General features: G+C 38.0%; 1 long non-coding RNA gene across 1 annotated transcript; it reads left to right on the forward strand.

Moving 5' to 3' along the window:
* Positions 1 to 45,217: 45,217 nt before the first annotated feature.
* Positions 45,218 to 52,616, forward strand: LOC139828024 (uncharacterized). Its single transcript, XR_011739190.1, has 4 exons — positions 45,218 to 45,378; positions 48,491 to 48,588; positions 49,911 to 50,025; positions 52,378 to 52,616. It is a non-coding gene; the product is annotated as an uncharacterized lncRNA (long non-coding RNA).
* Positions 52,617 to 72,089: the final 19,473 nt, after the last annotated feature.

Here is a 72,089-nt window from a genome sequence, read left to right on the forward strand (position 1 = left end):
CCTGAACTACAAGAGAAGGTTAACGAAAGTCAGAAACTTTTTACTTTTTTTTCCACCCTTTTCTTCCTTTGATAAAAGCATCTTGTACATGTGGGAAGTGAAAAAATAGTTCAGTTAAGCAATCTTTTGCACATTTGGATGTATGATACATTTCATAATGCTGCTGCAGGACACGGTACGTTCTCATAGGCTTTTATCTACATCAATATTTTTCTGCCCATGTTGTATATGTGTCAGTTTAATGATGTATTACAGGAAGTGTGCTATTAAGTTGAGCACTGTTGGATTATTGTGAAAACACAGGAGTGGTTTTCCGGAGATGCTGTAGACACAAGTAGGTCTGGCTTCAAGTTCTTCAACTCCAGTGGTCAAGCACCGCTCCAGTTCACTTGTGCGTGGAGTTAGCACCATTTTCCTTCTTACGGCAGAAATATCCTACTGAAGAAAGATGAGATGGGCTGGGGTGAAGCCATCACCCTAAGCTCCTCTGTAGTCACCAGCCCAGCCAGAAAACTTCCCGACATTTTCCCATCTGGAAGACTGACCCTCTTTGGACATACTGTCTTCAATAAGACCTTCCTGAGTTAGGACATACACATGCATATTTCCACATAGTCTGTATAACATTTTCCTGAACTATGTAAATATCTTGAGTATGCCTGTGACTCTTACATATACGTTGCTAGTAAATTAAACTGAATTTACAGAATGAAGTGCAACCTGAGTGACAGACTTTTCCATTGCCATAGATAAAATCTGGGGGAAAATGATCCACCACACATGCCATACACATGCTGAAACAACACTGAGCTTCAAGTAATTGCACATGAGGCAAGGAAGGAAAAAGCTTCACAGAAGAAAATTCTGTAGCACTGTTTACACTATGGGGTCAATTTTCTTAATATTGCCTCCCATGGCATTGCAGGAATGTGAGTTGGGAAGGGCTAAGGGAAATACAGTGTGTTCCAGAGACTGCCAAAGATGTAGGGAATCTTTCCATTGACTTAGGAGAGCTTTGGCCTGAGCCTGCATTATAAATGCAAACTATATGGCCTGACTGAAAAAAAACAGAAGGTGTGGGAATATAATGAACTGAGACACAGGGATTTTGGTACTTTGGCAAATGGTGGAAGGGCATTCCATGTCTGTAAATCCTCATGTCAGGACTCAGTGTTGAAAAGACCATGATATCTGGTTTTGCATGAGGGATGTGAATTTTGTGACCAGCTACATGCACAGCTCCAGTTATCATAATGAGAACTGTGCATACATTGAATCTCAGAGAGAGTAGACTTGAGCAGGAAAAGATCTGTCCCCATGGAAAAGCAACTTAACAATTAGACTAAAGAAAAGGATTGTTCTAAAATTGGTACACTTGATCTTTATTCAGCATATTGTTAAAGAACAAATAGATACATTCTTCATCTTCTCTGTACAGATCCATACATGAGACTTAAAAACATAAATGACTTGAATCTGTATGTATGAATTCAAAATAAATTGTACTTGAGTAAAGCAATGTAGGGATGAATGCAATGCCTTAATGGCTTTGATATATAAAAATATAGAATGCATCACATCTGAAATAATTTGAACTAGTAATATTACAGATTTACTACCCAACTATAGTACAATGCATCTTGCTATGGTTTTCAATTTGCACGTAATATTTACAACGGCATTTATTAGCTTGTTTTAGTATAAATCTACCCAGGTGATATGTTTCTACTTAAACTTTGAATGTATGTCATGGAGGATACAGAAATAGCAAAATAAAGCAAGCTTGAACATTTTCACTGTTTTCTTTCTTCCATGTATACAATTAAGGCTCAGATATTTGCATCTGAATTGATCCTGTATTATAATATGGAGTTTACATACCACTGGTTACAAATAATGAGGGGGTAAAGAACAACAGTTGTATTTCTCCTCCCAGATTTTCTCTTTTCTTAAATTTCTCTTATAATTCTTTATTGGATGCAATTTAAAGATTTCTTCCCTGATGTTAATACATTTTCCTCTGACAAAGTGACCCTTCTGACACTTTTTATTTTAAAATAATTTTATATTAAAAAGATTATTCTTAACAATACACAAATAAGATTTTAATGAGCACAAACATGAATCAAATGCTCGTGTTGTCCCATGTTATCTAGTGTGATACCGCAGGGCTCATTGTTAGCCTTCTTTCTAAAATTAAGTCACCTCCAATTTCTTAATTTAGAAAACACAACTTGTTTCCTTATTCTGAAAATCCACCAAGAATTTACAGTGACAGTTCATTAACTTCCAGTTGGAGACAGAACTGGGGACTCAAGCAAATTCTTAAGGTGACTGCGTGACTAAACTGCCCCAAATCAGTTATTTTTCTCTTTAAAGACACGTTGTGGTAGATTACATGCAGCTAGCTCACGTGAGCCTTGTTCACACTTTGTAATGCTGTTCTTGGTAGGTAGTTCCCCCGATTTCCTGGGGAGGATTCAGAGAGTAAGTCAAGGTTTGGCAGCTTCTCAAAGTTGAGGTGCCAGATGGTATTTTTCTTTCCCAAATTAGAAGTTAAGCGTGCTGTTAGAAACTCAGCAAGAGCTGGGAGATATTGCCTTTCACAGAAGCAAGATGCTGCCAATCACCTTCTTGGATGCATCATCTCTCTGCACAAAGCTGTAGTTTCTCAGCCCCTGTTGAGTGCGGAAGGCAGGGGAGCCTCTGCCTCTCACAGGTGCCCCTCTAAAGATGCATTTTGTGTACCAGCTCCTGAGCCTGCATGAGCCCTGCTGTGTGGCACTAAGAGACTGCCTGTGGACCTTCCTGGACATCTGAGTTGAAGGTTGGCGATCCCCAGAGAAATTTCTTTGTTAATAGAGTGGAGATGCCATAATCCAGCCCTATAAAGGAGAACTGGATTGGATTGTCACAGTAGTGTACCAATCTGATAGCTGTTTGCCTGTGTGCCCTCTGTTTCCTCCAAATTCATATTTAGAAAGATGACTAAAAGGTCATGCCTTCAGTCTGTAGAGTGTATCTTTAGGCAGTTACATTCATAGAAGATGCTTCAGGGAAAAGATGTTTGTTGCAGGTAGGGAAGTGATTTATGTAACTGCCAGCACCCATTTTCTGGCACTTGAGAGTTAGCAAAGAGGATAGTCTTCTTCCCTGTTTAGCTACACTCTCGAGGTGAAAGCTACTGCATTTTGCATTTCTGAGTCTCTTTCATGTCACCAGAGGTCATGATCTCATGTCTGGCAATCACTGAACTCATTTGTGAGGGCCATCTCACAAACTGGCAAGCACTGAATCTCTACAGAGATGCCTCATGGTGTAAGGTCCTTTAAGTCTCCTACTTTGTGAAGTAACAGGAACAATAAATATTAGAAAAATGACACCTTTTATAGTCTGTGAAGTCAGAGATTGTTTTGCGTTGCTAACCAGTATCTCCACTCAGTGAAAAGGAAACACAAACATGTTAAAAGAGAAGGTGACTTTCTGAAGCAAGTAGACACAGATCCATAAAGACGACCTGGGTTGTAGTTCAGACTAAATGTAGGCTTGGTGTTCCCCAGCTGTTTGAATGAGGTGGCTGTAGCCCAGCTGTGGCTCCCAAGAGGACTCTGAGTAAGTGTTTACATGGCCCCAATGACAGAGTCCTCTCAAGAAACTATTAGAAATCCTGCTGGATTATCTGAATTCATGGTGTCAGGAAGAGCTTTGGAGGACAACACTACTGGATTGCTTTGGCAGCTGGGTACCTGTCAGGTAGCAGAGTGGCTCACTAGTTTCTCAGGTATGAACATGGCATTCCACATGTGTGGACATCGGCAGATTCAGATCTGACAAGAAGTTGGGGCGTGAAGAAGGACTGTCATCAGAGGTACAGAATCTCTTTACTCCTCCCAATTGACAGCTTATCTTCTATCGTATCAGAAAGAGTGCAGAAACCTATGTTGATGTTTTCTCCATCAGCCTACCAACATAACACCAGTTTTAAACAAAAAGGAATGCAAACCAACTTGACATTTAGCAAGATTGCTCTGATACAAGAAATATGTTGCAAGCCTGAAGACAGGTGCATTACCACTAAGAAGGTTTTTGTTATGAATGTTCTCATTACAGTGTGTCATGGATAACTAACAGCATACAGTTTCTGCCTTGAGGTTCAGCTTTAGTGTTGTTATATTGCTGTCACATGTTTTTATGTTAATCTTTTAGATTAAATGGTAAATATAGAAGTCTTTATTCAATTAACAAAGAAGCAGCCATTAAGGAACGGTGATTGAAATAAAATGATGAGAAATATACATTTTGTATCCTCTTAAATATGAAATTACGACTTAAGAGTGAACACTTGCAGTACAGTAAGTGATGGAATAAAACCAGTAAAGGGAACAAACAATCCTGAAACAAGCCCCAGCTCTCAGTTCAGCAGATAAATGTTCAGAATTTACTTAAGCTTTTTCACCCACTCTACATGACACCGGAAATATATCATAATTCACATACATAATGTTAGGTATTTACTCTCTCATTGGTTTCAAAAGGACACAGCTTAAAGTTTGCTGCTGACTATAAATCTGTCACTATAGTTTTTATCTGAAAGAAAATAATGGAGTATTTTCATGTGTTTATCCATCTTCCTTCTAGTAAATGACCCAATTGAGATATGCGTTTTAGTCCTGGACTTTTGTTGTAAGCTGTATTCTGATCAGATCTGACTGTAAAAATTATCCTTATTATTATTATTCAAGTGATTTCAACAGACTACTAACAGTAACCTGGAATAATGTTGCATACGAATGACAGTGCCAGCCAGCGAGGAAGAAGGGAACTTGCCTACGGAGCAAAACTGCAACCCACTGCTTTACTTATTAGATAGCTAGGGAACATCTTCTCTGTCCTTATAGTAGGTAGGCAGATACAAAGTGTGGTAATTATCTGTCCCTTATCAATAATTAATACTTTTCATTTTCATTTTGTTCTCTTCTTTCTAGTTACTACACTTGTTCATCACCAACTCTTTGCATGCCTGGTTCTATGCATTTCCAGAGCCATCATGTGTTTGTTTTCTTGTACTTTTCCTGGGCAGAAAGACATACAGAAAATTTTGGATATGTCTCTACATATATGTTGCTAAATGTCTTGAAAGAAAGCAAGATCATGGTCATTATCTTGGGACCTGGGGTGGTGTTTTTCTCTGTCTCACTCTACCAACAGCATGTCAGCTGCAAGTAAAAAACAATAAATGCTTGAAGCATGAGTTTATGTTATTTTGCAGGTGTTTAGGTTATGTTGGTATTTTTTCTTTTATAGTCCTCTGACATATCAATTGTCTTACGTATTGCAGCTTCTTTGCACTGCACAGGCATTTGCAATCTCACTGTAAATGCCCAGCAGAGCATTTAACTGAGCGTCTTATTTGCCTCATCCTCAGAAGTACATTTGCTGGGGATCTTTGCCTTTATCCTGACTGTGATGGTAGGTCCAGGAAAGAGAGAGCTCAGATTTTCTCTACCTTTCCATCACAGACAGAAGCCTTTGAGGAACCTGTATGACCAGTGTAACTCAGCATATCTTGGCAACAGCTCAGCGCTGCAGTCAGACAGCCTGTTCTGGCTGCAGATGGTACTCTGATTTCTCCCTGCCTAAGCATCCCCGCAGGTCACACCCAGGCTCTTGCTCAAAGTTGCTGCCTCCTCAGGTACAACAGCATGAGTCACAGAGTGGCTTTCTGGTCCAAAGCAGTCAAACTGATGCAGGTTAAGGAAATAGTTTTTATTGAATCATGTTATGGAGCAATCAGGTGAGCAGACAGTGGCAGCTGCGAGGGAGCAGATAAGAACTGAGCAGGTGAGGGGGTTTCATTTGCAGTGGGAAGGGCACCACGTAAGTGGTGTCAGAACCCCTGCCAGTCTTCTGAGACAGGAAAGGGGAGAGACTTTCTGTGCTGTGCTGTCCCTGTTCCTGAACTGAGTCTAGCTCTTGTGTAGAAATGCATGAAACTCAGTACTAAAACATATCTATTTTTTTTTAAGGAGTGGAACAGCTCTTACCCCAGTCAGTGAATGGTTTCTCTAATGTGGTAGTCACAGATCAAGTACAGAGGATATGATAAACTAATTTCTCCCAGTAGCTTCCTTTAAGTTCTGGTTTTGTGTATTAGGTTAATTGTTTAGATGTTATTTTTAATTTTCTCTTAGCTGGTTAATATCTAAGGCCTATATATGTTACAAATAGCTCAAAAACACTCCATTTTGAGCAGCAATCAGCTCCAATCTCACATGAAAGCTATACATAGTTCTGGTCAGAACTTCAGCAGTAACAGCTTTAGGAAAACAAATTATTACAGGAAGTGATTGATGTACTGACTAAATAAGTTGCAATCTTCCCCTGCAGTAGGTGGTGCTCGCTGCTTAAATAAAATTAACTAGTGACAGTGATGGGCATAACAGTTTTTGGTTGAGTCTTACAACCAAGGCTGGACAATTTCTATTGAAAACATAAAAAAAATTACAAGAGAGCAGAGTCTTGTTTCATAGAGTGCATTCTATCTACCTAATCTTTCCTTTTGCAGTTTCCTTTAAAAATACTCTTTCTAAAACTCCTCTGTATGCTCTTTTATTGCAGGGACATATGTATATTTTATTGTAGAAGTGGCTGCTTTTTAGTGGTCTGTGAAATACTTCATATATTTCAGTACACTCTATAAAGGTCTCAGAATACCAGAAACATTAAATTTTTGTATAAGCATTGCTGATTTGGTGTGAAAAATTGATTGGTAATTTATATAAATGCTAACTTCATCTGTTCAGCTGCTGATTCTAGAGCCTTAGAGCAAAGGGAAATCAATGCGAATTTAGCCCAAATGGTTTTTTTGAAAACTCCTATAACTCTCTGTATGTGTTTTAGGCACCAAAGGACCTTCAAAAATGTGTTCTTCCATCCTGTGTCACTTGTGTGGCTCCGTGGAGATTTAGTTTGTTCGCAGATTCAGCTGGCACATGCTTCTCAACCACGATGCTCTGGCAGGTGTCCTGCTTGCAGGCTCACCTGGCATTGCTGCTGCAGGTCTCCGCAGACACCACAGTCAGTATCTTGCCCTCTCTGTCTTTCCCCATTTCTACACCAGCTTTCTGGTTTCCTAAGCATGCCTGGGACTTCCACCAGCAGAATAAGGGCATTGCAGATAAAGGGTATGTACAAGCTCAAGAGTGATGATGAGAAGCCTGTTCCAGTACTAGGGCTTGGACAGAAGTGGTCATAGAAAATAAATGGACCCCGACATGTTTCTTTGTACTAAAATTTTGGAATTCTTACTGGAATTTTGGATCTAGGCCATCCTCGAATTTTTAGGAAAGATTGGATCAAGATCTGAATTTTGTGACTAATTTCTATGGTGGTTTTGAACTCGATGGTGAATTTGTGAGGTCTGGTCTGCTCTAAGTACTTGGACATTGGCCAGGTGCTTGGATATTATTTCATTAAAAACTAAAAATAATTTTCTCAATACTGAAAAACTCTGTTTTGAGACGTTTTCCAAAACAGCTGGTCTGGTTACCACAGCAGAATGAAAATGGGGATTGCACTAAAGAACGTGCGTTAGCAATTTTGTAGTTTTATTTACTATTTATAGATTTGCAGGTCATTATTAATGTTCCATAATAATCCTTCACCTGGTTATAATATATATTCATTCCTTCGTGTTTCTAAAGCCCTTTGAGAACCTAGTAAAGAGCTGCTAGAGAAGTGAAAAGTGTTATTAAATGAGTTTAAAATTCCAGCTATTTCCCCCACAATAGATTCTGTCTAAAGTAAGAATGAATATTAAAGGAAAAAATATAACTTTTTCTAAAGCAGACCATTGACGACAGCCTGATAAAAGCACATTTCTTGGCATGCTGTCCATCTCTGTTTCTTGGTGCTACTTTATTTTATTTTGGTTTAGTTATTATTTCATTAATAATAAAAGTTCACAGAGCTGGACAGTTCTCTCACAAGATAAATCTTCACATACATAACAATGAAGTAAACCTCTCCTTTCCAACCAGAAAAGTATTCTGTAATGCTGTTTTTGATTTTTTTTCATAAATGTTAGTATAGTGTTTAATAATGTCTTCTGTATAGAAATCATGCCTCTCCTGAGTAATATGTTGGTCTAAGAGCTTCAGAGATATGAAAATAAAATCCTTAGCTCATTACCTTAAAGCTAGCATTTTCTAGATGTAGTATGCTGCATGGCTTGGTTTTGTTGTGCTTGAAACCATAGTATTTCTATTACTATAGAACCTGTTGAAACCGAGGCTGTTAGAGTGCTGATGTAAATTGTAAAAAGGAAATTAATCTGTGCTGGTTTTATAGGATATAACCAGTATTATTTATTTATTTGAAAAAAAAAAAAAGATAATATAAAGGGCCATGAATTAAACTGCAAACCCCTTGTGTAACAAGGAAAAAAGCCACCTGAAAATATGTGTAAAATGTGTTTTAGGCTGCAACAATGAACTCTTTCAAAACAAAGCTGTCGCTGTTTCAGGACTTTAAAGTGACACTGTGATTTTCAAGTATTAATAAACATCCAGGGGGAGCTAGGGAGTAGCAATTTTGCTTTTTCTAGTGGTATATAAGGAAATATGAATACAGAGAAAAGTAGTGTAAATGACTAATTCTTGTTTAGCGGTTGGGGTTTTTTTTACTAGGAACTTTTGATGAGAAACTGGTCAGTCATCCTGAGAGTGGTGGAAAGCCTGTCAAGGTCACTGCCAAGGACAAGAGAGTCAATTAGTATGCAGATCATAGCCAAGGAGTTCAAAGGTATTGTTCCAATTCAATCACATTAGCCAGGCCAGTAATGAACAAACGGCATGACCTTAATCAGGGAGCCTGAACCACTCACTGAAGGGAAGTCTGTCTGTGTGTGTATTTGGGGGGGGACAGAAGGAGGGGTTGGGGTGGCAAAAAGGATGTGGTTTCTTTTGTTGTTGTGTTTTGGCTTGGGCTTTTTTTTTTTTTTTTTAAAGGGGCAGCAAGACCCGTATGCTTAATTAGCCACTAGTAATGGAAACTTATTTCTAGATCCGTGTGTTCTGAAGTACAAAATTGCTTTTATTTTTGGGTGATAACTGAAACAGGCTCAAATGGACAGGTGGTTAGAATATTTTAATAAAATGCATTCAGTGATATGCTAAAGGGTATGCAGGAGGAGGGAGATAACCTTATGTAAAACACCAAACCAAATTTTGCAATTACAGTTTCTCTCACACTGTGCTAATTTTCTTAAAGTCTACATGCAAGCAAAATTCTGGGTGATTTTTTTTCCCTCAGACATAGCATAAAGTAATACACTCTCTAGTTAATAATAGAAAGAATATTTATTTAGAATAAAAATATTTCTTTAGCACTTTCAGTCTGAGAAATATTGCATGATACATAATTATATTTCAAAAATCCAAATCTCTCAGTTATTTTATATGCTCAGCCCAATACCCACTGCACGTTTCAGTGTATTCAATGTAGTACAGTAAAAAAAGCAGTATTCTGTGTTATATTCACCTTAACAAATGCCCGCTCTATTATAAACTTACAAAATCTCTCTGCTATTTTTCATGCACACGTATACACATTCAAATACCTTTACAGAAATGTGTACCTACTGATGACGAAATAATAAAATGACAAGACATATTTGTACTCATCTATATATTGTAATGTCTGCATGTTTCTGTAAAGTGGTTTTTGAATGCATACTTAGGACTCCACTGAAATTTCTTTGTAAATCAGGACTATGTTCCCTTCTTTCTAAACTAATGGTTGAATTTGGTAGCCAAATATATTAAAATAATACTTCAAAGGATAACATTTTTCTGTGCTTGAATAATAGAAATTGTAAACATATATTTTCTGCATGTGGAAAGATTAAAAAAAAAATAATCCAAAATGCAACTCCACAATACATCAATATTAACTATTGAAAATGTGAATGATGCTTAAAATACATTCAAATGGTTTACCTGCAAGTTATTTTTTTTTTATATTTATATATACTGTAACTTATAAATTTCCTGTTCCTCTCTGGGTAACGTTACTCAACAATTACTTCAACTGGAGCAGATTATCAAAGAAAGCTTTAGGCTTCATTGGGGAAACTGTTTGCAGAAATTACTTCATTTTTCTGTAAATGAATCATGATAGGCAACTAAGATTTTAGGAATCAAGCGGGGTTTGTTTTGTTTTGTTTTGTTTTTCACTCTCTTCCTCTATTTTCTTTACTGGGGAGGTAGTTCATCATATCTCACTAAAACGGAAGATGCATAAAAGAAAAGAAACTATTCTAGGCTATGAAGCACCCTAGGGGTTCATGAATGTTGGGGGAGGAACACTGATTATACAATGCAATAACATATTGAGACACTATTTCAGTTTTACACTTGGTATCAAGTAAATACAGGATATCTCACCCATGAAGGGTGATTATCTTTCATGAAGGGAGGAAATGAGTTATTAAGGTCTTTCTCGGGAGCAAAACAAGGATAAGAATCTTTATTAATGTAAGAAACAATCTGTTTGATTTTTTTCCCTACAGTAATATACTTACTTTTTAGCAAAGATTTGCTAGCTTTTTTTTTTGTCTTTAAATTTTCTATATGTCAGAATGGAACACGTATCAGTTTTAGCTGACACCACTGCACTGCTTAAGAATATTGTTATAAAACATGCACCCATTGCCATTTTTATCTAGATCACAATTAATAATATTTTTAAACATGCAGTCCCATAAAAACACTTGTAAAGTATTTGATATTTTATTTGAGGATATTAAAAGATTGTTTTAAAAAAAACATATACCAGCAGAACAGAATTTTCACACGATTATTCAGACAGTCAATAGGTCTTCTTTGATCATATTATTATGATGCTTCTGCTGGATTTCAGTCTAAGACAGGCGTATTTTTTCCTGTCTCTCTCTCTCCATCTCTCTGTCCCTCTTTCTTCCCCCCCCCCAAACAAGGTCATAGATTTTTTTAAATGAGGACTAGAAGTTCGAAGTACAAGATTAAGTAAGTTCTAACAGTGTTATAAAAGTAAGTGCTTTTTTCTATAATAAAAGGTGTTTAAAAGGTTCGCTACAGCTTTAAACAGAATTACAATTTACTTCTTTCAAGTGTCCAGGCCATAAATTCTTCTCAATTCCCTCTCTCTCTCCTTGTCGGAATTAATGAGATCAGATTTGATCAGGGCAGTGATGTGTTCAGAGCCAAATCACACAACAGCGCGCGTGCGGTAATGGAATTTGCATCTAATGCATACATAAATCAAACATCTTTCTGGACATTTTCATATGCATAATGTCATTTCATCCAGTTCTCTCTGTGCAGAGGGGGAGATTTTTCTCTCTGAGAGAATGACTTTCTTTAATGCTTTCATTTTATTTTCGCTGACTACAATCCCCGAGAATGCGCTCGGTCGGAGAATCTTTCGGGGCGCGGTTGACAGTTCCTTTTCCAAGAGGGGTCCTTCACATTTATCATGCCTCTTCCTCGGGGGCTTTGTTATGCAAATGTGGCTGAAATTGATAATTCCAAAGTGCTTCATTTCGGTTCCTTGGCGGTTGGAGATGGTAGATAAAAAGGAACTGACAAGACACACTGATTGCCCTCAATGCTTGTAACTCTCTTGCTAACAAGGCTCGATATTGTTAAAAATTCCTATTGTTATCAGGGTGGCAGTTCCATTATGCAGGCCTTGCAAATTTCTCATTTGAATATTAACCCTTTAATCACCCATCTCCCCTCCCCCCAGCCCCAAATCAGTTGCCATCTAACGAGTCAGAACACAAACCAGTAAATTATTCCCCTATTATTAGTGCAAAGTGGTGTGTGGGGTTTTTTGTTTTGTTTTGTTTTGTTTTTTAAAACCTACCTCTATTAATCATTTTTCAAGGCAACATGAGAATTTTCTACCTTGAAAAAAAATGCTTTAACAAAACAGGTCTAGCAGAGACGGGCAGAACTGGGTTGTTTCAAGTTAGGGTTGGAAATATCTGTTTGCAGAAGTCAAATTCAGTGGCTCCTGGAGAGTGGAGAAGTTTCATCATTTTTAACTTGTATGTGCCTGCACTTTATGTCCTAACTTAGGTAGGCCTCCGGGAGGGGATCGCGTGTCTTGATATACCATAGTCACAGGAGATTTTTAGCAACCTGTCCTACTGGCTGCAGCATTCCTGTCTCAGCCTAGGCAGCAGCAAACTTCCAGTCTATAGACAGGTGACTAAAATAACGGAGTAGAGAAAAAGAACTTGAAAATGACAAGGATTTCTGGAGCTGTGTTTTTTTAACCTTGAAGGACACAGGTGTATAACTTTACTTCCACAGTTAAGCACTGATAGTATTGAGAGATTTCACTTACATACTTACAAGATACTGTTAACAAGTGGAAGGGGGAAAGACTGTTTCAGAGACTTGAGGTTGCAGCTGCTGCAGTTAACAGGAGCTTTGCTGTTATCTTCAGCAACCACTGCATCAGGCCCTGGAAATGATATACAGCCAGTTGCTAACTGATTTGCTAATTGATTAATGAAATCGTGATGTCTGGAATTTCAAATGTCCCTCTAACATTCCCCAATGTGTGTCCTTGTAGAAGGTGAATTCTTTTACACCAAACACAGGCCTTCAGGCTCAAATTACAATTATAAGTTAATTCTAGTTTGTCATTTTTTGGGGACACCTGACAGGGCTTCAGTTAAAGTAAACCTTGGTGTGACAAAGGTAAGTACTGCAAATGCTGGAGGGAAGTGGAGAAGGGAGGAATTAGTGCTGGGAAATGAAACATTGTTCACTGTTAGCACCAGGCAGCTGCAACAATATAGTATTTCTCTACAATTACGAAGAAGATGCATCTCAATCAGCTCATGTCAAAGGAACATCAAAGTTTTCCACTTTCTTAGTTCTGAAGTCTTGCAGAGCTAGGTCTGTCAAATTATAGTAAATAAAAAAGACACTTTCACTGCAGTAACCCCTTTTATATTGGACCGAGAATTTCTTCTCCTCCCACTATTAAAAAAAAAAATAAAAAAAAGGAAACCCTCTTATGTTATTGCAGAAACTCTTGGGAAGCTCATACTTCTTTCTTTCATTTATAGGTATGATGACAGATTAAATCCATGGCAGGAAACAGTGAAAATGCCCAGTGTAGAGCTGTGTGAGTTACAACAGCTAAGTTTCCCATGTCGGTGCTTTTTCTTTCAATTATCTGAAAACACCCTGTTAATTTTTAATGTGTTCATACGCTCATTCTGTTACCAAAACTGCTACCTTTCCCCCACTTCTTACTTCAGAAATAGATTTCACTAAACCTGGCTGCTGTAAACTCATTATACCATTCTATCATTTATTCTGTCCATTAGAAAAACCAGTGTTAGTGCTTTTTCCCCCACTTGATTCTGTCAAGTACTGTTATTTATGCTCAATGGTATTAATATCTATGGTTGTATTACGGTGTGCACTCAAAATTGCTAATACAATCTAAACTTGGCAATAGTGACTGCGTTAGCTATCAATAATCAAAAAGTCTCACACAACTTGTAAGTATTTATAAGAGTCAATAATTGCATAAATATAATTAATGTCTTCTGCTTGCTATAAAGAATCGTCAGTAGTGCTGATAGCTTTAAAAAGATGCTCCTTTTCAGAATCACAGAGTGTGCCTCTATTATGAACAAGAGAATTAAAGATTTGACGGTATGACTTTAAAGGCTTATTATTTTCTCTTACCCTTGGCAATGACTCCACTGTAACCTGGCTGTATAATGTTATTTGCTGTCTTTAGGTAGAAAAGGGATTAAAAGTTAATTTTTCTTTCACTGCTTGATTTCCATGGGTTACTTGCACCAACAAAAGGATTTTCTGTTTTTCGCTAACAAGAAAACCTGTTAGGTAATTTGTGACCAGAGAACTAGAGCAATACAGCTAAACTAATATATATGCGATGACTTCATTATGCAGGCACTCTTTACTTTGCAGCCCAAAACACACAAAGCACCCATTAGAATGAAGAGGCCTGTGATGTCTCTTCATGTGCAGAGTGTAAAGGTACATGAATGTCCTTGCTTGTTGGCATTTAATTTACCAGTTGCCTCTGTAGTGGAGCCTTGGCAGATTCAGCTTGAATCTGAAAGACAGGCTGTCATACTGAGAGTCTGCTGCCTACTGCTGAAATTGAGAGGCTTGGCAGATATGCAAACAGTAACTGGGTTTGAGTTGTTTTGATTACAAGTTAAACAGAAAGTCATTGGCAGGGCCAATATAAATCTGCTGAGGTTTTCTGGCAAAATCTGTGGAGGTATTTCTATAGATTCTGCAGAATTCTGTAGCACCTTGATTTCACATCGAAGAGTGTCTACCTCTGAACCCCTTCTGCTGATAAGTGTGTCAGAAACGTGAGTGAACAGGTTTAAGTTACTGAGAGCTTTCAGATTCAGAAATATAAAGCACATTATCAACATGTTATACTGCACCACCTTTGTACAGTTCTTAAATTCTCGAACCTAATGTTTCATTCAAGTTTAGCTGGATTTTCGGAGAAGTAAAGTAAGGTGAATTATAAACAGCTGAAACAGGAGGGCAAAATGGATTTTAATGGAAATTCCAGGTGAAAAAATGAAAAACAGGATTGGACCAAGCCCTCAACTCAGCTATGTTGGTTGCTTTTTATGACATGAACCAAGGTTTTTGAAAGTAGCTCCTTTACTGGCATGCAGAGCTTTAACAGTGGTTCAGGTTGGTACAATTCAGTCTGCAACTGACTTTTTTTCTCCTCTTCTTCAATAACTTTCCCTGAAACACCATGTTTGACCAAACATCCAGACCTGAAATAATCCAAATGTTCATCCCAAATTTATTTCCTTACAGAGTTCATTTGTCTCCCTGCCTAATCTGCAATGCTGAGTTGGTAAAAGTAACCCAAACTGACACTGTATAAGCAAAAAAAAGGAGTCTGTACACTTTAATTATACGTGCTTTTATAGTGCAACCTCTGCTTGATTCCAGCTTAGTGTTTTGAACACTAACACATCCTTTACTAAAATTGCCTTGCATTTTAAGGCAAAACCATGCTAATTTTGGCGGGAGGGAAAAGAATACATATAATTGTCGCTCCTATTGTTTCTGGCTGGCTGGCTGTAGACAGATTTCTGCAAGGCTGGCTAGCAACAATACATTGATTTACAGAGGCAAGAATATCTCCACAATTGCAAGGGCTAAGACACCTTTATTTGAAAACTGAGAATCTGAAAAATGTGGTAAAGTTCTTGGCAAGAACCCAAATGTATGGAATATTTTTTTCATCTCTCTTTTTTTTTTTTTCCCCCCCTCCACTTGTATCTGCTACTTTGCTGGTTACAGCTTTCTAAGAAAAAAAAAAAAAAAAGGAATCAAACCCACACCAAAAAAACCTACCCCTGAATTCCCGCATTACTATATAGATCATGCTAAATTTTTCAAATTTGACAAATTGATTGGAATATAAACATCTAAATGCTCTTTATTTCTACATCTGGCAAACTGAAAAAAACACTTTATTTTCCTGAGAGAAGTACAGGTTTGTTTCTTTTGGATATTACTCCACTGATTTTCTTTTTACCTTACTGAACACCCCTTTCCCTTGAGCAAACGGAATAAAGGAGTTTATATCAATGGGCTGTATTGCAACAGCACTTTAGGAATTTCATTTTCAGATCCAGGTTGAAAAGATACACTGGCTTTTTGCCTCTTTTTGCTGCCTTTCACTGTTGTATATACTTCTCTTCCAAAAAGAGAGTTTAGGAACCTTTAAACCACATGCTCCCCCAATACTGCAACCCGATGCAAATTTTTAGAGAATGCTTACAAATGTCAAATCTCTCTGAAAGTGATATATTTTATTACTCTTCTTTCTTATAATACAAACATCTCAGTGCAGCTCAAATCTTATTTTTCAAAATACACAGGATTTTGATATATGGACAACAGGAGAATATGTATTTTAGATATAATGCCGTAAGTGCTTAAAAGTTATTTCTGAGCTGATTTAACATGGAAAATCTCCAGGTAGATTAATTTTATAGGCTGCTTTTATGGGTATAACATTTCAAGATGAGAAAGCCATGCTTCTGAAATTTAGTTTCGGCAGATTTCATTGGCACCTCCATCTCCATCTTTTATTACCTTAAAGTTGAAATTTAATCTCATTTTTTTTCCTGATTTTTACTTAATTCCTGACTGAAATGGCTGAGGCTGTATTTTTGTGCTCAGGTTCTGTTGCTTCTATCACTGTCTCATTCCCAAGGAAAAAAATTCATTACAATAGAGGTACTTAAGTAACTATACTTAGAAATTACAAGACCTGCGATGTTGGAGAATTTTACTGGGACAGGCAGCAATAGAAGGAGGTTAAGCAGATGTGTGCCAAAAGTCTCTTTGCAAGAGGCTGAGTTAATTCACAGTGGTAAGACCAAGCTGTCCCAAACCCAGTTGTTCTATTGTGGTGAAGGCAGAGTTTGAAATGGGCAAAACTTCCGACAGAAACTTGACTTTTAAAGAAACACCTATTTCAAATGCTGCCAACAGGGGCTGTGTTGCAGTAAAAGGAGAATGTGGGCTAAACAGAAGCAGCCTGTCTAGTGATGTTTCAGTAGGACTCTTAATATGGATTCAGCACTTCATAGGTGTGTATAGTGAATGTCTATGAAGAGTAGTACACGTTTGCATATTATGTACGTTTTTGTGTTTCTGAAACATACTCTAGAATGCATCGCAACTCCATATGAAAAGTACCTTTTATGCATGTGTTAAGAACGCTTTATAAATCTCAGTACCTCAGCCACTTGCTTGATAGTTATTGTTCTTAGTTTTTTCTTTGACTGTATCGGAGATTCTGATGGCCTGCAAGATTGCTAAGAAGGAGGAATGTGTTTTTAGGTTTCAGGAGTGCAGGCAAGGGGAAAGAAAAAGGAAACATTTTAAATTAGAAAATGTTTGGGGGGGGGGTGTCTTTGTGCATGTGTGTGTGTGCATGTTTGGAAATTCACAAACTAACACTTTCAGGCTATGGTCTCAGTTTTTATGACAGAATCACGTACCTTAAAAATATTGGTCTCACTAATACAAATGCTGAGAAACTCTCAACTATTGTGGTGCCTGCTGTAATAAAGAAATTCTCTGAGAGAGAATGACAGAGATACGAAACACTAAAGAATGATGATTTCCTCACTACCAATATGATTGCATAAATTAGGTGTGCACAAGTTCCCCATGATTTATAGCACTTGAAACTTACAAAAAATGATTACATTTGATGTTTCCTTAGAAAATACGAAAAAGCTGATGCTTATTCAGAGTGGATAAAAGAATCAGGAGCTAAAATCAGATCAATAGTAGCTATCTTGTAGAGATCTTTGTATACCTTTTATTAAGATTATTTTCTGCAACTTTTCCTTGAAGACATACTTCATTAGCCAATCTTGCATATACTATTTGTTAATTTGGAAAAAAAAAATATCCTTCTAGTTTTTCTTCTTTTGCTCTCTTCACTCTTAGCCTATTAGTCAAAGTGGTATCTTATTGATTAGACATTTAATGACAATATTCTTCTATATTTGCTCAAATATTTAACTGTTTGTATGGTAACTGGTGTAAGGGTCCCTAAGAATGGTACAACTGAAATGGAGAATGAAGATATGTATTGACTATGACAAGAAGAAGTAATTGCTTTTCCTCAAAGGATCAGATGTGGCATAGTTGTTTGAAAAACAATCTAAACAACATTTTGTTCACCATTGATTTTAAAAACATTAAAATTAGTTTTTATGCAGCTATACTCATTAAGCTTTTATGTATACTGTGTAGGATGAATAGTTAAGAAGCAATAAAGCATTCTGTAGTAAAATATGCTTTGCTAGTTGTCAGAAGAAATAAAATATATAGATTCAGCGTGTTTGTTTCGTGCAGAATATTGTGATATTTGCCATGTTAATTACAATCCAAATAAAGCTATTTTATTTGTGTATCTTAAACAGCTTTGTAGCTGTAGATGACTAATACAACTGTTATTGAAAATGTTGTGTTTGGAGATTGTGTGTTCATACTGATGAGAAACAAGGATCAGCCACATATGTGCCAACAATTCTTGCATTTTGAAACTAAATCTCCTCTTAGAAATTAGTGTTCCCATGTCTTATTGTAATTTTTAACCTCAATAAGCAGAATGCAAGTGCCATTCTCTGCAGTTTTTTTCTGTACTCTCTAGTTTCTTATGTTAACATCTGCATGCACACACAAATTAGTTCCTCTAATTTCATGGAAGCAGTTAAAAGTTTATTGAAAAAAAATCTAGAATACAGCAGCAAACAAGTGTTTAAGGAAAGGAAACTTATTTGGTTATTACTCATAAGAGCATAACCTTTTATTTTGTATCTCAAAAATGAAGAGAGAAGTATATGTACAGTACAACAACATGCCATCAGAGAGAATAATGCATATAAAAAAGAATTCCTGTTACTGTGTTCAGGTGTGTTTGTGTATAAAGAATAGAATTTTGAAAAGTCAATTAAAATGCATTTAAATTCTTTAACACCAGAATTCTTTAATGTGAAAAATTTTGCTAGACAGCTTGTCAGTACCACTGTAAACACTGTACTGTGATCAGAACTAGTTTCCTCCACCTCTGACTGTTAGATGGCTAGAAATGCGTTACAGCTTCCTGTTCCAAAAGAGGAGACTACTCTTGAAAATGTGGAAGTGCTTATAAAGTAAATAAGCTTTAATTAAATATCATTGTCTAGCATTAATCTTTATAGCTCTGTTCCCAATGGAAATAAAAGTGGATATTCAATTTGTTTTGATTATGCATGAATTTTAATAGAAGTGTTATTTGTATATTGCTGTGTTCTTCAAGATAGAGGCATATTCGTGTCGGCATAAGCCATTAAGAAGCTTCCTCGTTAATGTGAAGTAAAAGTGACTTTTTTTTGACTTTTTTTTTTTGCATATAAATAGATTAGCATTTAGAAACATTATGGATTTTTAAGAATAAACAAAATTTCATATGTGGCTAGTGTAACTTTTCCTTTCAGTCTAAAGTCCAAGTTATTTTTAGATTTAACTACAAAGTGAAATACAAAGTGTTTCTGCTGTTAAATAGGTATTATTTTTGATACATGTTGATTTCAATGATATTTGGTTCCACAAGTCAAGATATACTCTTACCCTAAACCAGGGTCTGCATGGTGGATCTCTATGTACATGCACAAGAGGGATAAGAGCACATGCTTAAATCCTACTTTCATAGTATCTTGGAAACAAACTCCAGCCAACAGGGTACCTTCACCCTTATGAAGTTTCACTCAACTTTGCTAGCTTCATGTAGCATAATTTCATGACAACCAGATCAGGAAAATCCACCAAAGCTTAGCTCAGTGCTAGGATACAGTGCCAGGGCGCATCCCATTTCATCAAACTCTTGTAGCTCTCATCAACAGGTCCTCTGCTTTTGATAAAGGGATGCTAATTCACCTTTGGTAAAAATACACCCTCTAGTGCTGAGCTAACAATGTCCCCTATGTTAATTACTGCTTAGGGGTAAAAAAAAAAAAAAAAAAAAAAAAGGAGGAAAGGGATGCTCTCTCCAACTCCTCAGTACTGAAGAACAGATTATGCTCTGGCCTCGAGGAGTGTAGTGAGGAAAGCAGTTTTAATGCCGAACAAGGAGGAAGACCATAATCTCTATAATAATGAAGTTCTGCATGGTTTGAGGATGCTTGTCCTCAGTGCAGTAAAGTGTGAGTTTTTTTTGTAGCTGTGCTGTAAGACAGACTTTGCCGCTGCACCACGGCTATGCATTTGGAGGAGATGTCAGAGAGTGTTTAAATAATGTGTAATGGCATGCTGCTCTTTCATCACCTTGGGAAGTGGCTCTCCCCTGTGACAGTCATTATATGCTCAGTGCTGAACCTTAGAAAACACTTTTAATCCTGTCTGTTGTGCCCACACAGCTAGGCCAACGCATACATTCAGCACAGAAGCGTTATCCCAATGTATAACATGAAGTTTACGGCTAAAGCCAGACCAAGCTGCACCAATACAGACCCTGGGAAACATTCACAGCAGAGGCAACATGGGCAGCTCCATTAGGGTAGAGAACAGCCCCAGGAGGGAGCACCCCGTGCCAGAACAGAGACCCCAACAATTCCTCTCGCAGTCTGGTTTTCTACTCTGCAAACAATGTGGAGGGAGAGAAACAAACAACAGAAGTGAAACAACAGATGATGGAAGGATACAGCAGAACACATCTCTTCTAAGGTTAAAACAGAGAAGCAGCATTCCTCTCAGTATTTCACATATAATTTCCATTATGGTTATAGGAAAAGAATAGGGGTTTCAAGACAGAATGCTTTGGGATGGCTCTTCATATCATCATAACATCTACCAGGATCCCAGACTTACTGTACAGTGAAGCAAAAGGCGTAGATTCTTAATGCTGGTGTTTTAAATCATACTTCAGAAGCTCTACTGACTACATCGGAACCCTTGATGCTGCCACAAATTGGACAACAGTGGAAGTAGTGTCTTACTGTGTAAGTTTTCAGTGACTATGCTCCCCTGATGGTTTCTCCCTTTCTTTCACTTAATGGAAGGTAGAAAACTGGTGTTTGGGATGTTGGCCGTGCAGTGACTAAGTTAGGAGTGTCACAGCCACAGGGTGCAAGTGTGTTCTCCACAGATGTGGTAAGAACTTCAGGAATTGTTTTCAGAAGCTGGGGAGACCAAATCTAAAATTTCTTTTGCATATCCCAGGCTATAGAGCTTCCTTGGATCAATTCTTTCTTCAAATTTAACAGCTGTGGTTGGATAAGGTATCATCTTTTTGAACTATTCAAAACCACTTCTACTATTATAGTTGTAGAGGGGGAGAATCCACCTTAAACCTCACTGAGCTGTTTCGATGCTGTTAAAACTGCACATCTGATTTATAGCTTTAGTATTCAGCTATTGATTTTTCTACTTTTTTTTTTTTTTTATTTTCTGTTGTATGAAGATTCCCCTAGTGTTAAGTTCCTATTATCTCTAGAGACATACCTAAACCATAATCAAGTTCTCTCTCGCATTTCTCTAAGCTAAATAGAGTTATTTATGTCTTTCACTCTAAGTTCTGTTCTCCAATCCTGAAGTCTTTCCTGCTCCAAAATCCTTACAACCCTTCTAGAACTGAACCCACTGCTATTAAAAACACATGTAACTTTCCGACTTCTACTCTGTAATCTGTTATTTATTTGTCTAAGGACCAACTAGTCCTTTTAGCTACAATGTCACACATTAAGCTCATGAGCACCAGACGAAAGGGATTAATACATCTAGGACTCAATTTTTAAAAGTTTACACCAGAGTGAATGCTATTATAAAAGCCTTTAATGAGAATGAATCTGTGCAAATATCACTGATGGCACCTCTTCAGCATTTGTTTTACAGTAGAGATGGTTGCGCATTAAATGTCTTTTGGCAAGGGACTTAAGGATTCTACTGGGAGCAATATAACATCTACCTTTTGGTACTCTATTCCCTGAGAGATTACATTGTTTCCTACTTGAGTAAGTCTATCAAAACCTGCTCTTGCTCTGAAAATGCATTATTTTGTTAACACTCATTTTCAATCTTTCAAAACTTGCCAGTAAAATATATTTAAATGGTCTTGTTCAATGTGGTATGAATACAGACAAAAGAGTAGTTTGCAGTGGCTGACAAAAACAGGAGTAGAAACAGAAGCTGAAAGTTACATTGAAAATGTTCTGATCTGAAGCTCAAAATGTTGATTGTTTGCCATAATTTCTTCTATAAATTAAAACCAATTGGTTCTATTACAGGCGCTGCTTCCCAGTGTAAGCGAAATTCTGAGGAGCAGTGATAACTCAGTGAAAGTGTATCGAAGAGGGGTGAAAGAAGAATATTCAAGAGGATGTGGTGAAAGGAAATGATGAAAGGCCATAATAACATAGCAGGAAACAGCAGAACATGTGGCAAACATACTGAGGACTGCATGCATATTATGTGTCAAATTACCTCTGAAGAGGTTCTTCGGAATTTAAAGCATAGTAAGGAAGTATATTGCAAAGCTCACAGGACCTAATTATGTGGGACAAATTAGTCTGCAAGACCTTCATAATCTGTCTGAAGATGTGGGTGTAGTAGTAAGTTAACGAGCAGGTTATTATGAGTGAGTGTCTGAAATTCCAGTTGTGCCACATATAAAAAAGCTTATATGCAATAAATAGAAAACTGCTGGAGGTTTTAATGCCTACCTGAAAGAACATAGTGACATAAGGAAGACAAGGACAAGAGGAAAGAGTTCACAGTAGTTCATTTGGGCAAAAAGGGATCAAATGTTTTTGAAGACTGGTAGCAAACATTTTAGAAACATAATTTAAGAAAGAATAATCAACAAATGCTATATAATCATAATCAAACACACTTTCTGTGGGTTAGATGACTCATATACTACCTCTAAATACCACAAGGTATTTAAAATACCACAGCAGAGCTAAGATCTAAGAGCAGTTAAAACAGGAGCCATACCTGCAATGGTAGCCTTCAGCTGGGAACCAACTGGCAGCAAAAGTGGATGATACGCAAAAGCAATGTTTTGCCTTTTGTGAGAAATTTCAGATGGATGGAAATAAAGATGTCTGTGAGGCAGACTAAGCAGGGCCCTGAAAATGCTGTTTGTCTTCTTGCTGTCAAGAAATATGGAAAAGCAGTAAAGATATAATATGGTTAATATGGTTATTCCATGAAGAGAAGAAAAAAGAGATGTGAGATAATGGTTGTTTCACAGAGCCAGGATCAAGGCTCTGCAGCCATCATGCAGAATCTGGGATGGACACAGTGCTGCTTTAATCTCCAGTATGTATGCGCTGCCTTAAGAAATGTATGTATTCCAATGACTCTGAGAAGGTATGTTGGGGATCAGGTTACATTAATTTTTCAAAGTTTGTTTAGTCCAAGCTAGCTTAAAACAGATCTTATTCTGTATTTGCCACTTAAACATGACAGAGTATTGCATTGCAAGGGAATACTAAATATCTGTATCATGGTTCTATATATATGTACATGGGTGAGGGAAGAGGGAGATGGTAGAGAATGGTTGTCAAAAAATTCAAGTATCTTACAGTTTATATACTAGGAAATCTGATTCTTACCTCAAGCTAAAGAAGTGTTAATAGCAAACTTTGAATCATTAGACCTTAGACTAGCGATCTGCATGGAACATTTAGTGTGCTTGAAGCTACCTTTAATTGCAAAACAGTGAAAGATAGGTGAAAATTTCTGTTCTCATTCTGTCTGTCTTTCTTGTTTTCCACTACTTATTTTTACTGTTTCCTTTAGTTGATGCATGTGAAGCTGTGGCTGAAATGTGGTCCTTCAGTAACTCCAAGAAATTTTTATCTGATGGCTCAAGATGTTTAGCCAGCATGATCTAAGACAAAAATAATTTGTAATTCAGCCTGACACACCATTACATCTCCAGAATAGCTCAGATGGCATAATCTTTGAAGAAAAAATTCAGAATATACAGGGACTAATCCGCAACATTAGTCCTTGTCTGGCTGGAAGCATGGTAGTGAAAACAGTCCTTTTTATAATTAAGAGAATTTCCTCTTGAACAACAAATTATAGGTTTGTGTGAAGCAGTGTTGTCCAAAGAAGAGGATATATCTTGAGAGGTGGACTGTGGTAATTTTTTTTCCTATAATTTTTCTTTGTTTTAAATATACGGTTGGTCATAATTGCTTTAGAAATTATTTGTACAGTGTGTAAAAATGTTCCACAGGTTCAGAAAAATGACAACAAAATGTCCTTTGTTCAAACAAACAAAGTGTTAATCTTGGTTCTAGCTATCGCTCCTCCTCAGTGATCACACTTCAGTCCGTCACCACAGAACTGTCTGCCAGCTGGGGAAGCATCATTTTAAGCTTTTTATCTGGTTTTAAAAGTAATGTTTATAGGGAGTGTACTTGCACTCAAAATGTAAATAGGAGTTTTACCAGATCTCTTAAACCCCTTACGGTGTCAATGTAACTGCACACTGTGCACCTGTATTTACACAGATCAGTCTTTCTGTTGTGAGGCCTTCTACTGAAGAGAGATTTACTTTCAAACAAACAGCAAGTATTTTTGCATTGTCATATTATCTCCAAAATTCTAAAGTGTGTCTAAAATATTTGGACATTTTTATCATGTGAGAACACACAAATGTATGTGTTTCAAGTTGCTTGTCTTTTCTTTCATTTCTTAAAGTGGCATTTGATGGGGTGACAATCTAGAAAGATATTACATGTATTTTTTAATGTTAAAACAAAAAGTACAAATTTAATGTGGTATAAAAAGATGCATTTAATTAATTTGTGAAGCTTTACACAGCAGGATTTCCAATAAATTTGATAGTAGTGTGAATGTACCAACCCATATGTACTTCAGGCAATTGCACAAGAACATTAGTAAATAAAAATGGAAGCTGGTTTCATGAGTGAATATTGAAAATGATGCTCTCTTGTGTAGAGAGCACTAGTGCATGTGAAACCCTGTGTGCTTTTTACATAATATGCCTCTCTAGTTAACATATAACATAAAGTGTCACAGATCTTTTAAAGCTTGATTCACTATGAAAGAAACACAGCCATCTGTAGTGTGAAAGTTTATGACTCAATTGTCCACACCTTACAAAGTGATTCAGCAAAGACATATCTGGGCCATGGAAACTTTTCCTTCCATTAGTTCTTGCTTTGAAAGAATAAAGAGATCTTTGAGATGCAGTATGCATTTTAACTCTCACATTGTAAGACAGTGTGCAAATTTAAGCATATGCTTTTAATTATGATTTTTTTTTTTTTTCTTCACAAGTCCATTTCTTGCTTCTGAGTCATATTTTGAATTTTCAAAGGCGGCTTAATAAAATGTGAAAAATGGCAAGTCATTTTCAAAGTGATGGGCGTATGGATAGATTAGATTAGACAGAAATCTGGACAGACCGTTGGAGAAATGTTGTTAGACAAATGGGACTTCTGCAATTACTTCTAGTCCAGTTGTGACCCATTTTGTAGAGGTTATGCAGTGCTATTTTTTTAGCTTTATGTTACAAATGCAAAAACATTATGTAGAGCCTCCATTATTATCCCATTCTCATCTTCTCACACAAAATGTGAGCTAGTGTCCAAAATCATTAGGTTTGGTATTATGGATAACATTCTCTTTCTTCCACTTTCTATCTGTATCTATAAAATGCAGAACTTCCCTTTGATGATAGGCCACCTTAACTCATCTTTACTTCCTATTTGTTGTAGGCAAACAGCGTTCATGTGGCTATGTCTGATAGACCACCTGATGCACTGTAACTGCAAAGACTTCTCCATTTGCCCTCTTTATTTAGTGTTCTTGCTAAGCTTGGCTGTGTGAAGAGTTTCCCTTTAGGACTCCCCACATTTTTTCCTTCTTCCTATTTCTTTTTTTGATTGAGCTGGATCCACACCTGACATTGTGAACATCTGAGCTTCAGTAATTTTAAGTCCCACTTCAAGTCTTACTGAGTTCTAACACTTCCTGACAGATTGGGGCAACCCTGTTACATACCCTCTGGAGAACTGGTAAATCTTTTTGCCCTTCATGATAGCTGCCAAGTAGAAGGAGCTGAATGCACATCTAGACTCACTTTGGAAATCACCTTGCTTCAGTAACATGCTATTTCTCCCATTTGATATAAATCTTTGCCAGAATCCAACAGTTTCAGATGAGCCAATTTTCTGAGATGGAAGAACAAGAAAAAGTCAAAGGTATCCCTCTCTTTTTAGTTGTTTTTAATCTTGGCATTCTGTTCATGGAGAGATCTTTGTTGCCAAGATGTCTGCTGCTTCTCCATCTCTCACCCTTCAGGTTTCTTAAAATAGCTAAGAACACAGAGTTTCTAAGCCCAAAAAACACACTTACTGGGAAAAAAAAGTCTGTATGAAGTTAAAAAATATATATTTATACTGTAAGCCCTGCAGCCTGGCTTTCTGCCCACGTTTGGGCATCTGTGCTGTCTCTGGATACCTCAACTGACACATGCATGCCAGATCCAAAGAGGAAGAAATAAAGGGCACTGCTGGTTCAGTGCTGAGCCCATGAATACAGTGCAGTATCTTTGAAAGGTGAGGTTTGCCACCATTACAGTCTGTTCATTATCATAGGCCTCTGGAGAGTAGGGTTCAGTCTTTATTATCTGAAATTAGAACTTCTTTCATAATACATGCTGTCGCTTCAAGCAGAATTCATTCATCCCTTTCATTCTCTCACTGCAGATAGTCTGGAATAGGTTTTCAGGTGAGCATATCTCCAAGTGCTAATCAAAGGAAGACATGCAGGGTGTGGCAAGAGATGGAAGGTTTGGTGAGGTAAATTATAATCTAAATTAAGGTATCTAGATTTAGTAGTGAACTCATGGAAATAAAAGCAAAAGTTTCAGAAGGAAGTATAGGAATTCCTCAGGTCGAGGTGCAGAAAGCAAATTCCTCTCTGAAGGAGGCAGAGGGGTTTTGAGAAGGAAAAATTTGAAGTGGAAGAAAGAATGCTGGCATACAAATGAAGAGGAAAGATAAGGGGATAAATTATTAGTATATATGATAATCTTCAGAAAAACATAGGGATTTGGAGGGTCAAAGGAAGAGTAACTGAATTCATAATCCAAAACACATGCTATTTCATTTCTCTGAACTACTTCTGACTTCTCTCCTTGAAATTTTTATAGATTTCACAAATTGTTCTATTTGTGGTCAACAGAGATGAGTATTCAGCCAGAAGCAAAGAGTTCTTCCCAGATGGAGGAGTATGACTGACCCTCTTGATTGTCCTAACAGACAGTCCTGAAGCTCCCAACAGCAAATGACACACTGGGACGAAAAGATTTCTAGTAGTACTGCTTGCCCTTGACCCATCCATTATTATCTGGAAACACTTTGTAACCAAGGCTTTTGAACTTCATGGAGTTTATATGACACAGAACTGTAAAAACATGAAGACTGTCAGCTCCAGAGATATTTTTATCCTCTCTGCAGGATTCAAGGATAAGCAAAGAAAAGTTAGCAGATGTATGATACCGAGGTAGGAGCCAGTTCTGCACTGGCTGAAGAGCTGGTTGAACTTGTACAATGCAGAGGGTACAGGCTATGGGGATTGTGCCATCTGCTTAGAAAGAAAAGGCAAGGGAGAATGTGTTGAGTCAGATACTCATCACTGATTGTTTGTGCCACAGTGGCAAATTACTACCAAAGAAAAGTAGTCCCTGTTGCTTAATAGACCTGACCTGAATGTTATAAAGTTATACCTGCTGGAAACAAGCCTTATGAGGTACTGCTTATAAAATGCCACTGATTCTTCTAGAGAAATATCCTGCAAGTAGCGGGTTGAGTTCATTGTTGTTTCCCTTTGTAGCCAGTAGTGACATTGCAGGAGACAAGAGGGATTTATCCCAGCTAATTTTGCAAGATGATTAGGGCCCAAGCATGATGCACCATATTATATTCAGGTTTTCCCCAAGTATGCTTAGTTTTGTTGGGTATGACATACTGCATTTGAGTCACTCATATTCTGTATGAGTCATATGTTGAAGTGTGAAAGCATTGCTGTATCTCTGCTGTTGTTACCCGTTGCTCAGCTGCTGCCATACCACACAGCTCAAGCCAATTGCGGTCACCTTCCAGTTTGAGCCAGCTCTCATCAGCTGTCTGAGCCCTTTAAATGTGATCCAAGGTGTTGCCCAACATATACCTAACATGAATGCCATATGTGTTTGGTTTTGGGCTCTGAGTTACAACTCTGTGGGTTAGTACCTCCAACTGTTCTTCAGAAGGGATCATAAAGCATCTAGAAAACCTGCAGGTATCTTTAAATTTTATTTTAAAAATGAAAACAATTTAAGGAGCATTTTATAATACATCTGTAGCACTAGGTACCTAAAGTGCATCCTTCATCTTTCTCATATACCTGACTTTGTAAGATTCCACACTGGTTTTTATTTGGTGGATTGCTTAAAGATCAGATGAACCGAGTGGTTCATACCTTCAAAGTCTGAGAAATTCTGGTGCAGTCATAGTCTGGAGGTCATTAGTCACACATTAAACATCCATTGTGGACTAACTGAGGTTTTTTTTGTTTTTTTTTTTTTTTCCATTCATGAGGAAATAGACCTTTAGTTTATGGTTGAGAGGCAAGAAGTTGCAGGACTGAGTTTGGCTGCAGCCATCAACATGTTCCATTTTGTGGCTGTGGTCATCACTTAGAGCCCTTGGTTATTTGTAATATAAGAAATTTTGTGCCAGTTAGGTGGTAATTGATGCTTCTGGATTTTTTTATTTATTTTTTTTTTTAACAAAGAACACAAAGTAGAGTACAGTTATACTATATCTGTCATTTGTAAGTGTCCAGTGATCCTCCAGCATTGTGTGATTCATGGAGCTGAAAGAAATGACTTGCCTAAAAAATTATTAGTGCTTATTCTGCCTGCAGAACCCCTTAATACCTGTTACAGATGTCAGCATATTATGACTGTGAGCTGTCAAATTCTAATGACTAAAATTTCATTTTTCTGTCTTTTCATGCTGTGTTTGAGAACTATATGTTGGGAATAATTCCCTAGCTAAATTTCTTCAAATGGTAAACTCAACCATTTATGCTTTCTCTCTCTGTTTCTTTCTAAATTTGTGTTTACATTACTGCCTTTCTCTTTTCTTATGTTTCTCTAAGAGAGAGGAAAAAAAATTAAATATATTTTCTTTCCAGAACCACTGTCCGTTTTAAAGAACATAATCTGAGTTGACAGCAGACAGATTTGACGCAAAAATATTTCTTTACCCACTGATTTGATCAAAACATGGATTATTTAAAAGAAGGAGGAGGAAGAGGCAAGGTTAGTAGGAAATAAAATGCATGAAAAACTCATACCATTTCATGTGGTCAAATAACCTTGACACTGGAAAATATTTTTACCATCCTCCTTCAAACAGGAATTTGTTGACACAGTGTTCAATAATAGAGATACAGGACTAATGTTAACATACTGCAAATACTGCAACAAATCGTATCTATTGATCCACCTGTTATTATGCTTGTTACTAAAATGCTGTATGTAAAGTAAAGGAAACCAGTTTCCATTTTAAGTCATTAATAGATTGGTTTTGAAATTTATGTTACACACGTCCAACAAATCAAGAATAAAAGCATGTGAAAGGCTATGTAGTCTGTATTGAATTACACATTCTTTCCACAGTAAAAGCCTTTAGCTAGAAATTGACCAAAGAATTTTAAATATCTCATTATATATATGTCATTGTTCAAAGTGTCCCTAAATGGGATTAAACAATAGTCACTCAAGAGTTTCCTGCAATGTCTGTTTCCCCCCTCACCCCCCTTTTCCTCCTCACCTTGACTTAAATTAAGGCTAATGATATGTTTTCAGTGTAAGGTAAAAGAAGGATTTTCCTTGAATGACTTTCCAACATTTTCAAATCTAATTCATTATAAGTACTTCTATCAAATGATTGCTTATTTCATCTCATTGTCATAGAGGATTTAACTCTAAAACACACATGTTTGATATGGACTTAATGACCATGTTACAAACTGAAACCAGCTGAAGCAGTATTCACCTGCAAATTTCTGTTGGTGCTCAGAATTAAAAAAAAAAAAAAATGTTAGGACTATTTTTCAAAGAAGAACAGATTCTTTTTAACTGCTGTTTTTCCCCTTGTGTATACTAGTTTGTCTTGGTTGTTGACTCTTCAATAAAAGGAAGGAGATGGGCTGCAAGGGAGAAGGAGGAAAAGGGACAGCAGAAGGAACCGTAGAGAGAGACTATTTTTTGATAAATGTCTATACTTTGAGTACCAACTCAATGACGCTACACATTTTTAAACAAAGGTCCTATTTCAAAAAACATTCCCCTTTCCTAATCCTATGTAAAAAAACTTCTCTGCAAACATAAGGATAGTAACACTAAACATCTTTATAAGGAGGGAAGAAGCAAATAGTTTTGGGTTCTCACCAAGAAAAAAGGAAAAAAAAAAAGTTGGGATAATTAAGGTAGCGAACATATTGTGCTGCTATATTGGTTCAGTCACCTGATCTGTCTCTCTGATCACTATTTGCACGATATACACGGTTTTGACGGGCTTGTGATAGACTGCTGTCTGAAATTCTTTAATCTGGGTCTCCTGTTTGGCAGTGCAGCAGACTTTGCTATTTTGGGTTTTTGAAATGAAGCCATACTTGCAGCGGATAAGAGAGAGCTGTGACTCTGTACTGACTCATCAGTCTGAAGGAAAGTCAGGTAAACTTAAAACCCACAACGGTCGTGCTGGTGCTGCTGCTTGTGCAAATGTGAAGCAGGAATAATCGCACTGCAATGTGTGTTATTACACATGCATGAAAGTCTGAATGGATCTGTGAAACAGGTCCAAATAGTTTCAGTTTTAGGATAACATAAGAGTAAAAGAAGCATTTAACCCATAGGAGGTATTTAGGGAAATATGACCTTTCTGAGGCTTTGTTTCAGGAGGTGAAACTACTGAAGTTTCACTCTAAGGACAGTCTGTGTTGCATCCAGGAGTGGCTTTATCACAGGAACATAGATGCTTCTGAGTCTCTTTGGCTGTGCAGAAGGAGAGAAATTCATTAGCCACTTACTCACAACTCAAGTCTCTCCATCATAAGAAGAAAAACTGTCCTCGGCTCCCAAATCACAAGAAATAATGAGGACAACTGAGTTTCATTAGATAAAAATATATATTAAAAAAATCTTCTGATTTTCCTGATTTTGTACAAGGAATAAGGATGTGAGGTACAGTTTAAACACAAAATACAACCACTTAATCTAGTCAGAAACTATATAATACCTAGTTATTTGCATTTTGGCTTTCAGTCAAGTTGAATGTGGATTTCTCAGTGACCCTGGCTATGCAGATTGTGTATAACTCTCCAGAGCTCAGCTGAAGTTTGGAACTGCAAAAAGGGAGAGAACTCAGGACAGAAGGGCCTTCACCCTGGGGCCTTTCTGGTGGTGTCTAGAGATTTTTCCTCAAAACCATTTTTCCTATGTGACTTAAGAATGAAGACTGACTTCCTGTCTTTCTGCACCTGGGTTTGAAGAGGTGCATTGCTGAAGGTACTTACTGTTTAGGAGGTGGGAGCTGCCAGTTCCCTGTTTCTTTCATTTGCAGGGACTTATCAGGTCTTTCCTCTGTACTGAATGTTTGGTGGGTTTTGTTTGTTTCTTTGTTTGTTTGTTTTTTGTTTGTTTGGGTTTTGTTGTTGTTGTTTTCACCCAGAACATTACAAAAGTGTTTAAAACCTTAACTTAGCTAGTTTTTTTTTTAGGAGATAAAGAATGAATTTACAGCTAAAAGGGCTGTAAACAAAATCAGAAAACCACAACCCTAAATACTGTTTTCCTTACTTTGGGTTTAGTCTGTCAGTTGTGGTTATCTACTGCTTGTGTGCACAAGGTGTGTAAAGAACCTCACTTATTTTAAGGGGCAGGATATAATTGAAATCTTCAGGATAGACCCTTTTCTTCAGCACTTTGGCTTTGGATCTGTCTCTGGTGTTCAGCTGAAGATGCAACTACTTGAACACTGTTTTTATGGCAAAATCCACTTATAACATTCCCCATTCCTGCTCTGTAGTTTGACACATCCTAGGCTGAATGAGACCATTTGTGAGGAAATCCTGTGAAGTGACTCTTTGGCATAGCCTGTCTTTAATCCATGTTTGCCACCAAAGGAAAGAACATATTGTCAAGGACTGCTTCTTGCTCACATCAGAGAATTCTGTAAGCAATTAAATTAAGCTTCTCCCCCCACATCCCCACCATCTTAAACAGAAAATCAGGAAACTTATTGTGGGATTTTTCTGACTGTTGTTACCAAACCAGAATGAAAGATTTTCAAAGTTTGTTCCTAACAGGCTCAGTTATTTGATACTCCTTTACTCCTATAAAGTCCATGAGTTTTCCCTTGCAAGTTACAAAGAAAGGTATTAGATCCCAAATGAGTTTATACAAATAGTTATTAAAATAAAAACAATGAAAAAAAACCCACAACAAATCAACACACAGATTTTGTACTGTATATCCCCCGAATGAACTGTGAATAAAATAGCCAATTTTGTTTTGTAGGAGACACAATTTTCTAGGGCAACTGCTTTGTGATTCTGACAGTGCACGCAAAACTAAAAGGATTCACGGGGTTTGCAATGAAAGTTTCTCAAAATTTGCATGAGTGTGTAATTTTCTGCTTGTTAATCGTTATTTTCCTTCTTAAAATATTTCAGTCAAGTAGCAGCAATGATAGTCTGACGTGGATTAGCTTTACATATTTGTTTACATTTAGTATTTATATTGCAGTCGAGCGTAGCAGCTCTCCTCAGGGACTGATGTCTATTCACTGCCTCCAGTGCAAACTGCTGATTTTTTTGTCCTGATCCAGTTCTTGTAGTAGAGCTACTCTCATGCTTGGTGTTCTCTGCTGGATGGGAGCACAGCTGACCAGCATTTTGCAGCTCAAGTCTGGGACTCCTTACCTTAAAGACTTTATAGGAGCTGGTCCTCAAAGGCTGCAGTGCAGCAAAGATTTACATGTGTTCTGAACAACCCATCTGACTTTAAGCTAATCTTCGTAGGATTAAGATCCTGAAACTGAAGTGACTAACTCATGGAGTGTGAATGGCCAATAATCTATATGACCAGTCTGTGAACAACCTAAAGGCTGAAAGCTCTCGCTCGTAGACTGTGAATGAAATAATAAACACGGAAGATTGGCTCCAGTTCACAAAGAAAGATTCACTAATCATAAACAAAATGGGGGCAAGACACAGGACAAGGTGGTGATGAGAGTGAAAAGAAATAAGTTTTTAATAAATAGTTTTATTTACTCAAATATTTCTTTATTATCAGGGTATAATTTAACTGCATGGCAAAGTCATATAGAAGCTGTGCTACAGAAATGTGTGCATGTGAGCTCCATGAGCAGTAAGCAAATCTGTAAAGAAATCGTAGCCCTAATGCAAAATTTATAGGAACTTATTTCCAAGCAGGTAATAGTGTACAAATTCCTCAGGACCAAAGATGAGTTAAAGGAAGATGTCATGCAGTAGGACGCTGCAGAAAACAACCCATCAGCTGCTACCCCACGTGACAGACCCAGAGGCAGCTCCAGAGCCATTAACGCAACTGCCTGGGGAGTTTGACAAGGAAAAAGATTCTGACACTGGAATAATATCTGCCAGCACTTGGCATCTGTGTCCTGTGATGGCCAACCATCCTCCATGGGTACTGACTCCACTGCTGGAAAAAGGAGGAAAAATAAAGCAGTAGCAGGGAATTCTTTTCTCATACAAACTGGTAGTAATTTAGTAATTTAGAATCAGGACTTGGAAATGTAAATAAATTCGGCTATGCATATTTCTAATTTGTATCTATAAAAAAAAAAAAGAAGCAAGTATCAAAAATATGAATACGAATTTGAAAAAAATATTCTGGGAAAGTTGATTTTATAACACAGCAAGTGACAATAATTTAAATGATATTATTGCTGGTCACAGGCTTCACAGGGCACACGCGACCTGACCTTGCCCTAGCACTAGTTGCTATTTTCTAGGGTGAAAATTCTTATTTATTTAAGTAAAGTGCTTAGTTTTTGTATGCATTTTTCCTTTTTGCACTCCGATTAGTAATCTGAACATCAGACAAAATGTGGTAGTAGAATAGACCTAAATCTGGCAATTCCTATGCAGACATCAGTAGCATTTGGGAAACAGGCAGAACTAGAAGCAATTTTAATTTTGAGAAGTGGCTTTTCAGAAGAGACACTGCAAACAGTTGAAGTTTGGACACTTCTCAGTACTCTGTAATGCTTCGCTTACACAGAACATTCCAAATCCCTTGGAAAGCTGATCACATGGCAGTTTAAAAACTGTAAACTTTGTTTTCATTACGCTCACTACTTGAAATCTTGGCCCAGCACTTAATTCTAATGCCAAAGGTTTTTTGGATAGTTTTTCTGCTGCTACTGAATCAGCCCCTGTGAACTCCCTGAAGGATATGACTGGGTGTTTGCACCTGTGGTTTCTGATGCCCAACTGAAAGATGGGTCAGCAGGTCCGGTCCCTGCAGTCTTTTGGTTGAGCAAAAACTTTCATAAGCTTCTTGTGCTAATATTGTTTGTGAAACACAGCAAAAATACCTTTAAATATGCTTTCAGCCTATCTGTAGTTTTTATCTGAACTCACATGTTAATGCCTCTGCGGCAGCAACATTTGTCCTGCTCTTGCCATCCCAGCAGGATACAACCTGAAGAAGGGAACATGCAGTATTTGTCCTTGTTTGAGGCAACATCATCTTCACACCTTATGTTTCGGAAATGAACCCCTCTCCACCCCCAAACCATTTGTCTTATTTGCTGCTCTCGTGATGCTGAAAGCTCCCTGCTCATCGTGGCTGCAATTATCATTATGGCTGAACCACCGGTACTGGAAGTAAAAGTCCAGCCCTTGAGAATAGCAGGCTATAGCCTCCAGCATGTTGTTCCAGTCCACTGGCATCTTAACTAGACAGTGTTAGTTTTAGCATAAAACCCATATTTCTAACCTTATGGAGGAATGAGGCAGGTTCTGTTTTCTCTTCCCTTTTACTGAAAACATCAAGCAGCTCTGCACAAAGTTCATGAGGTTAAGGAATGTTTTTCTGTTGGCTTTTTGCCTCTGCATCTGTGTCGTTTACCTGTATCTTGACAGGGGTGCGGTTCACTCTCAAACAGCAAGACAGAGTGAGAGAATAACCCTATCCTGAGAATAAATTGGATAATTTATTATTTAAAAGAGATTTTGTGAAGTAAAATGATGAATCCAGTACAGCCTCCTTCTGAGTTTTAAACCTTGTTTCTTCGATGGCATAAAATTGTTTTGCAAAGGTTTCTTGATCTACTGTAGATGGTATTACTACTTATGCTATATGGTGACAAAACCTAAAGACAGGAGTCAGATGTGTGCTCTACACTACTTGAGAATTTAAGTTAAATCTGTAATTTTTCCCCCCTGCATTTCCTCAGAGAAATTAGCTATTCTATTCACTGCATAAATTTTCAGGTTTTGCTAGCACGACACTCAGGGTGTTGAATTTTTTATGACAAAAATGCTGTAATAATTGTTGAACAGATGTAAGTGTTGGAGAGTGGGCTCTGGCAGACCTCATGAAACCTCTATTAGCATTTTAACCCTGTCGTTACTTGAATGAAGTGAAAGCAGGAAAGGACAGAGTTTTGAACTGCTTTATTCAGACACGCATAAAGGGTTCCCAGGTGGGGGTAAATTACCTTTAATTAGACATATTCCTAATGAAAGCAGAGATAAAAACAAATCTTAATGAGCACTAACTACATACTACAGCACTATTAGGACTTTCAACTGTCATGTGTAGAGCTAAGAATAATTTTGGATGGAGATATCCCAGTCCAGTGATCTGTACTGTCTGAAATGTTCATAGGATCTAATCCTCCAGTTTTAGGTCAGCCTCTGAAATATGCCTCTCCTTCACTGCAGCTGAGTTAGCAAATGACAACAAGACAAAATCTATGTCCAAGGAACCAGAGACACTTTGGTTTTTCCACACCTGCCATATTAAACAAATGGCTTTTGAAGCCTGCAAGGCAACGTTTAGCCGTTACAGCCTTGATTTGCCATCTAAAAAGAGCAATGACATCAGGGATTGACCAGGAACTTTGTTGCAGATTCTTCTAAATCAAAGAAGGGAATTGAAAGCAAATAACAGCATCGTCACAGAGTAACTGAGGGTATCTGTGGTATCTGCCCTACAGAGAGATGATGTCAAAAGGTGTTTTTCCCTAGCTTTGTATTTGAAGCAGAGATTTCGTGTATTTGTGTATAGAAATACAGACATGTGAAAACACTCATACAGACATCAACATAAACACCCCCTTCCTAAAAATAAGCATGCATATTTTAATATTGGTAAAGAAGTCTTATCTTGAAATAAAAGCTATTGTTTGATAGAAGACAGTAACTAGTAAGCTATTACTTATGGAGTTGTAAGACCAAATTGTGTATGTGCTTGGTGTGGAGAGCCAGACCTACATACACACATGAACAACATAAGAGTAAAGAATTGTTTGAAATATTTTGTTATACAGATATATTCAGAATTTTTCAAGTTAGTGGATAGGTTTTGTGTGGAATCTTTTTTTTCTATTGCAATTCCAGTTAGGAAAAGAGTCAAAAAAAAAAAATGTTATGATCTGGAACAGAGGTAAAGACACAGAATCTTAACCTGAGGGATGTTATCTGTGTTAGGAATTAAGTTACTTTTTTCATTGTTGGCTTGGGTGTTTAAAAGCTAAAACTTTCTGTGTCTTTTTATTTTTTTTTTTTATTTTTTATGTGTTAATATATATAAAATCAATGTGTGTGCCTGCTCCATCTGCTTTTGTTTTACATGCCCCTGTGGTGCCTAGTGAGGCATGGGGAACTTTAGTGCAGTGGCTCAGAAGTTTTGTGGATAAAAACAGGCAAATTATATTCTGGCCCTAATTTATGGCACACACAATAGCGTACATCTATAGGGCAAGATAATAAAAAAATAACAAATACATAAATTTGTGTATGCATTAGCTGTGTTAACTAGGCTTCTCTGAAGTGAAAATGTTTTCAAACTCTGAAACATCTGGCTATTTCTTTATATACATTTACCAAACCAACTATGTTGGTGAGCATAAACAGAGGTATTTCCAGTGCATCTACATTTCAGAAACATATTCAAACATTAGTGGGTGGACTGCTTCAGAGATGTATTTTCACAGCCATTCCCTGTGTGTGGCTTATTTGCAACGTAGCATTTTTTTCTGTTTCTTTTTGTTCTTAGAGCCATATAAATAAAACAAACTTAAATAGGAAGCAATGTCCAGCAGAAGTACAACAGAGAGTAAGATAATATTCTAGAGAAAATGTCACTATCAGATTTAATTATGTTTTGAACTTAGCTTCTGCCTATTACCTATATAAATATAAAGATTCAAAGAGGTTTTGTGAGTGATTTATTGGAGAGATACTGTTCTTATCCCTAGAATACAACATTTCTGGCTACACTTTCAGATTTAATGAAAGAATTACTGTAATTCACAAGGTGTTCAGAATAAAAATGGGAACTGTCTGTAGGGTATAACACTGTAAAGATGATGTGGTGTTCTCCTAATTTATGAAAGAAAACATGCAAAACTTTTTTTTCCACACTTGATTTCCCACTCCCCCAAAACAAAACCCAAAACCCCAAATGTGACTTCTTACATTGCAAGATAACTTGTGGCTTTTGCAAATTTGGCTGGTCAGATCTCCCTAGAAAGTGCTCATTTGTTTTGCTATTGGTTTGTCAATCAGTATTGAAATGTAATTTTATTTCACAAGCTTTGAAGAAACATTTTATCTCACACAGACTCCTAGAGAAAACTTCTGCACATATTACAGCTATTTACATTATTTGTTTAAGCAGGAAGAACATTTAGGGAAGCATGACCTGTCTGAAGCTGTCTTTCTTGAAAGAAGTTGAATGCCTGAAAAATAGGCTTGCAAGTCTGAATTCAGTGTTTCTGAATATGCATTTTCCTTCCTACAGTTTCCTGCCCCAAATATAGTTTAACAACCTGGTGGAAGTGCATTGGGCATTGAGCTAAAAGTACACAATGTCACTTATACATTCCATCCATGCAAAAAAGAAACACATCTTCAGTAACTCTCCTGTAAGAGTGACAGCAGGGAGTATTGTCCTTTAGGAGCCTACATATGAATGTTTTTATTGTTAAGTTAACAGTAGTTAACTTTACAGATAAATTTCAATTATTCTTGTTGTCAATAATCAAATATATAAAGAATGTATATTGTATATTAATAAGAAACAGGTAAAAATAAATCATCTAATATTTATTATCTGTCTCTGTATAAGATCACATTTGGAAACTGAAAAACTAGAAGGAAGCTGGCGAGCAAATATACCTCCACTGTGGCAAGGGCTGTATAAGAATCACAGAATCACAGAATGTTAGGGATTGGTAAGGACCTTGAACGATCATGGAAGACAGATGTTATTGTATGAGCTTACCATGTGAACAGATAAAGAATGCCTTGGTTTTGCTCAAAAAAACAGTTCCAAGCAGGTGTAAAGCAAGAAGTCTACTTTGTGCTTCCTGAAGAGGTGTCCAGGTAATTTCTGTTCCCTCAAGGCTAGTGTTGCACTTGGACACCTGAACCAGCTTCTTTGTGCTGGGTTGGTATGTTGGAAATGAACTTGTAGTTAACATCAGTGTGAAGTCATGGGCAGCACACTCTCTAAGGAAGTGTGGTAGGAATGTGCTACAAGAATAGAAACAAGTGAGCTGGAGGCTTTTCACCAGTGACACTGAAGCCTGAACACTATGCTCCTTAAGCAGGTGAGAGGAATGTAGGCATTCTCAGTAGCAAAATCCAGTACTTTATGATAGGACAAAGGTTAATGGCTTTAAACTGAAAGAGGTTACATTTAGATTAGATATAAGAAAGAAATTCTTCACCATGGGGGTCGTGAGGCTCTGGAACAGGTTGCTGTGGATGCCCCATCCCTGGAAGTGTTCAAGGCCAGGTTGGATGGAGCTTTGAGCAACTTGGTGTAGTGGAAGGTGTACCTGCTCATGGCAGGGGGGTTGGAACTAAATGGTCCCTTCCAACTCAAACCATTCTATGATTCTAGGATTCTATGTGCTCACAAGCTGGAAACCAAAGTGAAGCAGCCTTTTTCCTTTCCTGAACAGCTTGTATGACCCTTGCCCAAGGACTGAAGGAAGAGAAATATAGCATAACATGTTCTTGAGACCAGGTCATTACAAATCTGTAGATGAGAAACTATAACAATAAGAGTCCCAAGGAAATGACACTTAAGTTAATGAAAACCAGAAGTCTCTTGTCATAAGTCAGAGAATTCATCTACAGAAAAAGTTCAAGCTTGATTTTAATCATGTCTTCTGCTTCTAAGGGTTGACTGAGTGGTTAATGCAGAAAAATAATGTATTCCCAGAATTTCAGCTGTAATTCAGTCCACCCTAACTGTAAAGTGACCTGTGCTTTGAAAAAGTTTAGTTACTGATTTTCTGTGTTTATCTTCAACCTACAGGAACCAAATCAAAGTGAGATTCTCACAAGTAAAAACCACTGGGGGGGTGGGGGGTTGGTGGGGTGGGGAAATGTTAAAACAAAGACCAGGCCTCAAAGAATGCTGCCAGTGAAGTCAAACAGGATTGAAGTATGACATGGGGAAAAACCCAAGATCAAGTTCTTCTTCCTGACATCTTTGGCTCAGTACTCCTGGATGAGACCTATCGTCAAACACAGCATTCACATTGTTTTTGGTACTGGCGTGGTCAAAGAAAAGGGCATCTAAGTAAAATTCAATGACTTTTGGTTTGGGAGTCTGGTTTTTATCTATTTCTTTTTCTTGCATGTGTTGAAGTTACCATACCATCTCTTTTATTTGCTATGATACGATGGCTTTGTTACTTAAGATCTTATGTTACTTATGATGGAACTTTGACTTCTTTGATTGTCTTTGCTTCTCACCAATCATGCATTGACTTTTTATTTAAACAAAACGCCTCAGCTGATATGGGCTCAAGGGCAAAAAATGAGCTAATTTTTCTTCACTGAATGTGAATCATGCCTTGCCTAAGCTCAGTGTAAATCTAGGGTCAGTTGTACTATGTGTAAAGATCTCTTTATACCATTGAAGCTTGTCTACATTAGAAGTTTATATTGCTGTAGCTACAACAGCATAACTTCACAGATACAGGAGTCAGCATAATTAATGCTGGGGCCACAACAGCCCTATTGGTTTTATTCATAATGAAGACTAAGGGTGGAGCTTTCAAAAGTGCTGAAGTGACTTAAAAGTGCGAGTCTTGTATCTCAGGTCACGGATTCATTAATCACTCTTAAACCAGGTCTACACAAGCAGATTTTATCCCCACCAGCCAGAGTACTGTAGTCACATGGCTACATTCATAGTGCAGAAGTAGATCCATGAGTTCAGATAAGAAACTCTATCAGAAGTTATTTTTATGGGACTTATCTAAAAAACATATGCATCCATACGGCAGCAGTTGCACCTCTTGAACTGAAACAGTACAACCCTCTGTGTGAACAAGCACCAGGGGATTTTTGATAAACCCACACATTAACATTGTTCCTCTTGCTAAATAGTCAGGATTTTAGATCTGATCACATTTTGTTATTGTTTTTTTCAGAGGGATGAGGGAAGAGTCTACATACCACTGGTGTCTGAGAGAAAAAGATCAGGAATCACAGAGCTTACTGGTTTCAGCTACAGAATAGCACACAGTTGGCCAGCTCTGTCCTCATCAGCAAATGTCACTCAAGTGACAGGGAACCCTTATCAGGTTTCAAGGAAATGGAGAGTTTTTGCAAGGAGACTCTTTTATTTCTATGGATTACTGTATTTCTGCTAGCAGTGCTAGAAAAGCAAGATTATGGGCTGTGCATGTTTAATAGAAAAAGTAGATTTGCTGATATAACTGTTATTTGCACTGTTTATATTCAAATGTCTTCTAAAAAAAAATCATCAAAATTTACGGATAGTAAGAGTGTGCAGATCAGAACACTTATCTTCTTTTTATAGACTAAAATCAAATTATTCCTTGCATTTTTCTCAGTTACAGAATATTAGATTGCAGTGTCTTAGGTTACTTGGTGGTTTTTGTTTGTTTTTGTTTTTGAGAAAGGTATATTCCAAAACAAAACTTGAATATCACATCAAGACTTTAATGTTTTTTAAAATTATATGCAATCATTACTTCTCTGATACTGCATCAACCTAGTATCACTCTTAAACCTACCCACAGCAGTGGAAAGCAGTTCACATCACGATCACATTCTTAATTAATTACCTTGTAGTCTGCTATCTTAAAAATACAGGTCGAAAAATGGTATGTTAACCTCCTAATTTTTTTTAACCTAATAAAATAACCAACTTGTTTTGTGACCTGTAATTCTGAATCTGATTGAGTTTTCAATATACTGTAATTCACAGATTTTCTCCCCTCTAGCACTAGGTTTGTATCTGTCACATGGTTTTCAGTGTTCCTAATGAGCTGTTAACAAGCTGTCAATTACCTATGCAAATGAGGCAAGCAGAAATGGAGGGGTTGCTGTACCTAGAGTTAAAGTGTGCTACCCCGGATTGTTACGAAATAAATCATTTCAGTTTTAATAGCTGTCTATGCCCATGTGGCTTGTGTCATGTAGGCACTTTTTCATTATATTATTTACCCAGAAATAAAGTGCTGCAGGGGACTTCAGGGGTGATTAAAAAGTTGAGGGGGGAGGGGAACTCACACAAGCAACTTCATTCTTTCCTGGTTTGCACCTTCTGCTCTTCTTGGGTTGGGTCTACAAGGCTACAAGCTGTCAGATGCCCCCAGCCTTGTTGAAATCAATGACAATTCAGGAGTTTAGGCCTGATTCTGCCAGAATATTTAACGAATATCCTTACCAAGGTATGTAATGGAGCCTTATGAGCAACCAAAGTTAAACAGAGGAGCTAGGAGTGAAAATCTTGAATTTTGGAGAGAAAGGTACGTTTTACATATATATTCTGAACCTCCTAAGAGCTTTCTGCAGAAAAATGTGGCAGAAGAATTGCACTTTTATTTGTGTTATCCTGTAAGGAATTCTTTTCCCCTTGCTATAGTCAATGAAATTTTGTCTCTACATTTTCTTTCCCTTTGTTTTTGCTTGCAATTGATGCTTACTGCAAAACATTTTGTGATACTTTGTATGAAGAATGTTATATAAAATGAAATTGCATTGTATTTATGACCAGCATTATAATAACAGTCTATCAGTGTTTCCATTAGAAGCTTCTATTTTTGAGGGCTTTAAAACTCACCCATAAGAATTCACTCAGGACTGTGGCAGGGTCTACAATGGATAAATAAATTCCCTTCAGCTATTTTTGTGTTAGAATAAGTAAAATCAAGAATGGAATTGAGACTTTTAGAGGTTTAGGTTTCCTCTCATTTTGGTGTGTGTATGTGTGTATATATATGTTCACATTTTAAAAGATGGGTCAGAAGCATTGTTTCCATTATTTAAGAATGCATTATCAAAAAACATCTAAAAAAGTTAATGAATTGCATTGTTTTGCTCCAGCCCATACCTAATCAAAGATACTTGCTGAATCTTCCGGCCAGATCAGGCTTAAGCTCCTGAATTGTCATTGATTTCAACAGGGTTGGGGGCATCTGACAGCTTGCAGCCCTGGCCCAAGAACAGCAGAAGGTGTAAACCAGGAAAGAATGAAGTTGATTGTGTGAGTTCCCCTCCCCTCACAGCTTTTTAATCACCCCTAAAATCCCCTGCGGCATTTTATTGGTGGATAAATTTGCACACTCAGCTAATTCAGCTGAAATTTCCTTGGCATATGTACTTTTTTCTGTCCTTATGTCCATTATGTTTAAGGTTCAGGGACCTGAAATTGTGCATACTGAAACCAGGAAGCCTGGGGTGAAGCAGAGAGAAGTGTTCTGGTAGGAAGCCAGAAGGAGAGGAATTCGATAAATGCGGTGACATGAAGACCAGTAAATAGAAATGAATAACATAAAAATCAAGAATGCTTTTGAGATGGGAGAAACCTCAAAGAAACAGTCTGCAGGGGAATTAGTAGGCTAAATCTTTCTCTGATCAATCCTGATGGAAGCTTTCTGGTCAAAATGTCAGCGTTAACTTTATTTTATGCTGGTATGTACAATAATCTTTTTGTTCCATCTGCAAACACTAGGGGGTAAATTTTTAGCGTGATGCTTAGGGATTTAGCTGTAGGACTCCCATTAACGATAATGGGAATCATGTAGCTTGAGCACTCTGCATCGTGCTGAATATTTACCCCTCACTTCAGAGCACTCTCTCATTGAATTTTTAATTATATTTACAGATAAATTCCATAACCAAATATCATCAGCTCTCAAGCAGATTGTTTTATTAAAAGGTGCAGATTTCCGACTTCATTTTGAGCTGCAACCTGCGATGATTGGTTTAGCTGCTGAGTTTGTTTTTTTTTTTTAACTGTCCATTTAATAATGCTTGATTTGTCAGCTTCAGAGTGTTTGGGAGACAATAAATATTAGAAAGTATCCCACCCTGCATGCATGTACCAGAGAAAGACGAAACATGAATATTCCAACTTGTATGGAGCTTTCAGGTGTGTCATGATACAGCTTCTCTACAAGCCCTTCCTGGGAAATCCTACTTCTGCATAAATGTGTGATTAAAACCAGCAATAGTAAAACAAGCATTCAGAACTAATATAACATCGGCAGTGCAGTGTTATTTACATTTGTGAAGATAAATTTTAAGAGTCAAAAATGTTAGGAGATTTCTCCAAGGCCAAAGGAGTTAATGTAAGAAAGAATATCAGAATCCAAGAGTCCTTCTCTTCTGTGACCTATAGCCTATTCTAACACCAAAATCTAACACCAGTGTAAGCAGATATGGAAGAGATGGTATGCATAAAGATCTGCTGGGTTCCTCCCTGAGGTATGTTTCCAGTTGCTTTTGTAGCTCTTAATTCTTGAAGTAGCTACAATTGCTTCTGCTCTGACCCTGTTGAAGTGACCTGTGAAGTAAGAATTATTTTGTTGGCCTAGGTCATGTTTGTCTGGCTGGGACAGTAGAGATGCTCTTTGTTTTAAGATATGGGTGAGATTAACCTCTCTTTCCAGGTGTTTTCCAAAGGAGAAATAAAGGCTGCTCAGCTAGTCATGAAGGGATGTAGTGTAGCTATTTTCTGGTGCAACAGTTCTAGGAGACCCCGTGCCAATGCTCGGTTGCTGTCAGCAGAGGTGTTATGAATAAGAGCACAAATTTTTACAGCTTTTTAGTGCCACTCATGACTGATACATTTCAAGTGTCATCTCGGCTTGCACCAGAAGACTGGACTGACACAGGACAACCCTGAGATCAAAGAGACACAAAGGCATTTTGACTGAGCCTTGTTGTCCCCTCTACTTTCTTCCCAGATGACGATTAGTTGCCTGCGGTTGAAACAGCTGTTTCAAGGTGTATGCCCATAAAAAATGCCTGCATAGGAGGTTGCCTTTGAAGATTTTTTGGTACTCTGTAAATGGACCCGAGAAATCTATAAACTTAAAGTTTCTACATCAATCAATGCACAAGAACTGCCCTCATGTGAAAGTGCATGCTTTGGCTCCTTTAGGAAGTTTAATGTTTTCTTTGAAGGGGATAAATGCATTTGAACAACAGACTTGAGAGCAGAGACCCTCCCAAGGTGTGTTTATACTTAAACCTTTTGATTCATACTACAAACACCAAAGTTCAGGTAAAATGCGTACTGTTTCTTCACTTTTTCCAGTAATTTACCAGCATGTAAATCAGAGATGCAGTGCCTCCGTGTGCCCCTGGAATTCAGGTTTGCAGTCCAACAGTTCCCTCCTCCCAGAACGGGACTGATGAAGCATCCATTTAACTTTGGTAGGACATAACTGAACACCCATCTCCATTCATAGCAGAAGTCTTGAATCAGGATTGATTCGCTCTCAAAGTCAGTGGAAATCCCCATTATGGTTGGTAGCCTGAGATCAAACCAGAATATATTTTGGGAAAAGAAAAGAAAAAAAAAAAAAAGGGAAAAGTTAGTTTTCCCAATGTTGGTGATTGACAGCACAAGACAATGGCAGAACCACTGCAATATTTTTCCCAAGAAAACTTTTTTTTTTTTTTGGTATGCTAATCTTATATCTGAATATATATCCTAATCTTAGTATTTGTATCTCTGCCCTCGGTAATCACCAGCCCATCTCTAATATTCCTTTTGTTCAGAAAAGGTAAACTCTTCTCACTTTTCAGTAGCAGATTACACAAAGGCAACTTTATGATATATATTACACTCACAAAGCAGTTTTCTCCATCTTGCAATCACTTTAAAAAAAATATAAAAAGAACTTTCTTCTTATCTCATCTTCCTTCCTGCATGAATGTCTGAGATAATCAATGAAGTTCCTGCGTAGAGAATAAATTGAGCTCGAATGGCTCCTCTTAAACTGCACAATCAAAGAAAGAGGAGGTTTTTCCTGATGATTTTGATATTCAGTTTAACTTTCTTCACCAGGCTGTCAGCTCAGTGAAAGTGAGGTCAATCTGACCACACTCTTCCTAAAGGATCCTCTCCTGAACCATCTACTTGAGTATACATCTCTTGACAAATCAACGGCTGAATCGAGAGGTATGTACTTTGCCCAGCTACCTGGGGGCTGAATGTCCTTTGCCATGCCTCTTATGTAGCTGTTTAGGTGAGTGCAGTGTGGGTGTAAGACAGTGTCTGATAGCAATAATAATATTTAGCATCCGCATCCTGGTGATATAAATACCCACCTGAAGATTCAGGACAACAGAGAAGCAGACCTCTGTCCTATGACAAAAAGAGATTCCAATCATGGCAATATGGGCACTCGCACACACACACACACACAGAACTGTTTTCTGTGAAAGAGTAAATGAGGGACAATTTTAAACTAAGATTCTGGAATTATTGGTTCAGAAATCTGAGATTTTTACAGGACAGATGTTGGGAGGCAAAATACCAAGCAAAATATAGGACCTTACAGAGACCAAGAAACACGTCCTTCTCTGTTTCAGCGTAGTTTTGCATTTCTTGGCCAGGAACATTTGCTGCAAGCTCTGGGGTAGGGGCTGTCATGCTCCTGTGAAGTTATAGCATGGTGGAGCTGCTGCACAAGAGCAACACAAGTGCAATGAACGTAACTAAGAAGCCCCCAAACATTCTTTTGCTAAATTACCCAGATCCACCCAAATTTCTCAGGAGTGAACACCAGTTTTCTGAACCAATTTGGATCTGTCTCTAGGGTTACTGCCCTCAAACATCTGCCAGTATGGCACTTTCCAGCTCAAGATGAGAAGTGAGCTGTAGAGGAGGAATAAAACTGGAGGGTAGATCTGGAGTGCTGGAAACTGGTTAGCCTGAGAGAGTTCCTTAAAATTCACTCCTAGTGTTACTGAATCCGTGCCTTGCACCTTGGGCTGGAGAGGTTTCACTGGTGAATCAGATTCATCTGTTCACAGGCGAAGTATCAATCCTCATCCTCCCCTTTCCTCCCACAAGTTCTCTTCTGAGCTTGTCTGCATCCTGATGTGAAATGAAGTGGTATGTAAGAAAACAAGGGTATTACATCCTGAGCAATATCCATTATGTTGCTCTCTATTAGCTCTCAGTTCTTGGGAGTGCATTACTGCATTATTTCTTTTGTGCCAACGTTATTCCATCAAGGCCAGTGCTGGTTTACTCAGTTGTATCAATGATTTCCTCTAAAGCAGCACAGACAACACGTTGCAATATATACTATACTGTGATTTTTAAATCAGCCTTGCAAATGTATTCTAAAAATTTTGCAGCTCTTCAGACAAATCCTGTTGTCCATCATTTCTAACGATGATTGCTGATTAGCAGAAAACAAAGAGGTGATTTTTATACACATAAAAAAGATCAGCTAAGTGAACACAGTTCTTTAGGAAGCTTAAGAATGAGAGTTCTGCTTTGACCCATATTGTAGAAAGCTTTTCAGCTGTCTTGTAAAAGAAGAAACAAAATACATTAAATCCTTTCGGAATTGTATGTGTTACAATACAAAAGTGTCAAAAAGTTAAATGCAGATTGAAACATATTTTCACTTATTCTGAATTAGAATTGTATTCAGATATTTTTTCAGTTGAATAAATGAATTAGTTTATTCCTTCAATTTCAAGAGCATTAAAATAATGCTACTTTTCTGTTTTGTGAATGCAATTTTAGACAGCTAAGATTACATTTCTATTCTAGAAATGTTACAATATTTTAAAATAATGTTGATATTTAGGATCATTTTAAAGCTTTTTGAAATAAAAAACCTGTTTCATACCTAGATTATATTCTTAACAGGAAAAATTGTCACTGCTGTGGCGTTTTTAAATTTCTTTTGTATCCCACATTAGCAGCGATTGATGCTAACATACAGTTGCTTGGGTTTTTTTTTTTAGTAATGTATATTGTATAGCAAAACTTTCTATGAATGGTCAGTGATATTCATTAACCTGAAAAATCTTAAGCCAGAGGTGGGGGACAGCCTGACCCTACTGTGCATGTAGCCAGTTGGTCACCTACCAGCAGAGAGACCAAGACTGTTGTAACTCAGCACAACTGGGAGAGAAGTACAGCACTCTCATCTCCTCTTGTGCCATTTACAGCTGCCTGGGGGTTGCTCTGGTTTGTACTACATAACCTGGAGTGCATACTGTGGTAGCTGGACAAAGCTGTTGTAGATTATACATTCCTATAGAGAAAACGGCTTCCAGCACCCCACAGGGCAGGAGTTCTCATTCCCATCTGAGGTTGCCATCCCCAGGTTGCCTTTGCGCCTGCTTGGTGCACATGGGCAGTGCAAGGGGCAGGCAAGGGAGAACTGGTATTTTTGAGTGGCTACCACTAAAAGAGATTGAACTGAGGATGTACAAGACTCAGGCATTTGTTGAAGGTGAAGTTTAGGAAGCTCCCTGAGAAGAGTCTTGACACCTCTCTATAACCACTCAGCCAGCCCAGGGTTTTACTTATGTTGGGGACAACTTTCTACCCAAAGGCAGTGCTCACTTGACTTCTCATACTGAATTTTCACCATTTCATTGTGTACTGGCCACAAAGATGCTGTATGTTTATTCGAGAGGTGAAGCTTAAGAATAGAAGTATATACAAGACAGGAGAGAAAAGAGGGGTGGAAGGAGAAAGGACTGATGCTAGTGAGAACAGGTGAAGAGCAGGAGGGATGAAGGATGTTACCAGAAAGACCAAGCTGAAAGGCATGTAGATCCAGTTAACAGCTTGAAAACAGGTAACCACATTAAAGGAAGTGGAAACAAAGCCAATTAGTGGCAGAAGCATTAGTTGGGAGTGTCAGCTGGTGAACGGTGACTAATTTGATATAGTCTAATCACATAGTTTGGCTATTTGATTACCAAATTGAGGTCCAAACACTGCTCCCTCCAGGGCAATCACTTCAGAGAAGAGGGTAGCTGGAATCATCATGAGATTTGATTCATTCCTTAATTGAAATTAGTTTTAAATAGTTTTAACACATGTGATGTAAAATCCAAGAAGCAAATGGCTGCTGAGATGTGGTATGAAACATGGCTGTTTGGGGAAGACGAGGATGCATGAACAAGGACTGGGGATTTGGTTGAACTGTGAATGTACACATGCAGGTTCACACGTGCATGCACCAAGAGTGAACCTGTAGAAACACTTCCATGTTTGCTGTCCTTTTAGTCTCTAAGTCACTCTCTGTTCACAGTTGCTCGTGTTTGGATGAAATGGGTCAAGAATGCCAGGAATCAGCTCACTTCTCAATGACTGGAGCAGTGGAAATGAACAAATACACACCTGAAAATTGTATGTACCTTGTACATCTTCACAAGAGCCCAGGCAGCCTCTCCAGTGCCGTTTACTATCTGGCATTAACAGGAATGGGTGGTTAGGGGAAAAACAGAGGAAACCAGAGACATATAAAGTGATTTTTTTTTTTCTGACAATCAATGGTTTAGCAATTTCCTGAGTCAGAGGTTATATCCAGACTTAAGAAGCTACATTCCATGAATTTGTCGAATCTTTTCAAACCTATTGGTATTTTTGGTCTCTTATAATCATCTTACAGCAGAAAATTTGCACAATTATGCACTCTGTGGAAAAAATAGTTTCCTCTGTTGTAAATGTGGAGCTTGATCATTTCATCAGGTGCCCTTTCCTTCTGATGATGTGGTAAGAGGAGTAATCAATGCCTGCATGCTTCCACTGAGCTGCTTGTGACCTTAGACATCTCTCTCAAGTCCTCTTCAATTATCCATCTTGCTCACTAAAAAATGTTAATTTCTTACATATCCTTTATCTCAGTCATGCTACCCATATTTGATGACTGGTTCCAGGCATATTGTTCAAGGTTTTCATCCCTCTGCCTCATTTGCCCATCCAGTCATTGTTGATACACACGCTGCAGGAAGAGGAAGGGCATTCAGGGGAAAAGGGTTTCTCTGGCGGTTTTGCCATTTCATTCCTGAAAGTATTTTGCCCATTGTGGAGCTTACTTCAAGGCTGGACACAGCAAGAACTCTGCCCATATTGTAGGCAGTATTTCTGGTGTCTATGATCTGTTAAGTGGAATAAGAGAGTGCAGTGTGTATCTTTTTTAAAGAATCTATTTGGTGTTACACTGTGTCTGTAATCATATGGGTCATGATTCAGCATGAAATTACCCATCTTAGTGCAGAGAAACAGCCTCACGAGCTGCTTAGGATTAGGCATGTGCCTGACTATCCTGCTAAATTGTTTTAAACCACTGATGTGAAAGGTGCACATGGGAGCAGAGAGGTGCAAAAGTTTTCATTTCGGCTTGCTAGCACATATCCTATATACGGACAATAACAAACTTATGCTTTAGAGAAACAGAAAATCACCCTCCAAATGCCTCCTTATATAAGAGAGCTGTTCCATTTTGCAATAGAGCCAAAATGTGATCTATGTTCTTTGCAGATAAAGATGAATGTCGGTCAGGAACAAAAGAACAAGTGAAAAAAAAGTATGCTAGGCAATTTTTACAAAGAATCTCTTTTTTTTATGTTGGTTTGGGGATCATCAGGATTGGACCTTAGAACCAGCAACCTCCAACAGACTGCAATGGCTCTGCCTTTAATACACTTCCACCTTTGTGTGTTATGCAGCCGTAATACTGAAGACATGAGACAGACAGCTGCCCTGAGGCATTCTCCGTAAAAACTTTCATATCACAACGGAACTGAACGTACCATTTTAACACCACGTCTCCTCTTCTTCATGGTAAGAATTGTTCTGAAAACCAGGCAATGTCATGGAAATGTTATAATAGACACATCCAGAATATATGGGTGAGTTAGTCATCCCCAGTGATATATTTAAACTGTTCTTTCTACTATACACAGAGCAGGTTAAATATAATTAACATTGGTCAAAGGGTCCTTCTACTTTCCATATTTTATGAATGTATTACCTCAATTATCAGGAAGGAAAAAGGGAAAGCGTATTTCATAATATCTGCTGGTATAAGCTACTCTAAGTCATTTCCATTGCAACATGAATTTTTGCTCTCTGAGAGGCATGAATATTATCTCCCCAAATCCCGTAATTGTTTTATTGCTGCATTAAAATATGTAAATAATCATTCCCCTCCCCATAATAAATTAGACACAAGGTGTCTGGCTCTGAAAATGAACATTTCAATATCTTCAGACACACAATGACATCATATCAATATTTAAAATCATTTTATGTATGTATTCCAGGTTGTCCAACTTCATTAAGGGCATTCATCAGCCCTCCGGCTACAGTGTATTCCCATCGGAGTTGTAGGCCTCAGGCCCTACCAAACAGAAATTTAAACTAACTTGCCTTTTTAATTCACATTATTCTCAAATATTCTCTTTTTAACCCCCTGCCATGGCGAAGGCATTTAGACCTGGCTATGATTTTGTGCACATCAACATTTAAGAGACAAAATCCCCATTTTTATGTCAGAACTTGAGTACATTAAAATAATAATCTTTCCCCTCTAATTTTCCTCCTTGTCTTTCCCCATCCATCTCTATTTCCTGGGTGCAATAATAACCATGATTCTTTTAATGTTGTATGCTAAGTTAATTATTCGAGCTACATGTAGACAGGGATATGGGATTCTTGGATTTTTACATTTAGAAATTTACAAACATTTAAAACATATTAAATTTCACCATTTTTCTCTCTCTTTTTCTTTCCAAAATAATTTTTAAAAACCCTCTTGATCTTTTTTTTTTTTAATACAGCTGAGGTTGTGCAGTATGAATGTATGTCCCTGCTAGTGGCATCAAACACTGTCATATTAGTAAAAACTTTTTTTCCCCACAAACAAAACAAATAGTCTTCCCATTGTTCCGGTCAATGGGGTGACAGAGGATCTACTCCCTGAGGTGTTTAATGACCTTCAAAATTCCCAGGTAAAACACACACTACACAGCACAGGAAAGAAAATTGTGATATAAAAACCCCACTTTTCTTTGAAACTAGCCACACAGTGTTGATTTGGCTGAAGTCTCTGATTTATCCTTCTAGATTTGTGTGGAAAGAATTAAAATATCCATCATTTGTTAAAAAAAAAAAAAAATGATGGGAGCATGTTCAAATAGCCAAGTTATTATAATGTGCACCTGGGGAGGGAACAAACCTGGGAAAGATACTGGAGACCAAAAACATAGAAGTTGGTGTAATATATGTCGTTGTTATTAGCTCTTCTGTCCAAAATGTTCTGACCATGTCATAACAGCGTACATGGCTGGAGATCCGAGAAATGTACATAGGCTGATGGGTTGTCTCCAAAACGGAAAGGTGAAAGAAGGAGGAATTAAAACAAGAGGAAAAAAACAGTAACTGCTGGACCAGATTTTGGATCTTTTTTGCCATAAGTAGCATTTTTTTAAACAACTGTACTGATCTCAATTTTCTTCTGATGTCTCCGACTCTCTTCCCTCTCCCTCCCCACCTTGTTCCAGTGTTCTTGGAGCCACTTTTTTCCTTATGTCACTCCAACCCTCCGCCTTTTTTCAGTTTGTTCGTCTGGCTTTTATAGCGCTCTGGATTGAAGGCCTCTCTTAGTTATGACACACAATGCAGTCTGTCAAAGTAATGGAAGTTCGACCTGCCCCGGTTACCTAGGGTTCCTCTGGCAGTGGTACAACTAATCATCATCTATATTTTATCCTTCTAGAAAGGAGCAGGTGCTGTCTCTTCTGTTGAGGTCCTGGATACCGTTCCCATCCAGCAAAGCTCTGAGGCTCAGTTTCTCAAAGGCATGGAAATTCTCAAAAAGATTCAGTCTCCTAAGGCCAAAGTTTGCTGTCTGAAAAGACTATTTGGCTCAAGTGAAGTGGAAGTGAGCTGAGGGCTTCTATAAAACTGTACCTTACCACAACTAAGAAGTAGTTTGAAATATTCCTACTGCAGACCAGAAAGCACCACAGTGGTTTTTTGTGTGTGTGATTGTTTGTTTGGTTTTTAGTTTTTGTTTTTGTTTGTTTGTTTTAAACCTTTTTATTATTAGACTTACTCTTTTAAAAGTACACAGGGAACTGTCTTACTCTGCAGACATGAGGTGCTGTGAATAATTTTTTTCTTCTGTTCCAGTGACGACTATCCTTATTGTGGTGGAATCTGCTGTGTCAGGCATGCCCAGATATCTTCACTTACAGTCTTCATCTTGAGGGCAATCCTATTGTTCTGCTGGTGACAACCACCCAGTCAGTGAAGGTAGTCTGGAGTCTGCTTGTTTCCTCTCTATAGTCACCTGACAATCTGATTAAGGAAGAGCTGGAAGTTTTGGAGGAGTTTGTGCTCTTTGAAACTACTGGAATGTACCCCACAATAAATGAGTTGGCTTTCTTGCTGGAGATCACGTCATGGTGTGACCACTTCCTCATAGACTCCAGGGCAGACCGCCCTTGGAGCCACAACCTATTCTCCAAACATACTGCAAGGACAAACTAATCCTAACACTTCCATTGCCAGCCAGGCCTTATCTACAGATGTAAGAAAAAAAAAAAAAAAGAGTAGGAAAAGAAACTGTTTGAGAAAAGGAATGCCCTTGACAGTTTAAGTAGATAACTGAGAAGGGTGGCAGTGGTGGTGGTGGTGACAGGGCACTCAAGATTAGATCTCTGGGGACCATGGCAGTAGGTTATATAAGTAAGAATAATAGCAACAGGAGAAGAGAAAGAGAATGGGGCACGTGAAATTACCACAGTAAAGAACAGGATATGAGAAAAGAACTTTGAAAACAGAGTTGGGAAGGAAAAGAATCAGCAGCAGAGCGAACAAACAGAGAAGGCAACAGATAAATGGGAAGAAATGTAGGGAAAGGACAAACAGACAGGCAAAGAATAGAGGTGCAGAAATACAAAGTAATGAAGTAGAATCCTAGAAATACTGGAGAGATACTTAAACTGCAAAAAGCACAAAACTGAAGCTAAGTAAGAAGAAAGAGGATGGAAAAGAAAATAAACCATAAAAAAGATCCAATAAAGAAATAAATGTAGAAAATATATTTAAAATGAAAAAAAAAAAAAAAGAAGAGAAAGCAAATCTATGGAGATGGAGAGAGAATATGAGTGAGAAACTAAGGGCAGTTTTTTATTTTGTAAAGTACCGGAAATCTGCCCATAAAAAGAATTCTATAAAAACTTGTCATTACTGTTGGTTATTTATTGCCTCTTTCTCATCAGGCAAGCTACGCTGATGTAGGTATGTCAAGGTCTTGGAAGAGGATGGTGCCACTTATGACGACAGTTTAGATAAAGAAGTCTATTTTTATGCTTGCAGAGAGACTCCTATTTTCCTTAGTGGTTGTGGTATCCTCACAATTGAGACCTGAGTAGTGCAAATGAAAGGAGTTTGCTGGACTGATGAACCAATGTTTTCCTCTGGGTCTTGGGCTCCATGTCCACTCCCTGCCACAACAGGTATGTCCCACACATATAACACCTGCACATGCTGTTGATGAGTCTCTCTCTCTCTGTGAGCCTGCAGACATCACAGGGAGGAGTATTTTGTGTCAGGCTTGAGGTACATTGGGAGAGGAGGGTGTGTGGTGAAGGTTGCAGAGTGCCAGACTGCACTGTGCCTGGCTAAGGCCAGTGCTTTTTGCTCTCATTTTTTATGAACACACAATCCATTAATAAATTTTTAAAGGAGAAAGAATCATTGTTTAATGAACTTCAGTGAAGAAAACGAAGCAAGGGAGAAAAGAAAAGAAACACTCTGAGCTACTTACTCCCTAGACTTATGACCTGCATAACTCCAATCATTGTGTTATTTAGACAGCCTTCCTATTTAGCCGACATTAAATTTGTATGCTCCCACATGGTTGAGTTGCTACTTTTTTTTAATCCATGCAGCTGGGATTCGCTGAGGGAACATGATGGGTCAGGGGGAGGAGGGGAAGCGAGGACAGCCGTCTCCAAAATGCAGTGGATGTGCCTCTCCGGCTCTACACTGGTTGTACTCAGGCAGGTACAAGCTGACGGGAATCAGCAGTGGCAGCCATGCGAATGAGGTCAGAGTTGGTTCCTCCGTGGCTTTCTTGTTCTTCCAAGCACTCTGAAAATGCGGGTGTGCATGTTAAAACTGCCCTATGAGGCAGCTCTGACATGTGGGGCTGCCTGGCACAAACACAGCACATAATAACACAAAGTACTTGGCAGCGTTACAGGGCTAATCTTTACGTAACTGTTCCCGAACAACTTCTCTAATGCACTGAGCACAAACAAGCTTTCTATCAGCCTTCCACTGCATGCAGATTGTCTTGTGTCACCTGCTTCTCTGCTAAGCAAATACTGGTTGTGGCCACGGCAAGGAAAACCTTCTTTTGCATTCGTAACTGACTCTCCCTAAATTGCTTCCTTGTTTTCCAAGGCTGTTCATGAACCATAGGCAAGAACAACCCCTTTTATGTAATTTCTTCTCTTAAGCTCAGATGTATGCAGGGATTGTTTTCAGGAGAGCAGTGGGAAAACAGGATCTGATTTTTCAATTGTTGTTTCCCTGTTGACTAAAGTCATAGGAGGAGGGATGTCTTTTATAGTTAAGACACTGGTGTGGGACTTCAGGGACCTGAGACTGGAATAATAATGTTTCATTCCTTCTACCCTTTGCCCCTGTTGTTAGATTTCAATGTTAGCTCTTTATGATCATCTCCTATGGTTTTGTTGCCTGGTTCAATAGGTCCTGGTGTCCATTAAGGCTTTTGTGCTGCAGAGAACAGCACCAGGGCACGTACACACAATAACAAAATCAGGAAAAGAAAATGAAGACTAGGAGTTCCCAAGAACCTCTGATCAGTGCTGATGATGAGTCTCCTGCTCTTGCACAAAAGTGATCAGGTACAAACCCTTTCTTTTGCAGGCAGAAGATGAGTATTACTAGTTATCTCTCCCTCCCTTAGGTACTACCATCCACCCAGTACCAGCCAGAGCCACCTCCCCAGCCGCAACACCCTTCAATTTGGGTGCTCTTTTCCCTCAGCATTGCACAGCCACAACACATGTGCTGCTGTACAGCAAAGCCATGTGGCAAATACATAAAAGTATGTACATTTCTGAATGCTGGAAGAGAGCCCTAATTTTGTTGGCAGCGAAGCTGACTCTCTTTCTTTCCTCGAAGTGAGGCCCACAGCATTCCTCGGTCCCACAGACATAAACCCTCCCTGGATTTCTCCCCATGCGGCGGCGAGATGCCAACCTGTGCCTTCGCCCTCAGCAGCCGCTCCAGGAGGGGCAATGCCTCTGCCTCAATGCTCAGGGAAGCTCAGCTCCTGGCTCCAGTCTCATCTCGCTGCCTCCAACTCAGTGTAGGTTGAATCAGGGACCCTCTTGTGGTTCTTGGTATAATCTTAGCTCGGGAGGAAATGTTGCATACCAGGAAGGAGGCAAAGCAAAGGGAGATTGCCAGACCCAAATGTTCCACAGTTGCAAAGATGGTTTCTAAATACTGAGCTTTAAAAATAATTTGGTTTGCATGGGGAGGGGTGAGAAGGGGGAGATGTTTCTACTTGCCTGCTGGGATTTGGAGTCCATAGTTTTCTGGGGATGCATTCCAAGTTCTGTCATCAACTATAGGGGCTAGAAAACAGTCTTTCATGTTAACTTAAAACTGAAATTGCCCCTAGTCCTACACACTAAAGAACTGGAGCTTTAACCCTGACTAAATCACAACAAAATCTTTAGAATCGGCTCGTGTAAGATGTCTCTCACCAAGAAAGAAAAATCTATACAAAAAGAGTTGTTAAACAGTCCTGGGCAAGTGTGACTGTTAAGGAAGCAGACACTCAGATACAACCAGGAAGGAGGGAGTTCATGTAGCAAAGGTGAGGAGATAGAGTCACCATGGTCTCCTCCCAAAATCAACCTCTTGCTCCAGTGGTGTATTGATTCGTGGATCGCTACAAAGTATACAGACCAGGTCAGAGATGTCCCTACAATTCTTTTTAATCCTCAAAGGTATGAATTTTTTCCTCTCTTGCCTATTTTTTCTCCATCTTCCTTTCACTTTCAGCAGGTTTCAGGGCAAGAAGGGGTTAGTGTTATTATTTTAATTATTCTCCTTTTATATTACATAAGTTTCAATTTTTAAATTGTTCATAAGTTTGCCTACATGATAGAATGCTTTTTGATTTGCTTCCAAAAAGAAGTGTTTGTAAAAAAAAACCCCCAAACTGAAGTGCTCCAGTAATTTTAAATTGTTCTGCATAGTGCATGGCCAGAACTCTGATCCTTTCAAATGCAATGCTTCACTTTTTTTTTTTTTTTTTTTTTTTTTTTTTTTTTTTTTTTTTAAGTGCACTTCATTTTGGAAGTGAATAGGGTACTCTGGGCATGGGCACTGCAGACCAATTTAGATTTCCTAGATTGATTCAATAATCTGAAGAGTACTCCAGTCATTTCTAACTATTCTTCACCACGTGCCTGCAAACCCATTCATTTTTTTAACTGAAGTGACTATACTTAGGATAAACTCCTCTGTTCATTTGAAATGGTTCCATTCTGTGTATCCATAGACTTCAAATTCCAATACAGAAACTGAATGCAAAGTTTTTCTGTAAGAATGTGTTAACACTTTGTGCCATAACACTATTGGGCAACATTTTTTATGCAGTGCTCCTTGTCTGAGGCAGGAACATGTCACCACTGTCAGTTTGTTGCAGGAGATCTTCCCATAATTAGTAAAGTCAATATTTAATTCTCCCTCCAGCCTCTCCCACCATGTGTTTCTCCTGTATGCAGCCCTGAGATTCATTTTTGTTTATGACTTTCAATCCACAGATCAAAATACTTTTGCAGATAGTTAAAATACCCAGTACATTTATGACACTAAAATTTTATTTTCGGTTTTGGTAGGGAGTGAAGTGCATTACTAAAGATCTCACAAAACATCAGTGGCAGAGGCAGGAAATAGTAAAACACAAGCAATTTTAATCTTTTTTCTCCTTCTTGTTGGATATGCTGCACTTGTGTCATACAGGGTACAGCACCCCCTGGTACCTATGCTATTGTATCTAGACTTGTACTTGTTGCTGTTCTTCAGGGAGTACTTACATTTCAAACACCACCTAGGAGAGAAGGCTCAAGAGCTGTCCTGTGAGGATTTCATGCCCTAGTTCCCTCCCCTGCCTTTGTCTTCAATATAAAGAAAGTTATTCCTAATTCATATTTCTATAAACGAGTGTCTGCCTTTCTAAGAAATATGAGCATCTTGTTCCAAGGAGGCTCTATGCTGCCTTAACTAATTAAAGCTTAACAGTAGGGCAGTGTCATGCTATACTTTGCAGTCCACCTAATGTCTTATTCAATCATGATCTAGCATTAAAATTATTGGAAGGCAGCACAGCTTTCGTTGACCTGCTGTTGGTGCAACCTTTTGCTGAGTGCCTGTCTTTTCACAAGAAGCATTAAAAGGGCATGGAAGACATATGAACATGCCCTGGATTATGACCTCTGTGACAGTCCTGTGCTGTTCCTGGAGAAACAGCTGCCCTTAGGCTGGTTTTGCAGTTTCTCACCTTCAGGGAGAAGCTTTGGTGATGCTTTAGCAACTCTGCTGCTGACACAGTTAAGACCAAGGCTTTTTATTTGTCTTACCTTTTTTTTTTTTTTTTTATTGTGACGGAGAGGAAGAGCACTATGTAGCTATAAAGGCTGAATATTTGTAGTACATATTAAGGTCATTTTGCGATTGCTAAGGAATGATCCTAAGGACAAACCAGAACTGAGACTCAGGTTCTAGAAAATGTCCAAAGTCATTTCAAGCCTATTTTGTCATTCACCTAAGCTGAATTTTGCAGTTCTCAATTGCTGCTGAGAATTTTAATGAGAAAAATAGTCTATATGAATAGTTGATGGGCAGAGAAAAATATTGTAAACATAACAATGCTGTTATGACTTCATCACTAATGTGGTCGGCGTGGGAAACTCATGCTGTTTTCAGGGATCCTGCAGGTATAGGGTTAGTTTATCTGTACCAAACACTTTCTATTCTTGCCTTGTCAGATTTCTTTCTAAATCTAGTGTTTCAAAGGAAGAAGGAGGTCTAGGGGCAAGAGAGATGGAAAATCCCAAACTTGAACTTGTGCGGTATTAGGATTTCAGCCAATGATGGCTGCCACTGATTTCTTGGGAAGACTATGCTGTTTGTCAAGGTATCACCTTTTGAATAAAATGTTAACTTGTTCCTAGCCACTTACAAACACTAAAGATTTCACAGCTGACAGACTGGAATCTTAATCAGCTACTGACTGGGTGATTATAACCCCTATTTACGTTCCCTGAAATTGCAATTGGTTACAATATTTTTCTTCAATTAAAGTCATACTTTTTTATGTATTAAGTACTTGCTCTGTTTCACCTCTGGTGGTAGTGATTTTCAGGAGTAGCTAAAGAACTTTCATCATCTACACAGAGCTTTGTGGTCTTTCGGGAAGAAATTCTCTAATGTATATGTACATTAAAGATATGTTGTTGTTAGATTGCTATAATATTGAGGCATGAATAAGAGAGACAGAAGAATGATTCCACATAGTTCCATTAATTTTGAAGACAAAATTAAGAACATTCTTCTTTCTTACTTACTTACAAACAATGCTTCTAAAGTTAGATTCTGAGTAATAGTTACTCAGTCAGTTCCTCATATAAATATTAAGATAACGTTATTGTTAAATTATATTACCACCCTTCTACTTCTAAGGTAGAAGAAACAGTTTCAGACAACAATACACAATATTGTTCCCTTATACTTGGCTTTGCAGAGCTTCTTTTAATTTGCCTTTTTTAAAGAAACTAATGTAACTCTATGGACATCAGTGAAGTACTGTATTTAACTTCAAAGTAAATGAAGCATCATTATAGGCCAGAGTTATCTTCAGAAAGTTATATGTGAAGGCAGCACTTGCTAATATACTGATGCATTATAATTCATCCTTGCACTTGTCCAGTTAGCTATAGATCCATCCAAGCATAAGATACAGTGTGGGAGGATTCCATTCTGCAAGATTAAATCTTCAGTTAAATGAACCTAAAGTGGCTTAGGGTGTGTCTGGCAAGCTATCCCTTTGAGAAGAATTTAAAGAAAATAGAGGCAGTAGAGGATAAACATGTCTTTGTAAGGCTACGTCTACAACCTAGAGACAACTCTGTGTATTTCACACTGGATTCCTTGTACTTCTAAGCAATTGGTAAATTTTTGAATCTGCTATATAAAATAAGAATAACCTCAGTCTACTCACTAGAAATACGAGTGTCAATCTCAAATGCAAAATAAGAATCAGTTCTTCCTGCTATACCTGTTCACATTGCCTAAAGTATTTGTAGATTCAAATTTGTTAGGGGCCAAGTAACAACCTCAATATAAAAAAACAGAGGGCACAGTCTTCCTGTTACTCAGAACTATGCAGAAAGATAGAGCAACCACAGAAAATTTGTCAATTTTAACCCCACAAATGATACCTGCTTTTTAAATGTCTTTTTTTTTCAGAATAGCATCTTCAGTTTCTGGTTTTGTTGTTGTTGGTTTGTTTGTTTGCTTGTTTTCCTATGAATGTTCTGTATCTGTAGTTGTCTCTCTGCCAGCTACATGGTATTAGAATATTAACAGATGAGAAAAACCTGCTGGAGCCTGTGCAGACTTTGAAATTTTTTCTATGGGGAAATGTTTCAAATCATACTGGTTCTAACATGGAGTTTTCCATTGTCTCCATCCTTGGAGGTATTCCAAACCTGATGGGACAAGATCCTGAGCAACCTGCTCTTGTTCACTTTGCTTTGACCATGAGGTTAGACTGGATGATCTCCAGAGGTCACTGGCCAGTCTCAACCATCCTGAGATTCAGTGATTATCAGTGGTGATAGTGACAAAACCAAATGGCAAAATGGAAAGTCTTTCCTTGCTTTCATTTTGACCAGATGTGTAACAGTTTACACCAAAGTTTCCCAACCAGACAGTTCAGCCAGAAGCAGAAGTACCGGGCGACATAAGGCGACCATATCTGAGTGACTCTAGACAGAAACAGCCCCATAAAAGGTAGAGGACTCATGAGGTGAGAGGGAGAGAGGGTAGCCATAGAATAAATGCCAGAGAGACAGGAATCAAATTGGAAGTAAAAGCACAATTTGGGGGAAGGCAGCTGGATGCAGGGAGGTGTTGCACATTGCCAATTTTCCCAAGCAAAACTCGACTACAGAAAATTTGAGAATCATTGATCCATGATACATGGGTTTTGTTGGCTGAGCTGTACCAGAGGAAAAACACATATTGGCAAAAGGAGTCTTTATTCTTCAGCTACCTTTTTTGAGTGACATAAGCCATGCCAGCAAAGGGATTCTTGCATCTATACCGAGGGTGTTGCTGGCTTATCTATATCAATTAAGGGTGTGATTTTTTCACGCTTGTGACTGAAACAGCTTTGTCAACAACACTTTATAATTTAGACCTGGCTTGAGAGCTGTCCTGGCTCTCAAGCAATTGCAGAATGTTGGGGATTTTAGAGTGAACTCCTTTATTGAAGGCAAAAAAAATAAAGGACACAAATGCATCATAGTAATTTTGAATAGGGTTGTTTTTTCTTAATTTATTGTTATTCACAGCACATGCAGAATTTCTGTTTGGTTTGGAAAGACGGTGACTGAAAAAGCAGAAATAGTACCCTCATGGCAGCTGTGCAACTTCATGGCAGGGCATTTACTGAATTATAGACTTTCTTCATAATCAAGAGCCAAAAGGTTTCTGTTATGACCATATCCTAGCTAGAAAGGGCTTGTGATATAGCTAGACTGTCAGATACTTCCATTGAAGGCTAAGTTTACACGGGCACAAAAAGCTGATAAACTGGTACAGTTTCCTGAACAGGATAAGTATAGGGCAAAAGTACACTTTTGTAGATAAAAGGGCATATACGTCATGGGAGTTGCTGCCATAGCAATGCTGGTTAGGAGCCAGAAGTGTGGTTTGCTTGCTCTTTGTCTTGTTGTTGTTGTTGTTTTGTTTTTCTTCTTCACAATCTTAATCAACACAACAGTGCCAGCAAACTTGATTTCCAGGCTAGTGTATTTCTCTGTGTAGTTTATTCCTACCCTGAAAAATCAGCTATTTTTGTGCAAGTCTTGTTTTTATTCTTACTAGACAACCCTGTATTTGGTCAGAACAATAGTTCTGACATGGCCAAAGTGATAACTCCAAGTACAGTGTCATAACACTCTTTAAGGGGGTGATTTCCCTAGAGGACAATCCTAAAATCCTGCTGATACTTAAACAACCCGTCTTCCTCCCTCCTTCTCATGCTAGCTCTGGAGTTTGTTTAATGCTCCAATAAGCTACTTCAGCTCACTATACAGGCAGAAAATGAATGCAGCAAATAACAATACACCATTTTATGCCAGTTTGGTGAGCTAAATTGGTTAGCGTAGAGAGCAGATGAACACCAGCGTCTCTGCAAAGCAAGCAGCAGCAGCGTACATCTGAGAGCAAGGGATATGAGCAGAAACATTCTTTTTCTGTCACCATTAGATTGATCTAACTGTCTTGCAAAACTTCCTAATGCTGGCTTAAACCTGGGTCACAAGATGATAAACTGGTGCAAGAATGTCCATCCCCACTGAAATGTGCATTCGTTTAACTGATTCTCAATATCGGAGCTCTTAGACTTGTCTGCACTTGAAAGTATTTCTCGGTGTGGCTTGACTGGCACTCTCCTATCCCTCTGAAGAGATGTAGTTTATGAGAGTCACTTTCTGAGGCAGCTCAAACTCAGTTCCAGGAAAAGGACTTCCTTTTGATATCAGCATTACCAAGTCTGCCTTAGGCTCCTTGTTGCCACAGACATTTTGATCAGAAAAGATGTGTGGGGTTTATTTTTGTGCGTGTTTTTTTTTTTTTTTTTTTTCCAGGCTTGTAATCAACAGAAGTGATAATCATACTGGTAAAACAGCGAAATGGAGACCAAGTTAAAAGCAGTGTACTCAGAGTTCTTCTGCTCGATAAGAAAATAAGCATTTCCTTGATCACACAGAAAAGTGTCTGTTGTCTGGTGTTCTCAGAATTCAGCAGCGGACCGTACAGCAGTCTTTGTTAGAGCAGCAGTTGCAGAAAGTGACACTTCTTTTCCATGCAAAATATTTTCTTTCTGTAAAAATATTAGCTTCATTTTTTCCTGTAAACTGATAGATGGTCAACCTTCCAATTCATGAAGACTTAGGGATTTTTTTAAATTACGTGCATTACTTCGCTTCTACCTTGTGTGTTATGTACACAAAATCAACACTCCTTAAATTTTAATTGGAGAAAAAATGTGTTTGGCTAGAAGTCCAAATGGAGTTAAAAAAAAACTGAGCAAAAACCAGTTCGGAGAGTGAATGTTAGAAGGTTGCTTTTTTTGCGAGTCACAGCTCTTTAGTTGGAAATATTCAGACAGCTGCCCCATGGCAGGGTAATATTTGTGAATCCTGAAAGTTGCACAGATATTAATACAAATCACTGTACATCTGCAAATTTCTGCCTAAAAATACACAGTCCATTGCTTATTATCAGTTGCTTTGTAATATTCATGCATCTAAAATCATCCAGCATGGGAGGAGAAATAATTCCCTGGGTTTGATCAATTTCTCTATAACAGCGGTGACTAAATTTAGTGGATAATATGCCTGTCATGGAGCAGAGGTTGGAGTATTTCTTACCTTTACCTGAGGGGCTCTTTTACCAGTACTTTGTGTGTCATAAACACTGTGTGCTTAGCACCAGAATAGGAGCGACTAGCGAAAAGCTGAAGCAAACAACCCACAAGCTAAAATGGCTGGGTAAACTATTTAACAAATACCTATGACAAATAAAAGCAAAATCTATTTTCAAATTATATGTTAAGCAAAATAAGCTGAATCTTCAACTGGTATTATTTGTAGCTAACAGTTTGTGAAGCTCTAACCGGCAAACAAACACTTGAAAGAAATGAAATACCACGGTTCATTTTAATTAGATTTTTTTTACTATTAATGCACCCAGAGATATTAATTTGTTTCTAATTATGAGTGAATTAACTGAAAAAATATCAGGCCATGAAACAATAGATATATATATTCTGAATTACAGGCATGGGAACATCTACAGCAAACAGAACTTATATTTGTTGTTTCGATACTTCAAAACCCAACAGCCACATTAGCTATTATAGCAGAGATGTATGGCTCCCAGGCACTCTTAGCACCTTCCAAAGACCCTCAGAGGTACTTGTGACCACACTTCCTGAAGCTTTTTCTCCCTGTTAGAGCTGCCAGATTGTTGATGAGCCACCTAACAGGGCAAAACCATCCGCTACCCGTCCCTTCAGCCACATGCAGTTTAAACCAGTGGTTCCCAGACTGTAGTCAGTGCCCAGTGGTTTTGTACAAAGATATAGTGAGAGGTCTGCAGAGGTTAGCCAAAGATTATCAGCTTACTACATCTGTGTGGTTACTCTGATGGCTAGAAAGTTGAGTTCACAAGTTTGGGAAACACTAGACAGAGACTTAGTTCTCGACCCTCCTGAAATTTGAAGAGTGCTATCACAAACACCTGATGTGCGTATACATTTAAATTCTTGTAATAGGAGTCTTAGAGGTATGCTAAAAGAGACAAGAATGCCCTTAATAATATCAACTGTAGATACCATTTAAGGAAATATTTATGTGGTTGTCTGGTAACTGAGATCTTTAAAAGTATAATTACCTCTTCGTTGTGAAAACAAAACTTCTATTCAGATCAGGATGTTAGGATCAGAACATGCTCTTTCAGGGTTTATCAAAGAGAATATGAATCACTATATTCCAGTCTTTAAGACTGGCCATGAACCATTATTGCAGTAGAAACCAAAATGGAGTAAAGTTTATTGTAATTTATATTCATTTTATTTTTCACAATCTCTCTTCACATTCATTTAATCTGAATTTGCCTGCTCGGTGTATGCCCCCACTGGTTTTCTCAGACATGGATGCAATCTGCAGATAAGAGCATGCACACTTTTTTTTTTCTTTTTCCTTCTTGGGGCTGCTGTGAAGTTACAGTCACAGTATAAAGATGACAAGAAGTTCAAGACAAGATGAAGGACCTCAGTGTGATTGGACACTGAGAGGTGCACCAGACTTCCTCCTTTTGCTTGGCACTTCTCTTTTTATTCTTTGATTAAAGTCTTTTTCCTTTACTTACATCCTCCATTAAGATGTCTCAGTGTCATTTAGGGTGTTAATTGAGAGGAGGTTTAAGCTCATCAAGGCGATTATAAGTGATAGTTAAAAATTTCTATATATGGCCTATGCTGGAATCAGCACAGTAGGATGCCATTTTTCTTTTATCTAACTGACATTGGTAATAATAGATGAAATTATTACTAAATCGCAGCTGCAGAGATGATATCATGATTTTTTTTGTGTAATCTTTGATGAAAAATTAATTTTTGAGAGGGATAATTTAAAATGATTTAAATAGTATTATACTGAAGTCCTTACTGGTAATTAACACCAATCTTGTCAGAAGTGAATCCACTTTTGCAGCTGTTTCTAAAGATACCTACAGTATTTGTAACTTTTCTGGGAGTGAAATTATAGTGTTTGGACTTTATTTTTACTGCATAAGGACCATTAAGAGAAAAGGATGCTAATAGAGAAGGCTTTGTTCTCCAATGGGGCCAAATTCTATTCCACATTTGCAGTGTTTCTCTATGTGTGCATTTAATTAGCTATGCTCAGCATGTAAGCAGAGTTTAGTATATGCAAAGTAGACTTTACACGGTATTTATATGTGTGTGTTTGCACGCCAGTGTACACATGGATATGTATATCTTTATGAGTTAGCTATATACGTATACACAACTTTATTTGCGAGGGGTTTAATTGGTTGAACAGATGGCTGATCAGAAATGCTTCTTCATCTTCATCAGTGATTCGTCTTTCTTTCTTTGCATTGACTTTCATCACAGTGGCAAAAAAGTGCTCTAACGAGAAACAGCTGAAAATAGATTTTTCTTTGGTACTTTCATCATGCTTTAAATGACAGAAGTGGATTTTTTTGTCCTATATATAAAGACCTGCAGGGGAAGGTTAAAAAAGGAAATATAGTGAAATCTAAATAGAAAAATTTGAATGAGAATATGGGAGAGCCTCAGATTATTCCTCTTATCTTCATATTTTACTTTCTTCTTTTTTAAAGTACATGCTGATTTTTGACAAGATATATAGTCGTGGTTATTCACGCCAGATACAGTACCTGCCAATCAGTTTTTCTTTTCCTCGAGTTTGGTGCAGAAAGGGGGAGGGAGGGACAGGAGCTGAAAGATGACACAATGGCTTAGAGGACTGTTACTTTAGGTATTCATTAAAATAGGAGTTACATGGCCAGCTTCTGCTGTTTCTGCAATTTTATTATATTCAAACCAAAGTCTGGCTTCTGTAGGTTTTATAAAAGAAACAATGTGCCTTATAAACAGAGTGCAGGGTTCACATAGGAGTGGCTCACTTGCAAGTAGATTCATGGCTTCATTTTTTATATAGATACGTGAATAATCTATCACATTTTTAATTTGAAAGAAGCTATCCGCTTTTTTTCTTTTGCCAGTGTTGAAGTCTTTTGAAAACAGCTGCTTGTCCTCTCTTCATTCCTGCAGATACATCACTGTTATTGTACCAACTTTGCAAATTGCTAAACTGAGGAATGCTTTGACTCAGGGAACTGAGAAAATCATGCAGCTGACTGTGAGTCAAAAACAAAAGCAGAACTTGGGCATTCTGCTCCCCTATCTTTTCTCCAGCAGCACACCAAAACCACTGGAAAACATGGTTCACAAAGGAAAAAATTACTCTTTGCATTTTCAGATCTATTTGAACTGAAAACGGAACAAAGACCTTCATGGTTTCAGTGTAGTAATCTGAATTTTTTCCACGTAAACCACAGTTTTCGTAGGCTTTCTCCTCATAAATGGAGTCAGAAAGCTGTCCTTGTGCTCAGCGCAGATGTGGAAGGACTGTGATCCTTGACAGGTGTATGAGGGGCCCAGAGGAACATTTCTACTGCAAAATGTGGTGAAACCTAGGGTTGCAAGCTTTTTTTACCAAGCAAAGAAGGAATGGCAATAAACACACCAGAGTGACTTGCAATTTAGAGGAAGACTGAAATTCTTTAGTACTGCTAGGATGGGTCAATCCAATGCAAATTCTTTAGATATGAAAGGGAGAAATGTGTAAATAAGAGATTTCTGGAGGTTAATCATGTGTAGGGAGCAGTCAGTATCTCACAAGCATGAGATACAGGAATAGGCAACTTCTAAATTCCATTAAAAGACTTTCCAAGGGAGAGACTGGGATTCAGGTATAAGTATACATGTCCACCATATGGCTCTTTAGTTTCAGTTCTTTGGACTGGGACAATCTGGAGAGGGAGAAGACATAATTAGGACTATAACAAAGCTATAATGTGGCTGGCTGTGTGCTTAAAATAGCAGCCAAAAGTTGTACTGGAATTTTCTTTTTCCCCCAGGACAATAACTGCAAGATGAGGAGGATGCTTGTGAGCTGGAAGGAAAAAGAAAAGAGGCTGGGAATAGGAACAGCAGCTTCAGATTTTTGGAGCCTTTATTTTCAGATTGTGACCTCTTGTTTGCAGGCTTTGAAACCCTGATAGAAAGGGTGTGGGTTTAGGAAGAGATAATCTTGGCTCAGGAGGTCCAGCAGATGGTGTTGGCAAATGGCATTGTGGGCTCCTGCAGTGTGGTGCAACACTCTGGAGGTGGGTAGGGGAGCAACGGGGTTGTGGGAAGCAGCTGGTGGCAAATACACGCAAGATGGCTCCAGCGAGCAACCACAAACAGCTTGGTAGGGTGGAGAAGGAGCAGAGTATAGCTCAGAGTAAATGAACCAGTGCTGCATTTATGTCCAGCTTCAGGAGGATACATGAGAGGTGAAGGTCAGTAGCTGGTGGAAAGGAAGGTAATGCATTGTTGTCCTTTTCACCCTTACCTTCTCCAGGGTAAGCCTTTCCAAATGCAAACCTAGGGTCTTAGATCCCAGAAAGGCTGCCATTTAAAGAAATTTGTCTTCATGATCAGAGGCACGCAGTCCCCACTCATAATCACATAAATCTATAGGTATTCCACTGAGGACTGTGACGTACCCTGCTGAAACAAGTCTAAGTGGGAGGTGGTTAGAGGACTGAGCTATCTTCCTTCTCTACCTCTCTGTCTGTTAATGTTAAAGATAATGAAAATAATCCAGGAAATTCATATCAACGACTTCTTTCTTAAAACAGATTCATAGCTTGGAAAAAGTAGTAGGCAGTTCTTTCTAAGTTATTGATGCTGATATGGCTTCAGCTAGAGAGGTTTTTAGGTGGTACTTGGGGATAAAGTAATAGTATGAAACTAAAACAGTCAAGAAGCATACACTTGTATTCTGATTTGTTCAAAGTACTAAGACAGGCAAGAAGATGGGATCTGCAGCATTTACACATTGGGTAGCATCAGCTAGGACCTAGAATATTATGGGCATGAGTTTACGCAAAGGTGTCTTCACACAGTTTTGTCAATGCATCTCTTCCCAAAGCTGCAGTACTTTTCACAGCTGTAGACCTTTATCTGCAAAACCTTCCAAAGTGATTAACTTAGTTTTATACATATCGTGAAAATATTTTATATGACTGTGAAAACAAGCAACAAGAACAACACTAGTCCCCTGCATTTCTGAAAGGTTCATGATCTCTCTGGATGTTATTTACCTTGCCTCTCTATCTCATCGTGATGGTCTTTTACTTCACAAGTGCATCATCTTAAGTAGTGACTATGAAGTAAATTGCTAGGAGGTATTCAGGCCAGTAGGCATCAGGATCCTGGCTGCAGACATGCAGAAAATAGATAAAACGAACTCTCGGTTGGCTGCATAGGACATCCTCATTGCAGTCCTCAAACTAGGGTCCATGCCAAACATGATATGCTGTTGCTTCCAAGATGGACAGATGGGGACCTTATAAAATAAGACAGGATGCTCCTTCCTTGCCAATGTCTAAGCATGCTACCTCCATACCTGTTCCAGGTGTTGATGTAAAGGAGCAAGGTGACTCTCTTGCACATCATGCATAACATGCTTGGTTAAACAGAATTGAATATGAATTGGCACATCTTTTGCTGTTGCAAATCAGTGTCATAACTCTTCAGGCCATCTCTAATTAGAAAGAAGGCTATTGGTTACAAAGCTCCTTAAAACTGAACTTTTTGAGATCATATCTTTATCCATTAAACAGTAGGTTTGGAGTTTTTTGAAGAGTGATTTAAAGATAAAAAAGGAAAAAGTGAACGTGAGCTCAGATTATATTTTTAGTACTTCATTAAATGTAAAAAGGCTTGACAGTTGTGGGTTGTTTGTTTTGTTTTTTCTTTTGCTCTTTTTTTTTTTCTTTTTTTCCCTCTGTGTTCCTTCTTTTTCCTGTGATATATGCAACTCCTTTTACTGTGATGTATGCCTGAAATGCTGGTGAAGTGATGACATCATAACAGTCAAAAAGATAAAGGGAGGAATTAATCAAGGAAGATAAGAACTTTTAGTGATAATTCATGTTACTTTTTCCAGTATTTTACTAACATCAATGAGCTGTACTGCAGTATAACCTTTTGGAGACACTAAGTTTAAAATGTTTCTTCTTTCTCCACTCTCTTCAACTATGCTGATATGTATTTTTAAATCACTAATCAGTTCAGTGATTAAAATACAGGAAGACCAAAACTGACATTTAAAATATCTCAAAGAAAAAAAAAATCCTCATGTAACAAGAATTACGTAAACCTTTTGGCGTTCTTCATTCATCACAAACTACGTAAAACTAACTCCTTGTAAATTCTTTGTATGTCAACTTTAAAGATGCTCCTGAGATAGTAATGCATCCCCTGAAATGAAAAGACAAATAGATTTTCTATTCTTTATATGAGGCATGCTTATACTTCAAAAAACCTTTTTACATTGGGTTTAAAGAAGGATAAAGATATTTCAGTGTTACACAATGTTCAGAGTTACCTACAGCATTTTCTAGTGATTCTAACCACACACACAAAAGTGCAAAAACAACCTTGAAAATGCTTTGGCAGACTTCACATGTTAATCACTGCAGAATGGTTTCAAATTAATGAACAGAGTGCAATTGTTTCTATGTAAGTGCCTCGCTCTGGGATACAAGTGAAATAGAAATTTAGTGTAGTAGTTTGAAAGACAATGATTAATATTTACATTTATCAGCTGAAAAGCACCAAAATGTTATAAAAATGTAACTTTTACAAAGTAGGGTACTTGTTTCCCTGCTAATAAGCAGCACTTAGCCATCTGAAGTCAGTTGCTCTCCCCTTTCTTTCTTACTAGAACAATTGTGATGCTGAGTGTAATGCCAAATTCATGTATGTTTTTCTTCTTTTCATGCCATTAAGATGACTCATTTGCAGTTAGGCTATATCGTTTCCTCCTTTTTAAATGTATTCTGTTATTTCACATTTGTACTCTATTTTTTAACACACTTTTACTTGATTCGTGTATTTTTTAACTCCAGACAGAATGCCAAAAGCCCTATTTATTCTAAACTGTTCAAGAAGAGAATTTAAATGCATCGCAAGATAGGTAGATGTACCTGAATACTCATCACCAAATGCACTCAAAAATATTGTTGTTCATTGTTTTCTTCTACATATTCAAAAGATATTTGATCCAAATGTGTAACAAATATGAAAACATAAAAAGCTTTGAATTTTCTATGAGGAAAAGAAAATACAGAAGAATAGTATTTTATTGTACCATACTTGGGGGCCTTGGTTCAGGTGTTTATGCTGGAGAAAATAGCCAAATGCACAGTCTGACTAGTTTCTTGGAATCTTATGTTTAATACTTCTTCAGTATGGAAATAATGCAAAATTACTTCAAAATGGCTGTCAAGTGTTTGATCATAGCAGTATAGAATCCCCAAGAAGAAATAAATCCCAGTAAAGTTTTGAGAAGGTCTGAATATCAAGTAACAGACTGGGCTGCTGTCTTCATACTTCTGGTGCGTTTTTAGCTAGGCTACCTTGTGTTCTTTTATTTCCTTTCCAAATCCAGTATTTAAAAGTCCCATATGGCAATAGATATTGCTGGAATAAAATGCATACTGATTTGGAATCAATTAGATTTAACTTTCTATATTTTAAAAGGCAGCTGACATATTTTGCTTTCTCTACATTTTCTTTTTACCTGGTCCTTAATACTTCTCCATCCTTCTCTCATCTGCAGCCCTCCATATGGGTGTTTACATAAGATACAGAACTTTCTTTTTCAATCCTGTACAGATGTAGAGGAGGGTAGTGGCATATATGCCCAGTGACATATATGCTTAGATAACAGACAGAGGGGGACTGAAGGTGACATTCTGTATGTGATAATACCAGACCAGACACATTAGGTATGTGCTTTTCATTAATGGGACAAAAATGGGAAAGAATGTGACTAGAAAAAAACAGAATTTTATTTGGAACTTTTTGATGCCAGAAGCATTATTTAACTTTTGAATAATTAAGTTGATGTTTAGATTTAAATTTCCCTTGTGATCTGGGCTGATGACTGACTTTAACTGGCAGACCCTTATCATAAGAGTTAACCTGTGTTCAAGGTCAATAAAAAATCTGAACAGGTATACTGTTAGGGAATAGTCCAAAAATGTGCTTGTTTTACTTCATATCCGGCTTAGTAGAGACTCCACTGCTTGTGACTGACAGCTCTTTTCAACCATCAGAGATTTTGTGTCAATAGGTCAATAGATTTAATATCCTGGGGATATCCCCCCTCAGATTACTGATCAACACTTTACAACAGCCAAAGGCCTGACCTCACACCATTTGCAGATTTAAACGGAACCAACTGGATGTCAAACTAGGACTTTGGGAGCCTAATCAGTACAAGGTGCGTCATCTGGTACTACAGCTGTGAACTGAGCAGTTACTGAGTTTGTCAGGACCCTTTCCTTCTGTAATAAAACTACAGGGGAAACAAATCATATATTCTTGAGCTGTTCCTTGGTGGGCAAGGTTGTTTGCAAATCTGTACCAATATTGACAGCTGTACAAAAGCTACTTAAATTTGGAAAACTGTTAGTGGGAAACAACTTGCTTGTTTCTTAATGTATGACTAATAGTGGTTTTGATTGCCACATGTATACTATCTTCTTGTACCTGGTATCATACAGAAAGTAAATGTGATGTTATTAGCTAATAATGAACCTTAGAAAATTTCATCAGATATCTCAAAATTTCAAATCCTATCTATAGTTTTTTCAATATGTTTAAAAGATAATCATAACTTCCAAGTTTCTTTAGAAATCTCTATTCTAGCCAGATTTGTACTGAAACTGAATCACAAAAACAGACCTTTCTCAAATTTACTTTGCTTTTATTTTTTTTTCCCCAGGTTGGCTTTTGTCTGTCTAGCTTCTTATTGGAAGCCAGCTGATGGTGATTTTAAGGTTCAAAGACACCGCACTCCCAGAAATTTTAGGAAAATGGGTAAAGAAAAGAGAGAAGGCATACCCAAATCAAGTCCCTACTGAGAAAGATACATCTTTGTAAGCTAAAGTGCGTTACTAGTCAACAGAGAGTACACATGAGATGGAATCATTACCAGTGCCTCAGTTACAGTAAAGGATTTGGACTCAGCTTGAACCCCATTAGATACAGATAATACCATCATATGCCAGGAAGCCATAAGCTTCATGAAGTGTATTTCTCATTGTTTCCTTCCCTGAGTCCAAAGGAAGGTCTTGTACAGGGTCATCAGGAGCTCAAG

This window comes from Patagioenas fasciata, chromosome 5 (genome assembly GCF_037038585.1).
Source record: "Patagioenas fasciata isolate bPatFas1 chromosome 5, bPatFas1.hap1, whole genome shotgun sequence".
NCBI lineage: Eukaryota > Metazoa > Chordata > Aves > Columbiformes > Columbidae > Patagioenas > Patagioenas fasciata.